The 71,316-nt window shown below is 38.0% G+C and overlaps 5 protein-coding genes across 8 annotated transcripts in view; all 5 read left to right on the forward strand.

The window, feature by feature from the left end:
• Positions 1-3,762: 3,762 nt before the first annotated feature.
• Positions 3,763-13,220, forward strand: nptxra (neuronal pentraxin receptor a). The gene is made up of 5 exons (XM_084409116.1): positions 3,763-4,669; positions 6,362-6,617; positions 7,231-7,472; positions 9,339-9,518; positions 10,711-13,220. Exons 1-5 carry the CDS (start codon positions 3,992-3,994, stop codon positions 10,942-10,944), a joined length of 1,590 nt encoding a protein of 529 aa, XP_084265242.1. The 5' UTR covers positions 3,763-3,991; the 3' UTR covers positions 10,945-13,220.
• A 3,332-nt stretch (positions 13,221-16,552) lies between these two features.
• On the forward strand, positions 16,553-22,529 carry dnal4a (dynein, axonemal, light chain 4a). The gene is made up of 4 exons (XM_084430061.1): positions 16,553-16,631; positions 19,709-19,791; positions 20,528-20,611; positions 20,812-22,529. Exons 2-4 carry the CDS (start codon positions 19,720-19,722, stop codon positions 20,974-20,976), a joined length of 321 nt encoding a protein of 106 aa, XP_084286187.1. The 5' UTR covers positions 16,553-16,631; positions 19,709-19,719; the 3' UTR covers positions 20,977-22,529.
• Positions 22,530-33,978: 11,449 nt separating this feature from the next.
• Positions 33,979-44,672, forward strand: LOC311300606 (uncharacterized protein). Of its 2 annotated transcripts, XM_084424970.1 has the most exons (16): positions 35,551-35,692; positions 35,909-36,066; positions 37,071-37,251; positions 37,434-37,643; positions 37,732-37,851; positions 37,949-38,082; positions 40,737-40,793; positions 40,881-40,929; positions 41,008-41,223; positions 41,334-41,473; positions 41,566-41,634; positions 42,226-42,353; positions 42,449-42,557; positions 42,702-42,776; positions 42,950-43,093; positions 43,318-44,672. In XM_084424970.1, the coding sequence occupies exons 2-16, from the start codon at positions 35,923-35,925 to the stop codon at positions 43,396-43,398; spliced, it is 1,857 nt and encodes a 618-aa protein (XP_084281096.1). In that variant the 5' UTR covers positions 35,551-35,692; positions 35,909-35,922; the 3' UTR covers positions 43,399-44,672. The 2 variants fall into 2 exon arrangements, with proteins under 2 accessions (XP_084281097.1, XP_084281096.1); XM_084424971.1 differs by lacking the exons at positions 35,551-35,692; positions 35,909-36,066 and adding an exon at positions 33,979-34,006.
• A 2,924-nt stretch (positions 44,673-47,596) lies between these two features.
• On the forward strand, positions 47,597-58,055 carry LOC311283061 (uncharacterized protein). Its single transcript, XM_084397229.1, has 8 exons — positions 47,597-47,739; positions 48,942-49,178; positions 49,464-49,615; positions 50,431-50,478; positions 50,665-50,842; positions 56,118-56,164; positions 56,696-56,777; positions 57,299-58,055. The coding sequence occupies exons 2-8, from the start codon at positions 48,953-48,955 to the stop codon at positions 57,643-57,645; spliced, it is 1,080 nt and encodes a 359-aa protein (XP_084253355.1). The 5' UTR covers positions 47,597-47,739; positions 48,942-48,952; the 3' UTR covers positions 57,646-58,055.
• Positions 58,056-58,340: 285 nt separating this feature from the next.
• Positions 58,341-71,316, forward strand: part of LOC311303178 (nuclear body protein SP140-like protein) — a 14,808-nt gene continuing 1,832 nt past the window's right edge. The window contains exons 1-13 of one of the 3 annotated variants that reach the window (XM_084429489.1): positions 58,341-58,433; positions 59,075-59,212; positions 59,425-59,526; positions 59,653-59,786; positions 60,015-60,062; positions 63,041-63,091; positions 65,137-65,181; positions 65,283-65,313; positions 68,289-68,465; positions 69,016-69,149; positions 69,224-69,292; positions 69,398-69,516; positions 69,604-69,703. In XM_084429489.1, coding sequence (XP_084285615.1) covers positions 59,083-59,212; positions 59,425-59,526; positions 59,653-59,786; positions 60,015-60,062; positions 63,041-63,091; positions 65,137-65,181; positions 65,283-65,313; positions 68,289-68,465; positions 69,016-69,149; positions 69,224-69,292; positions 69,398-69,516; positions 69,604-69,703 — 1,140 coding nt within the window. In that variant the 5' untranslated portion in view covers positions 58,341-58,433; positions 59,075-59,082. Of the gene's footprint in view, positions 58,434-58,895; positions 59,213-59,424; positions 59,527-59,652; positions 59,787-60,014; positions 60,063-63,040; positions 63,092-65,136; positions 65,182-65,282; positions 65,314-68,288; positions 68,466-69,015; positions 69,150-69,223; positions 69,293-69,397; positions 69,517-69,603; positions 69,704-71,316 lie in introns of those variants that run through there. The other 2 variants (XM_084429487.1, XM_084429488.1) reach the window with 2 other exon arrangements.

A 71,316-nucleotide genomic window follows, 5' to 3' on the forward strand; every position in this document is an offset into this window, starting at 1 on the left:
TGTGACATTAGGCTCGTTTGAGATGAGCAAACAGCCACAGGTGATCACCGCGAGATGCACGCCGGTTAGAAATTTGTCCGAGTGTGGTCCATCTGCCGGAAGCTAGTTATTTTAGTCGATAAAGTTTTAAATATGGATATTTTTCTTACACGAACACATCGCTTCACTTCAAAAGTCCTTTATTAACCCCCGCAGAACCGTGTGGATTACTTCTATCATGGATGGATGCTTTTTTATGGACTTCAAAACATAAACGCCCATTCACTGCCATTATAAAGCTTGGAAGAGCCGCGACATATTTTAATATAGCCTAACTCCGATTGTGTTCGTCTGAAAGAAGAATGTCATATACACCTAGGATGACTTGAGGGGTGAGTAAATCATGGGCTAAATTTCATCTTTGGGTGAACTATCCCTTTAAGTGTGTTAACTACTGTGATTTCCAGAGGGCACTAATGTTAACTACCCACTAGAGGGCAGCAGTAAAACACTTCAAAAAGGAACAAGAATGATCTGCTTCCTGAAGAGGAAAAGGTCTCCTGACATTTTAATTGGTGGAGCAGAAACTTATGTGCATTGTGAATTAAGAAACATGAGCATAGCAAAGACATACTTGTTTGATATGTTTTTGCCATCTTTCAAGGCTGTATCGCATATCCTGCTATGCTACGGCTATGCTATGTTGTTATAATTGTGTGAAATCCAGTTGTCCTTTCAGGTAGTTTTGTTTGGTTCCCAACCATTTTTGATTAAAAATGGTTTGGATTAAGTGACTGGAGACAGACTGTTAGATTTAAGGATTCTTTTATCCATCTGAGATGAGTAGCTTGCTCTTTTCTTTTTTTTTTTTTGGTATGCTTTTAACAGTGACCTTCTTTAATTTTTCATAGCACAGTCAGTCTTTCTGTTTTAGAGTGACACATTCTATTCTTAGACTGTTGTCCCACTTAATGAAATCAGGAATAGTATTCCCTCTCCTCCCTTTCTCTTACCTGGGTGTTGCACGCTTGTTAAAGTCACCATGAAATCAAAATACACAATTCTTATTTTTTTTTAATGGAATTTTGCAGTATTTATTGTAAATTATTTATCTATCTATCTATCTGTCTATCATTATTTGTTTAAAATTCACGTGTCCTTATAATCTTTCAACAAAATAACTTGCTCTCCCCTCTTGCAGCTCATCTCTTCTCTTCTCTGATGATGTGTTTGCAGGCACGAGGGCGGGACAACCTGTCACTCACATGACATCACAGCAACAGCAAATTTATCATCTCAGATGGATAAAAGAATCCTTAAATCTGACAGTCTGTCTTCAGTCACTGAATCCAAATCCAAACTGGTTGTGAACTAAGCAAAAAACAGCTAAATTGAAGTCACCATCCACCATTTCTTACTTAAAGTTTGAAATAACCTAAAGCCTCCAGAAATACAAAAATCCTCACATAAAACATGATCGTTAGGGATTATTTGATATAAATCTGTGTTAATCTTCTGGCTTTGGCCTGGGTTCTTTTAGGCACGATTTTCTCATCCTCCTCACCGCGTGGTGTATGTGTGTAAGCATGTGTGGAGGTGGATTACACATAAAAGGGCGACTCTATAGACTTGCTGAGTTGCTGTGAAATGATAAGGTCATGCTTATCCAGTACACTAATCTCCCCCTGTGCTCGGTGATTTCATACTTCACTGGGGCCAGTATGGGATCAGAGGGATTCCAAGGTTTCGACACACCTATCCGGGATGCTCATAAACGAGGACAGGAAGAGGCGTGTTTTTATTAACTTGTTTTTATTATAAAAGATTTACTATCCCATTGATGTTAGAAAGTCAATATCAAAACTTTTATACACTTTAATTTAAAATTTAAAGTTGACATACAAGCAAATTCTTCTTTTTATTCTTTTTCTCTTCAGTTCAAACCACTTAAAGACCCCTTTCAAACTTTGTTTTGTTGGTAACTAAAGTCTTAAGTGTGCCATCTATTTTTTGGTTTTTATAAACTTTTAAGAAATGATATACAATAAAGTTTGAAAATCTGATTTTGACGTGCATTGCAAGAGTGTTTGCTATGGGAGTTGTGCGCAACGAACTTTGGTATAGAGCCTGACATCACTTTGTAGGCCAAAACGCGGAAACTAATTCGCATTATAGCACTTCCGGTTCCACGTCCATCGTGGGTTTTTTGAATGGGGTTTTTGGTTAAATGGTTGAAATAAGGTCTGTGGTGAACACAAGCTCAAGACACTTTCACGTTTTATTCTACGACATGAAAAACATCTGTATTACCACACTCAAGATTTTTTAAGCTGATAAGTGTCTTGAAAAAGGCGGTTGCTATCAAGTAGCTAAATGGGACTACAGAGGCTGTCGATTAAACGTCATCACGCCGAACAGGTAAACTCATTTAACTTTTACGGCATCGTTATGCTCATAATTGTGCTCTTACAAACTATTCTAACTCAAACTTTCAGGTAAAATGTTTTTAGATAAAAACTGAAAGAGTTGTGGGAAGCTTTGTGATGGTGACGTTGAAAGTGGTGTAGTTTGTTTATAGCCTACCTTTAGCTTTTTACTTAGGCTTCAAAATTCATAAAAGTTGTGTTCATCTGTGATAATTATCTTGATGAACAAAACGTGTAAATATCATAAACTTTTGTTGATCATAGATCTTGTTTTATTTGCAATAATCCTTATGGGAAAATCCTATTGGGTTTTTGTAGGAACCAGTGTGATGCTAACTGCCAATTGGCCTACAAAGTGACATCATACCTGCACCTCTCTGTAAAACAGGTTGCATCTTTCAGGTGTTTTGAATGTGCTTCATTAGATAAAGAGCCGTTTTACTAAAGATACTTGAAAGGAGCGAGCAAAGATTAGCATAACCAATGACGCATATGCAGATTGATCTAGATGTGTTTTTCTTCTTCTTCTTCTTCTTGCTAACATTTAGATATTTAAATAGAATAAAACACCAACAATACAAAGAACTAGCTGCCGTTAACACTTTGGCTGAATCTAATATTGTATAGCCTATACACTTAACTTCCCTTAGCCTAGTAGGTCAAAAACAATAGGTTATATAAAAAAAGAAGTATGTCCGAATTCACTTTACTCAGAAAAGAGTAAGCAAAAAGTACCCAATGGCCTAACTTCCGCCGAGATTCTGAAGGGCGCATACGATGGCCACTTTACTATCCCATGAGGCCACGGGAGAGGATTTGTATATACCTGCTCAAGAGAGTATGCGATTTCGGACGCAGCTTTTCTTTGACAAGCAGATGCAATGAGACCTGATTTCCTGTTTGTTAATGTGACGTTCGGGATAAAGTAAACTAAGGTAAACATTAAAAAAAACCTAGCTACATAGATGGCATCACTGTATTTTTTGCATGCTGAAATGATAGGCCTTATTTCTTGCATTTATTGAATTCTTAATAATAATAAAAAAGATTTTACAATAGATATAGGCTACTAGGCTATTTTATGATAGATCGATTTTTATATCATTAATAAATATACTTATACATTGTGAGTGTATTAAAATATGATATAGCCTATCCCTGATAAGGATAAGACATGGTTAGACGCAGCCCCTAAGTATGCTATATTGCATCCTGCTACTTGCTTTCCTAAGCACTACTACAGGTATTTTTCAGACGATATGAAATCTAGCTCACATTGGTCGAACATGAGGTTGTTGTCTCCACCTCCCTCGCATGTGCAGCCCACCCCTGATGATGTGTAAGCTAAACCCCCACCTCTTGTTGTCCCCACGGTAAGACTGAGATGGAGATATAGAGAGACGCGTCCTGCGGGTGGACACATTACAGAAGAAAAACTGTTGACACTGAGTCGTGGGTTGAAGTATTTATTGATGAAATTAATTCATTCTTAAGGTCTAAATATCCCCGTTATCTTTTGTTTCTTTTCATTACTGATTTTTTTAACCGCCACCCTGAAGTTCATCGTTGTCATTTTGGCCGCCGGGATGGTGGCGTTTATCGGAGCGGTCATCTGCATCATCTTCGCGGTGCACAGCGGATCTCCACCGGCATCCGCGGCCGCAGCGCAGCCCCTGGCCGACAACCAGTCGCTGTCACCGGGCGCAAACGGGAAGGCTTTTTCCTCCGGGTCCGTCGCTCGATCAGGACCGCTGGACGCTCTCCACGGTACTGATGCGACAAGCAGAGAACGAGGAGGACCGGAGGCGCCAACATTCTACGGTTTAACGGGACTAGGGACCGGTGGAAGCGAACAGCAGGTCACCTACAGCAGACTCATCTGCACCCCTGTCCCCGCCGGTGAGTGCAACCCGAAAAAGTTTCAGCAACAAGCGGACGACCAGTCGTTATATGCGGGAGAGGACTGGGGGTACCTCCGCACCACCGCCGAGGAGCTCAGACAGACCGTCCTACAGCAGAAAGATGAGATCCTCACCGATCAGAGAACCATACAGGAGCTAACGGGAAAGCTTTCGGAATGCGAGAGTGGCTTGAATGGACGGAAGGTCCCGGAACGGAGCGCAGGACTTGGGGATGCGCGAAAAGACAAAAAGGAGCAACTCATGATGCGGGACGATGCGGGATCCTCAGTGCGGACGGCTCATGCGGTGGAGGAACTGGGGCATGCCATAACTCAAATGAAAGACCGCATTGAGAAACTGGAGGTAAGAAAACCGCAAGACCTTGTAAGATATTTATTTATGTGGCTGAGAATCAAGGTTTTTATAGATCGACAATAAATGTCTGAGATGATAATAATGGGAAATGAAATTTAAGGAACGTGCCGAGAAATGTTTTAGAAATGTATGCAATCATGTTGATTCCACGTAGCCTATTTGTAAAAAAAAAAAAAAAAAAAAAGGCCTATATATGTATGTATATATACATATGTGTGTGTGTGTGCATATATTTTATTATTTTATTTTATTATTATTATTATTTTAAGTAGGCTAGCCTACTAGAGAAAAAGAAAAGCGTAAAATTAGGCCTAAATACTATTATTTTCCTAAAATAAATTTTACTGTTTAAAATAATAAATAGAAAATCGACTATTTAAGGTAAAATATCTGTGAAATGACATTTTCAGGCATGAATATGCTGTCAGTGGCTTCTTGCATGTTTGTTACGTCACACTGTCTTTGATATGGCTAGGGGGAAAAGTTTTTTCGAATATAAATATAGACTTTTAAACAAAACATCTACTTTTTAAATTTTTTGTTAAAAACACAAAAAACAATAACCTACATTTCAGTCATTTAATTAGATACTCCCCCCACCACCACACACACACACACAAAAATATATAAAATTGAATTTTAATTCATAAATGAAAACAATGGTCATTCAAAATTATTTTGTATAAATGAGCGTAGCCTCAGATAAGGCTGGTGCTAGATGGCTGTACTCTCTGACCTGTTGATAAACGCGATTAGTATTAGCAGCCTGTTTTGAATATGTAAGAATAGGTGCTGCAGTGTGCTTGTAAAGTTCGTCCCTCCGCGAGTCCTGGATTGCGTTTCAGCTCACGTACGATCGCGCGCCTGTGCCGTGATTTATCGCTGTGCGCCAAGATGCGCGTCCCTGATTGGGTTTCGATGGAAATATGGGCTAAGTGAGCCGATTTCATGGTTTACGAGCCGATGGGAACAACAAATTACATCCTCATCAGGACCACATTTAGCGCATCTGATTAACCTCGATCTAACCCAAATCTATCAGTCTGAAAATCTAGACATAGCCTGCTAGAAGGAGCAGTTAAACAGCCCATATTTTACATACCAAAGAAAAATAAATGGTAAACAGCAGTTATACTCAACAAAAGAGAGGAGCCTGAGCCTATCAGTGACTCCAGCATGTGTGACAGCAGGGGAGAGATGAGAAACATGACACACACCACTGAAAGCATATTATGGACTCCTGCAGCTGCGAATGGGAGCTCTGCAGGCTAGTGCAGATGCCTTTGTAATGATCCCATCATAATAGAATAGAAATGAACTTGTTATTTCCACGCAAGTAGGGAAATTGAAATTGGTCTCATTACACATCTAACCTCTCTCATTCTTGCAAGAAGCCCCATCAAGGGGTGCAATGTTTGCTCTGAAATATTATTCTGTTTCATTAATCACTTAAATGACATGATGCATTATTAAATCTTAAATTTAGGCAGGGTTTGATTTGATCGGAATATAAGATGCATAGCCGTTTACACTTGAAAAGAGATTAATAATTGCATTTTGAGTAATAAGAATGAGTAGTTTGTTAAATGCAATCACTTTTCATTGTTAGATTGGTTGCATTCATGTAATGTTGATAAATGAGGAAAACACCCAGGAAAAAAATGACTGTCTTTTTTACAGTCTGAAATGGCACCGCCAGCGTTCAATCATACAGACTCAAGCTCACAGAAAGCAGCAGGTGCTGCCTCTAGCACTGCCCGCACACCAGTGGCAGCTGCACACAGACGAGTGGAGGATCTGGAAGGAGAACTGAAGAGAAAGATAAAACTGCTGGAGGAAGAGAGGAAAGCTCTGCGCAAAGAGACACAGAAACATCAGGAGAATATTGATTATGGACTGGACACTGTACAACAGCGGATAAGCACTCTGGAGAAAGGTGAGGCAGAGGTTGGATTTACTGCTGGAAGAAATATTGATTTTAAAAGACTGATTTGACCAAAATCTTCTTACAGAGATAGTTCAATCAAAAAAATAAACTTTTGTCATCGTTCACTCGCCCACAGGTTTTGTTCCATGGCTTTCTTTCTCCTGTGGAACCTAAAAAGATATTTCAAGAATCAAAAAGAAATGTATAAAAAATATATATATTTTGTTTATGCAATACAATGGAAGTCATTGGGGTCTAATGTTGTTTGGCTCCCAGCGTTCTCCAAAGTACCTTCTTAATGTTTCGGAACAACATGAGATTGAGTAGATGACGAGAGAATTGTCTTTTAAAAACGAGCATGCAAATTGATAGTGATAGTGAAATTTACAGAAATTGTGTATATATATATATATGTATATGTGAATAAGTGTATTACAATGGAAATCATTTTTCAATGAGTCAAAACTAATGTTCTGATAATTGAACATGGAACCGGCCTTTAAACTCTTATCCAGTGTTGTCTTCTCTGTGCTTAGGTTTAATTAAATTCACTCTTTGTCATTCATTCTTTCTTTCTCTCTCTGTTTCTCTTTCATTTGATTTCTCAAATTCTTTTTCACAGGTGTCTCTGAGAACAAGTTTCCGGAGGGTTACAGGCTCTCCTTCCCTGTACGGAGCACTTCCATGTATGCTATCATAAAGCAGGAAATCCCTGTCCTCCACGCTTTGACTGTCTGCATGTGGCTCAAACCTGGAAAGAGCATCTTGGGAACAACAGTTTCTTATGCTGTTTCTGACCAGAGCCATGAGTTTGTGCTTCAGCAGTTGGTTCATGGGCCCATTGAGCTCATCATTAATAATGAGGTAGCGCATCACAGCACGATATTTGACAGAAGTTTGTAACGATTCTGATGTTGGTTCCTTAAACAACTTGTTGTTCAACGCTGTTGAATCGGTAGTGCTGGGAACTCTGTATTTTAAATATGGTGAACATCTGCCTTAGCAAAAGAATTCACTTGTGTGAACCATTGACAGAGCCGACTGTCATTTGCCGAAACGACTCTGATTTTCCAACCATATGAATGTACCTGACTGGGTATATCTGTGCTTTTAAAGGGATACTCCACTTTTTTTTGGAAATAGGCTCATTTTACAACTCCCCCAGAGTTAAACAGTTGAGTTTTACCGTTTTCGAATCCATTCAGCCGATCTCCGGGTCTGGCGGTACCACTTTTAGCATAGCTTAGCATAGATCATTGAATCGGACAAGACCATTAGCATCTCTCTCAAAAAAATGATCAAAGAGTTTCGATATTTTTCCTATTTAAAACTTGACTCTTCTGTAGTTACATCGTGTACTAAGACCGACGGAAAATGAAAAGTTGCGATTTTCTAGGCTGATATGGCCAGGAACTATACTATCATTCCTGCGTAATAATCAAGAAATTATTTTTTGTCTTTGCTACCGTACCATGAGTGCAGCAGGCGTAATGATATGACACAGCGCCTGAAAATAGTCGACCCTATAGTCTACCGAGCTGGGGACTATTATCAGGCGCTGCATCATATCATTACGCCTGCTGGACTCATGGTACGGCAGCAAAGTTTCTTGATTATTACGCAGGAGTGAGAGTATAGTTCCTGGCCATATCAGCCTAGAAAATCGCAACTTTTCATTTTCCGTCGGTCTTAGTACACGATGTAACTACAGAAGAGTCAAGCTTTAAATAAGAAAAATATCGAAACTCTTTGGTCATTTTTTTGAGAGAGATGCTAATGGTCTTGTCCGATTCAATGATCTATGCTAAGCTATGCTAAAAGTGGGACCCCCAGACCCGGAGATCGGCTGAATGGATTCGAAAACGGTAAATCTCAACTGTTTAACTCTGGGGGAGTTGTAAAATGAGCCTATTTCCAAAAAAAGTGGAGTATCCCTTTAAAGTGTGACCATCTAGTGCATGTTTACATTTTAAAAAATAATAAAAAAGCAGTGTAGTTGAATAAAAAAAGGTTCTGTGTAAACAGCCACTTAGTCAGCAGATTTAACCATAATATATTTGGTTATCATTACCAGAAGTGCCGCGTACGCCACTGATACCTGATCACTGACTCAAATCCATACTGGAATCTAAAACGTAATGACTTGAATCATCAATGGAACGTAACATGACTGGGACTGATCAGACCCATATTATTTAGTTTAGAGCCATTCTCACCAAGAACTATTACTATGAATATAACAATAACGATAACTGTATCAGCCCAAACCTGCCGCTTTAAATGCTCAAGCTGCAGTGGGGTTCTGATTGGTTGTCTATGTTTTTATCCATCATCAACTGAAAAAAAAAAAAACATTCTGAAAGTGATTCTAACAATATTTTCTCTGTGCTATTATTGTTATAGCTGTGATATATATATATATATATATATATATCTTCCCTATTCTAAGGGAATTCGTCCTCATAGTCAATAGGCCTTAAAAGGCAGAGTGAAGTTTTAGGATGTTTTTGGTAAAAGATGAACAGATGCTTAGATTGACCTCTGACAGCTGTTACGGAATGTTAAAGCAATTGAATTATTTTGCCTGCGTGTTTTTCAGAGCTGTAATAGTGGACCGTAAGATAATCTCTCAGGCTTTCAGGCTGGTCTCAATTATCTAAGCACATGGACCACAGGATCAGTCTTTGGATTGTAATTTGGATTTTCTTTTTTGTGTCCTCCATCCTTTAGGTGGCGCTGGTACCTCTCAACTTAACAGTGGGCAGATGGCAGCATATGTGTGTGAGCTGGAACCGGAGAGCTGGAGCGTGGCATGCCTACCTAGGGGGCAAGCTAAAGAGTGAAGGAAGTGGCCTGGCAACCCGTCACAGCATCCGACGGGGAGGAACCCTCATGCTTGGCCAAGAACAGGTACGTCAGACTTTGGCACTTGTAACTGGTTGCCAGACGGTGGTCAAGAGTAGCAGCATTTGGGATTCACACTGCACATACTGTAAAACTCACGATGTTCATTTATCCGTTCCTTTACCTTTTCCTGCCCTCTTCTTCCCTTACATTAGAACAAGTAGGGCTTAAAATCATTTTCTGGTCCATGTTGTAGTCTGAGGTTATGCTTTAAGCTGTGGACTGACTGTGATAAAAAAAATTATAAAGGAAACCATGTTTCCTAAAAACATGTTTCCATGTTTTCATTTAGCATGGGATTTTTCTGAGATGATACAAACGGGGCAGTTCCAGTATCATTGGCTATGCAGAGTTTATATAATACATTTGTGGATGTGTCTGGGACCATTTCTTTATTTTGGAATATAAGACACCTTAAAAGACACACTGTGGTATAAATGGTATTATCACATTTTTATGAGTCAACTTTTTGATTAACACTGGAGATAAAACTAAAAAGGTACTACTAGCAGTTGTCTCAGTGTCAGAAAGGGCCAAATGTCAAATGTTCTTTTGCTGTTTTTAGGGCCGTATGAAGTTTAAATGCAATTTTGGACAACTACAACAACAAAATTGGGGTTTGGGTTCTTACACCATCAAATTTTACACTGATAACACTACTGTTTTTGTCATCGTCTCACTGGGTGTTGCTTAGAAGTTAACTCTTGCAATGAGTGCTTCTGAGGAATAAATAAATAATTTAATAAAAATAATTAAATCAAATAAAAAAAGTTTGACAAAAACCACACAAAAAGCCCTAAATGTATATATATATATATATGGATCTGGTTGGAACAAAATTCCAACAACAAAGTCATCAGTTTTCTCTTATGTCTTTAAAATAGTATCTTTTGTATTTTATTCTATTGTCTTTTGTCTTTAAAATAGTATTTTAAAAAGCTGTAAAAAAAAAGCTACAATATTTTCCAGACATTTATGAATTTTATCTGAAGTAATACCACTCAAAAATATTATAATTGGGACATAAAGTACCAGGCATGATAATTTAGTGGCAAAGGCAGGTAATAAAAAAAAACATTGTCACTAAGTCACTCATTCAATTTCAATGAATATTTAGCATTTTTAATATGATTTTTTTAAACAAAAATTTTATTATATTTTGCTGCAGAGTCTGAATATGATTTCCTGTCTCCTGCAGAGCTCAATGGGCGGTCTTCGTTTCGAGGTGTCGCGGGCTATGGTGGGAGAGCTGTCTCAGTTTAATGTGTGGGACCGGCCGCTTTCACACATAGAGCTCTCTGCTCTTGCCCACTGCAGCACAGGGATGCTGGGTAATGTAGTCCCGTGGACCAGCCGTGAGGTAGAGGTTTTCGGAGGAGTCACCAAGCAACCGGCCGACCATTGCCAGCATCGCACCAGCGCCATTCAGTGATGGGCTTCTGAGGGGTTGTTTAAAGGGTCAGAGATGGTTTCAGAAATGGAAAAGATTCATCAGAAAACCACGCCACCATCAGATATGTATGTTGACTTCAAGGCAAAGTTTTTTATTAGTGGTGTTTGCTGAAACAAGCATCACTATCATTACAGCTCAGGGTTAGTGTTTTGAACAAACCCCTAACCCTTAGTGTTAAATTTCAGCGCATATAGCTCGCCCCACACCATCTGTGCTACAAACAAGAATGATACCTCAAATTGTGTGACTTGTTGAGGAAGAGTGTGCTCTTATTTTTGTAAGCAAGCCAACAAATTTTCACTTGGTGGATGAGAAAATGGGTGCAAATATCCTATAGATTTACTGAGTCACATTTACTGTTGTTTGGTGAATTTTCGCAAATGAAATACAGTCTTTTCAATAGGAATCCAGGTGAGGGCGAACGATTTACCTGTGCAGATTTTGCAACGAGTTCAAATTGGTCATGTGGATTCGCCTTGTTGACCAAAAGAAAGCTTCTTGGTTTGAAAGTGACTTGTGAGCTATACTTTACATATTGTCAGCGAATTTTGGATTCCAGGGAAATTTCGGCTAGATTTTGCTAATGTGACCATATCTAGGGACCAGATTATCATATCCAATATCATTGTCCTAGAAACCACCTTAGCAATATACTAAAGACCATTATGGACACCTTAGGAAACGCATAGCAATGCCCTGGCAACACATTAGCATCACGGGGTGGTTTTGCATGAGAAAGTTTTAAATTATTGACATTTTTTGTACTAGTGGCAAACATCATTTGATGTGTGATCTTCAGTCTCAGTGCTTGATAAAAGGATTTATTTTTTACCACAGTTCAAAGTTTTCAGATTTGTTGTTATTTATACAATGTAGCCTATTTGATTGAAATTAGTTTTGAAAAAAACACACACGAACAGCTGGGAATGTGTTTGCTTGTAGTCTGGCATTTTTTATACTAGGTTTTTTTGTATGTTTGATCTATTCAAGGTTTTTTTTTTTTAGATATTTTTGAATCACACTGTTTCTATGGTGATCACTCTAACAGACTGAATCCTATTGGTCAGTCCTGAATTCTCCTCCATTAAAAACCCTTTAACATCATCAGAATCACATCGAATTAGAACGAACAACAGAAAAAGGAGCAGTTGAAGAAGGCATTTAGCCAGATGAATACTTCAGCAATATTTCAACAAATAGCTATTAATTAACTTTTAAAGCCATGGTTTTGAAACCCTTTATAATGTGGCATCTGCAATGACATGCTATCTGAGAACTGTTTTCAGTGTTCCTGTTCAATGTAATCTGCAAATATCTACAGACAAACAAATATCTTCTCATGCTGAGAAATTAGCAAATATAGCCTATATAGATTTATAAAAAAATCTACTCAAGAAAATTATTTGTAAAATAAGCAACAAACATTCCGTATGATGAATGTATATTATTTACACAATTATATATGTATATACCACCATCTATCTATCTATCTATCTCTCTCTCTCTCTCTCTCTCTCTCTCTCTTCATAACTGTAACTGAATAGACATCTCTTGATAAAGAGCTTATGTAAATTACATCGCACATATGATATGCTTTATGTGGATTATACTCAATGTATTTCTGTGTAAAATGCAGCAGGCTGAAAAATGCCTATTTTGTGGCCTTGTCAAACACAAGAATGCTGTCCCAAATGTGCAATCAGAAGACATATAAATATACGGACACACAAAACTGAGATTATGGATGTCATTTTGTGTATATGGCAAACAGTTGTTTTAATGGCATGTGTTTTGAGATTCCGTGGCCATACAGTTGAACTGCACAAGATCATCATAATGTTTTCAGCACTAAATATATTTTCTTTCTGATGTATAGTTGCTATTGTTAGTGTAATGCCTGTTTGTTTGCATTTCAGTGGTCATTTTGTGATGTTCAATTTGTATATGAACAAGCTTTGAATTGTATTCAGAAAGAGTGGTTTACAAATGATTGTTTAATACTGTTACCTTTTCTGGAATATATTTGCTTTTGAATGAAGAAATGTCTTGGAAGTTGGATATAAAGTTCTCTTTTTGCTTGAAAATTTTTCTACACTGAGAATTTACTCATTTACATTTTTCTAAGCTTTCTTCTATCATAATGTTGATTTCTTGAATTCTGTCTGTGTCTTTGTGTTGAAATTGAGATCAAATGTGTTAAGATGGCAATGAGAATAAAATATATATAGCACAACAAACACTAGTGTTCTTTCATCTCTCTCTCTCTCTCTCTATGTGTTGTTTTTGTTCAGTGTTTTTTTTTATTTATTTTTTTATACAGAAGCAGGGGATGTGCAAATATCCATGATGTGAGAGAATGTAAATTGCTTTCGCGAGGCTGTGCACTATTTCTGTTTATTAGTCCCATTCATCCTTGTGCATATTGACTGAACGTAATTGTACACACAAAATGCATATTTGTATAGGTGATCACCATATTGCATGTCTTTGCGTGTACGGTCTAGTTTTGTCATCTCCATCTAAATCCAATCTTCATTGGGACAGCTAGATCTTTCAACTAAAAAGAGCATGTCAATGTCCCATTGCTGTAAACATGATTGCTCTTGGAGAAAAAAAATGATTGTCATTTATGAGCATGTACTACTTTTGTGTTACCCACTTGTGTTTTTGATATTTAATAATTTCCGGTATGTTATAGTCCTCTACTGTATTCATTGTATGAGTGGATTAGACAACACATCCTCCATCATCTGTGCACCAGCCAACAAACTGAGCCAGCCATGTGCATCTGTCTCCTTTTTATTTTCTCTGTCTATGAATATAAAAGAATCCCAGCATGCTTTAACTACATTCACCTTTGTACCTGAGAAGCACATACCAATAAGCATAATCTGGATGTGTTTTTAAAAGGTGGCCTAGAGGTTCTCCAAAAGTTCTGCCAACATGCAACCTCAAATAAGCATCTTTTCATTTTGATCTTTCTTGTCATCATTTGTCATTGTTCTTCAATTTGTCCTCGAATGAAGGATAAATGAAGATTGACGTGATTTTTTTGTTAAATCCTTGTGAATCCTCATCACATTTGGAAATTAGCTGGGGATAGTTAATCTTCGGAACACAAATGAAGATATTTTTTAATGAAATCTGAGAGATTTCTGTCCCTCCATTGACAGCTATCCAACTGACACTTTGATGATTCAATAAAGTTCATAAAGAGATTATAAAACTAATCCATATGAATTGACCGGTTTAATAAAAACAAATGTAAGTGACCCGATCGCTTTATGAAAAAATTTCATTTAGGTTTTTATTCACATTTAAACATTGATCAGTGAACATAAACAGAACTCAATTGAACTTGCTTGACACGCAAGAACAAACCTCTAGTGGAAGCTCAAACGTGCTGCGTAACACAAGAATGAACCTTATTGGTTCTTGCTGATGCTCAAACGTGCTGCGTAACTCGAGAATGAACCTCATTAGAAGCTCAAACGTGCTGCATAACTTGAGACTTAACCTTATTGGTTCTTGCTGATGCTCAAACGTGCTGCGTAACTCGAGAATGAACCTCATTGGTTCTTGCAGAAGCTCAAACGTGCTGCGTAACTTGAGACTGAACCTCATTGGTTCTTGCTGACGCTCAAACGTGCTGCGTAACTCGAGAATGAACCTCATTGGTTCTTGCTGAAGCTCAAACGTGCTGCATAACTCGAGAATGAACCTCATTGGTTCTTGCTGACGCTCAAACGTGCTGCGTAACTCGAGAATGAACCTCATTGGTTCTTGCAGAAGCTCAAACGTGCTGCTTAAAGGGATAGTTCACTTTGAAATAAAATGTTGGTATGTTTTAGCTTACCTCAAGGGCATCCAAGATGTAGGTGTCTTTTTTTCCGCAGTAGTTTCAATTTTTATATTTTTAGGTCAAACCGTTCTTGTCTGTCAGTCATATAATGCAGGTCGATGGTCACTGTCTCAAAACACAAGCACAGAGTCCAAATTAAAACAATTCCCCATCGTCCAAATTAAATAATTCCCCATCGTAAGTACACATTGATGGCCTAAGACACGAAACGAGCGGTTTGTGTGAGAAACGAACAGTATTTATATCGTTGTTATCTCTTGAAAACAGCACACGTCCAAATGATCTGACGGCGCGGGCGGGTATAGATATATAAATAGATGTCGCCTTGGCTACTGCAGTTCATTGGAACGAAACCGTAGCCAAGGCGACATCTATGTATATATCTATACCCGCCCGCGCCGTCAGATCATTTGGACGTGTGCTGTGTTCAAGAGATAACAACGATATAAATACTGTTCGTTTTCTCACACAAACCGCTCGTTTCGTGTCTTAGGCCATCAATGTGTACTTACGATGGGGAATTATTTAATTTGGACGATGGGGAATTGTTTTAATTTGGACTCTGTGCTTGTGTTTTGAGACAATGACCATCGACCTGCATTATATGACTGACAGACAAGAACGGTTTGACCTAAAAATATCAAAATTGAAACTACTGCGGAAACAAAGACACCTACATCTTGGATGCCCTTGAGGTAAGCTAAAACATATCAAAAATTAATTTCAAAGTGAACTATCCCTTTAACTCGAGAATGAACCTCATTGGTTCTTGCTGACGCGCAAACGTGCTGCAAAAAGGTTCTAAAATCTTCTTCACAAGAAGAAAATGCTTTGTTTAAGAACCATATTCATGTGATTGACCTTAAATCAAGTATTATCCTACGGTGTTTAGCTGGGTATCTCCAACTCTGTTTGCTACTTTGAGGTTTTTACAACTCTAAAATGCCAATAAAGTATAAGGTGCAGAAAAGTAATGCAGTAAAAAAACAACAGAGTACCCTGTGGAGATGTGAATAGTGCTTGGTAAGGATGTGTAGGAGGTCTTTTAACCTCTAGTCTCTGTTATGAAATACTGTTATCTGTGTTGGCGGTGTGGGCGCTGATTGCAGCCAGGCTCAATAACATCTCCACGTGGACCAAAAAATAATCAAAGACGTGTGAGCCATTTTCAACAATCCTGATCAGAACTTTGGTTGGATTAATGCAGAACACTAATGTGGATGGCCCACATTGCCTAGTAGTTTCCTTAATCTCCAAAATGTCATAATTCCCGCTGGGATTACCTCTCTGCCCTCTCTTTCGCAGACGATTCACGAGTGAATGGCTTTAATGCCATTATAAGTGAAAAAACAAAAGGTTTACTGACATGTGTGGCACACCAACCGGCTGACCCAGTTTTAACCAGGTTTTAACACACAAAAAACAAACATTTTTGTGTGTGTAACTGTCACTGAGCCATCACTTGCAAAAAAAGTACTGTGGTATTCTTAGATATGCCTTGGAGTACAGGAAATACACACAAAAAAGTTAATGGTAGCCTACTGTCCAAAAATCATATGGCAGAAAGAAAGAAAGAAAGAAAGAAAGAAAGAAAGAAAGAAAGAAAGAAAGAAAGAAAGAAAGAAAGAAAGAAAGAAAGAAAGAAAGAAAGAAAGAAAAAGAAAGAAAGAAAGAAAGAAAGAAAGATTCAGTGGACGGAGGCGGAAATAAACAGGTCACGTGGGTCGGAGGTTGCCAAGGCCGGTGTGTATCCATGACAACACCAGTGGAGGAAACTAGTGTCTGTATACAGCGCGACAGAACGGTACGTTATTGAACTGTGGTGATATAAATGACCTATTTCAGAGCTTTAAATGATTTACATGCTTATATTTCTTAATTGTTTTCAATCATTTATCAGTCGTAGCTTTTTAAGTGATGGTGTCGAGCTAGCAAGCTAAAATTAGCTCAGAGATGCTAAAAACAAACGCTTAACGTTAAGTTACTCGACACGTGTTTGTTTATATAATTTTCTTTTACTTTTACATTATAATGCATTAAAGACTGTACATATGTAATTTTGCACTGGCTATTTTTATTTTATTTTACTTGAACTGGTACGACAACTTGGTGTTAATTTAGTAAGACACTGGTTCAGTTTGTAAGTTCAGTTTGCAAGCTGTCTTGGCACTGTCACCGTTCTCTCTAATAATTCGTTTTAAACAACAGATTGTTTATCTGTCAAAATCTTTAACTGAATTATAATTGTCTGTTGACTGTTTTGTAGTGTGAAGGTATTTGTGCAATGCATGCAAAATGCCTTTACAGTAATTTATGTTCACGTTACATAAAAACACGTGATAATGACAGTTTACGCGTTATTCATTTTTTTTTATTAAATATTGCAGTATTATTTATAATAAATCTGACGACATGTTTACTGGCGCGAGGGCGAGACAACCTGTCACTCACATGACACCACAGCAATAGCAAACTACAACCATTCAGTTAATTTCCCATGGACAAAATAGCTATAACCCTAATAGAATAGAGAATAGGTCTACTTTAAATTTGCCTTAATATTGTGTTTTAAATGATTTGTGGTTTGACAAATGAAGCTATAAATGTACAAATATTCCATGTCATGAGGTCATGGAAACTATGCACATGCACAATAATAGTTATCTGTTATACAGTTAGAAAAAAAGTTGTTTTAAAATTGTTTTATATTTTTAAGTTTTAGATGAAGTTAATCATGTCACACTACTTTCAGGATAATAGTTTTTAAGATATTTTGACACATTGTTTCAGTGAAACTGCAATGGGGTCATTCCATGTCAAATCAACCAAATTTCAGAAACTTTCCATGTTCAAATGTTCAAAACCGTAAATAAATAAATAAAAAAAATTCTGAAGAAAGACCAACATAAATGGTGATGGAAGCAAATATTTTGTCATGGATGTATATTTACAGAGTAATCCACTATTTTGTTGATTTGGAGCCAGATTACAAGGGGTTAAAATGACTTTAGAAAGATGGCAGTATCATTATTTTGTTTTTACTAGAGATTGGTAGGTCTGTTAGTAAAATCTATTGACTTTAGCTATCTTTGTTGCATTATAGGCCAACGGTGAAAGTTCAAAAATGAGAAAAAGCACTTCTTGTGTTTTTTGCCTCAAGTTTTTTGCCTCTAACTCCAGAATTATTAAAGATATCTTAATATCCTTTTGGATTTTGTTTTTTAAAAAACATTTCATTTGGTATCTTCATTTTAAAGGCCCTATACAGTTCAGTCCCAGAGATATGGAGGTCTTCTTAATGCAGTTCCATGAGTAAATGAGTAAAAACTTCCCCGTTTTTAGTGATCAAAAACCAAATGTGGGTCACTTTGCATACAGCTGATACTTTTTGTCTTTTAAAGAGGAATATCTGAACAACAAATAATGTTGAAACTAGAAATGTATCTCGCTTTTTCTACCAACACAATTGCATAGAATACATATGTGTATAATATGTGTGCCATAAATAATATTTTTTCAAAGTTTGCGTGCCTGTCACTCAAAAAGTTAATTACTCCGTAAATATACATTCATGACATTTGATATTTTGGCTTTCTTCTTCATTTATGTATTTCTTTCACCAGAAATAAAGTGATCAAAATCAACATTTTTAGCCGGGGACCTCTGGTTAAAGGTATAGGATAGTTCACCCAAAAATGAAAATTAGCCCATGATTTTTACTCAACCTCAAGTCATCCCAGGTGTGTATGACATTCTTCTTTCAGACGAATACAATTGGAGTTATACATATTAAAAAACGTCCTGGCTCTTCCAAGCTTTATAATGGCAGTGAATTGCTGTTTCTGTTTTGAAATCCATAAAAGTGCATCTATCCATGATAAAAGTGCTCTGGGGGTATTTAAAACTTTATAAAGTAAAATAACTAGCTTCCGGCCAAACAAACATACGAATTCCACTTAAAGGGATACTCTACTTTTTTTGGAAATAGGCTCATTTTACAACTCCCCCAGAGTTAAACAGTTGAGTTTTACCGTTTTCGAATCCATTCAGCCGATCTCCGGGTCTGGCGGTACCACTTTTAGCATAGCTTAGCATAATGAATTGAACCGGACAAGACCATTAGCATCTCTCTCAAAAAAATGAACAAAGAGTTTCGATTTAAAACTTGACTCTTCTGTAGTTACATCGTGTACTAAGACCGACGGAAAATGAAAAGTTGCGATTTTCTAGGCTGATATGGCTAGGAACTATACTCTCATTCCTGCGTAATAATCAAGAAACTTTGCTGCCGTACCATGGGTGAAGCAGGCGTAATGATATGACGCAGCACCTGATAATAGTCCCCAGCTCAGTAGCCTATTATCAGGCGGCATGCGCTGCGTCATATCATTACGCCTGCTTCACCCATTCACCCTGTTTAACTCTGGGGGAGTTGTAAAATGAGCCTATTTCCAAAAAAAGTGGAGTATCCCTTTAAGTGTAAAGCACAACTTATGCGAGTAATGCGACATAGTGCTGATTTTTACACTACGCCATGACGCATTATGCTACTTCCGACGTCACAAGTTGCGTAAGTTTAACTTTAGACGCAAGTAGACTGCGTATGGCCGTTTGGCCGGAAGCTAGATTTTTACTTTGTAGCGTGTTAAATATGAATATCTTTCTTACACAAACTCATCGCTTCGCTTTAGAAGGCCTTTATTACACACACACACACACACACACACACACACACACACACACACACACACACACACACACACACACACACCCCCACACACACACTTTTTTGTTACTTAATGGGTGAGAAATTTGACCTAATGTTCTGTGTCTTTTCATCAGACAGGACTAATCCCTCTGTCTCTCTTTCTCTCTTTTTAGTAAAGAAAAGGATGGCAGAAACCAGAGATGGTAAAAAAGAGGATGCCGACTACAAAAGACTGCATAGCTTTCCGCTCATCAGGGTGGGTGCAGCTCGACTGATGCTGTGACCTAGATAGAAAGAACCAGTTATGAATGCGTCTGTCTGTGTTTGTCTGTATTAGGGTTATCATTCAAACTGCTCCCTTTTTCGTCCTTAAAAAAAAAGTTAAACCTCTTTATCCATCATGCATTTTCTCGCAGGTAATATTTGCACTGCTTCTTTATTTGACTTGGTTTGCTATCTTTTTACAATCTTAATATTTTGCACTGCCTTGGTCAACTCAACATACTGCACCTCATTTCTGTTTGACCAAATTTTCAAATCTAATTTATTCCTGTGATCAAAGCTGAATTTTCGCCATCATTACTCCAGTCTTCAGTGTCACGTGATCCTTCAGAAATCATACTAGTATGATAATTTGATGCTCAAGAAACATTTCTGATTATTATCAAGGTTGAAAACAAGTGAGCTCCTTAATATTTTTGTGGAAACTGGAAAGTTGAAAAAAACAGCACTTATTTGAAATAGAATGTTGACATTTTTGACATTTAATGTGTCCTCGATGAATAAAATAAAATAAACCGTACTGACCCAAAACTTTTGAACAGCAATGCATACTTCATATTACTTATATGTATATATATATATATATGTATATATATATAAATGTAAGTGTACTTACGTATATATATAAATATAATGTAGTGACCTGGAAATTAATCTCGTTGCACCTGTAAGAGCTTGACCCGAATATGTTCTTTTGGTTTTGTCTACAGCACACGGATATGGCAGAGGAGATGCGCGTGGAGACCATGGAGCTCTGCGTCACAGCCTGCGAGAAATTTGCCTCTAACAATGAGGTCAGTCGGGTTTGTGTGTGTTAGTGTTATTAAGCACAGGCTTTCAGATAAATGTGCTCCCCAGGTCACACAGGTAGGGTTGGGCTCTGTGTTTCCGTCTAGTACTGAGTCAGGACGTTTCACACACTCGTAGTCGGGCCATCTGGACTGCTCTACTAGCCTACATGCTTTCATCTCACTCTCTTTCGCTCTATTTTCAGAATGCTGCCAAAATGATCAAGGAGTCCATGGATAAGAAGTTTGGCAGTTCGTGGCACGTGGTGATCGGTGAGGGGTTTGGGTTCGAGGTGACCCATGAAGTCAAGAACCTGCTCTACATGTTCTTCGGGGGAAGTCTGGCCGTGTGCGTTTGGAAATGCTCCTGATGTCACTTCCTGCCCACACAATCGCCTATATGAGATATTTATACTCACGGACCCGTCTTAACTATGCAGCCCTATTTGTATGAGGGGACAAAAAGATACAGATTCCTATGCACTTCTCCAGATGACTCCTTTTCTGTCTTGATTTTTAATGTATAGGCTACAGTTTTGAGTTTAACACACAGATTGTAAGGGGTTTAATTAACTTTTTTTATAGCATTTATAATAAACTTAAAGGTGCATTGCGCAAGTCTCTGAGTTTTTGCAGAACTATGCCCCCTTCTGGCGACACGCGAAACTGCAACCAGAGTTGTGCACGCGGTTACGTTGGGGTTTGGGATGAACTAGAAGCCGGTCTCTTTGAATCCATCTTCTACTTTTGCAAAAGTCGCTTGAGTTGTCTGCGCTGATGCGGATAATGGCGGCGAATACACAAACCTGCCAGACATAGCCAGGTGAGCGTGAACGCGCATGACGTCACACCCAGTCGATTCCGACCCGAATCCCTCTTATTTATTTTACTGTACAGGATTATAGAGGCAATCGCAGTGATCATAGAAGGGCTCATTCAGCCCATCAGGCAATTGTTTAAGCATGTATGGGTTAGAAAAACGGGTATTTTTAACATGAAATGTTGCGCAATGCACCTTTAAGAAGTTTATTGCAACTGACTGCAGGACCTAGTCAAGAAATAGTTTTCGTTTTGTCCTCTTCCTGTGCCGTTTACTTTCTCAAATCATGTTCCTGGTCTTATCATGGTCAATTCATCATAGCACATTATTCCACAAAAGACTTTCCTTTTCAGCTGATGTCACCAATCCATCATATTTCATAATCTCTCAACCGCCTGTCAACATCCTGGTATGAAACAGCTACTTTTCATGGGACATTCAGTTCCCAGTGGATAAAATGAAGTGCAGCCTTATGCTTTTTTTCTTATTGAATGTCATTTTTCATTCAGAAATGCATTGTATTACAGAAGTAATTGGGTTGCGAACTCATTTTCCATGTTGAACTCTTTAAGTGGTGCGTGTTATTCCAAACAGAATCTGCCTTTTATATCCATCATCAACTTTCCTTTTCTGTTGACAACACGTAGGTTGTGTGTGCTGTTGAACAATGTTTACCAAGAGCCAAATAGCTATTTGTCAGTCTATTTTGTCTGGCTGATTAACTGGTATGTAACACTCACCCGCCAATCAAGTCCTGCTCTTGATGATGAATATCCTATTTCACTCGGGAATACATTACCCTTCAAATGTTTGGGGTTCACTAAGGTTGCATTTATTACATAAAACACTAATATTGTGTAAAATAACCGTTTTCTATTTGAATATATTTTAAAATGTAATTTATTCCGGTGATGGCAAAGCTGAATTTTCAGTATCCCTCCTTCATTCTTCAGTGTCCTTCATAAATAATTCTAATATGCTGATTTTGATGCTCAAGAAACATTTTTTTTATTATTGTCAATGTTGAAAACAGTTTTGCTGCTTAATATTTTTTATGGAAACCGTGATGCATTTTTCTTCAGGGTTATTTGATAATTAGAAAGTAAAAAAAAAAATTTTTATTTGAAATTGAAATCTTTGTAACATTATACCTTTCTTTACTCTCACTTTAGATAAATGTTATGCCTCTGATTAATAAAAGTATTAATTAAAAAAAATTAGTGTGTGTAACATTAAAGAGGTAAAAATGTATTGTGAGCAGCAATACTGTTTAATGTAGTTCCATCCCAATATCTGTTTCAGTGGATTTGTGACTGAACATTGATGTCCTTTGTAACAAATGAGGTGTCAGTCTGCGTTTCTGTCTCTCAGAATACTCAGTTGTATTTGTCTGGCAGGTTGTCGTAGGAGTGTGTGTTTGCTGTGTGAGGCTGTTCAGAACAGAATGTGTGTCGTTGCACTCCATTTCATGTGTCATTTTAAAAATGCATTCTCTCTCTCTCTCTCTCTCTCTCTCTCTCTCTCTCTCTCTCTCTCTCTCTCTCTCTCTCTCTCTCTCTCTCTCTCTCGCTCTCTCTCTCTCTCTCTCAGCGGGCTGCACGGCCACCTGTTTCAGACTCCCCTTTCTTTTTCACTGTTGTTTGTTTTTTTTTTGTTTTTTTCATCCTTTCATTCTCACCCCAGGAATCTTGTGCCCTGTCCTTTCCCCCTCTTTATGCAACCAGCATTTGTAGAGCATGAATACTTGAATGTGAATCAGATTTTTTTTTTTTTAACTTGACTTCTGCAGGTTTCTGTAGTCGTGCAATAATACAATTAATACTCTTTTGTACTACTTTACAGCCCGTAATTTCACAAATGTCAAAAGTTGTTATTACAACAAAATTTCATTTGAATATTTTTTGACCGTTTCTAAGTTGATTGTTTGCTGTTTCACACTTTTGATACATAAAACGAACTTGCTGCCAAAGTTTTCTCACAGAGGAGGCATGCGATTATGTTACAGACATCATCCTGAGAAACTATTATAATGCAAGTAATGGTGCTTTTGATTTCAGCTTTGGTAAAATGCTGCAAGATTTGATCAGAATGTTCCATCCTAAAGTTCCTGCAGTGTTTAAATGCAGTAGTCACCCCTAAAAACCTATAATGACTTTATTCTGATCTTTTATCCAATGTTTCAATATTTTTGTCAACACTGTGCAATAATTGCTGTTTAGATAAATAAACATTTAAAAAAACATGCGAGTTGTGGGTTTCTCCTACACACCTGACTTAAGTTAAACCAGGTGTCCCCCTTCACCTCCACCCTGACTATGTTGGTAACCCCTGATGCCTAAGAAGAGCTACTCTGACCACATTGGAAAACCAGATGCCTAATATTAATATTCTGACTGCATAAGACACCTATAGCTATACTGACCGCATCAAATGCTTAAGAACTATAGCTACTGAACGCATCGGTAACCCTGGACACCTAAGAGTCTTTCTCTGAGTCAGATTACTTTTCCCCCCGTATGAACGCCATCACTTGGGAATAAGGTATCTAGTGTCCCACTGACATGCTGTATAGCAGCAACCAGACAGACTCCAGACAAGGCCTTTGAATATGCTTTAATCATGGCTTGGAGATAAAGTTGAGGTTAATTATCCATTAACTGATTCTTGAGTACTGGGACAAAAATGAAAACTGAAGAATTTTAAGGTAATCAGAAAGGAATTGTTTTGGATTAATAAGAGGTTCAGAGGTATTCTCCTATTTTTGGGTGTGTCTTCTGCTTAATTTGTCCCACAAAATGTCTTTTCCTGTGTGATCTTCTGGATGAAGACTGACTCATGATCATGATTTTAGATGTTTTCATAAATATTGTCTGTTAAAGTCACCATGAAATCAAAATCGACCATTTTTAAAAATCAGAATATTGCAGTATTTATAAATGACTTATCTATGCAATATATCATTATTTTATTACATTTATGTGCCCTCGTAATCTTTAATCAAAGTAACTTCCCTCTTGCAGTGACATCTCTTCTCTCTGATGACGAATTTACTGGCGGGTTTCTTGTCAACTTTAAAAACAAAATTGAAATAGTTGTAAACCTATCATTACATTGCAGTAATGTTTCTGTAAGAGATACATATTTAATATACATTTTAATCACTATGAAGTATTGTTATGGCACATATTTTGCCTCATGTCTGAAGAATTACTGCTCTGAGGGGCCGTCTTTACTGTTCACACAGAATGCGTTTTTCCATTCCACTGTGCTACTTTTCCATTGTTTTTCTAAACGCGCTAGATGGATGTGTTTGACCGTTCCACTCGCGTCTTCCATCTTTTGCAGCGTCTCGCGCATGACACAGAGCTCAAGTTAAAATAAGTGTAAACAAATGTGTCTCGAGACCTTGTATCCCCCCATTCCACTGCCCGCATCTCTCGTTTTTCAAAGCAAAAGCGCGTTCTGTGTGAACCAGCTAATACTTCACAACTGTGCATTATGTGAAGTCAGACACTTGCAGTTTTACGGGATTTCCAATGTGTTTAAATGTTTTAAATCCAGCATCCTCTACTTGTTTCATGTTTAAAGGCTACAAGCTCCTCCTAAAGTCCATGTCCTCTTCTGTCCACCTCATCAAGCTCCTTCTATCTGTTGCTCGATGAGTTCTAGTCCAGACATCATCCTCTCTTAACACAGCATCTCCCAGTCTCTTCTCTTTCTGTTTTCTTCCCCTCCTCCTCCTCCTCTGTATTTCAGAAAAACTGAGCTCAGATCAGTTGGCGGGGTGTTGCTGTGTGCCTGTGGCTCGCACTCCTCATTAACAGCTTGGCTCTCTCTGGGGGACTGCAGGATCTGCCTGACATTTTGCTGACCAGGAACATACCGCAGAGAGACTCGACGGGAAGAGGAATGCGAGCCAAAGATCAGATTGAAACGAGATCATTAGATAGAAGGAATGCATCACGCCTGAGATTACATATACGATATATTCTCTAAAACCCAAGAGGGTGAAGATGAAAGAGAAAAGAGTTGAAATGAATTTGTCATTTTCTGCAGAACCTTCCTGCAAAAGAAGAGAGAGAGAGAGTAGATTGAACAGAGACATGAGTGATTGATGAAAGACAGAGCAGCAGTTGAGGAAGATCATCACAGTGATTTGTAGATCATGAATGTTCAGATGAAGCAGAAGAGGGATTACACTGATTGCATAACTGTGTGTGTGTGTGTGTGTGTGTGTGTGTTTGTGCTGAAAGAGGAATGAAGAAGGGAACGGGATGTGAGGACAGCATCAGCGAGGGGATGAGAGTGGGTTTGAGGGATGAATACAAATTACTTTTTTTCCCCTTTGATTTTTTTCTTTTCTTTTCTTTTTTTTCAGCATTCTGTATACTTCTTTTTACAATACACATTTCCAGTTCTAGGTGCTGATTGGTCAATGCCCTGTATGTTTACATGCACAGTTATGATCAAGCTACAGCAGGTTTTTGTTTTTAGTTGAATTATTGTTTTTGTCAGTAACGGCTGAAGTGTGTTATTCCTAACAATGGCCTTTATAGCTGTGATTTTATTCGCAGTATAACACGGCTTCACAGATATTATAGAGTGCAGTCGTATGTCCACATTTTTAACAGAATGGGTTCATATTCCTTTTCTTCATAGTGATTTAAACACTTTAATTAACACATTATGCATAATGGTGTCCATAATGTATGCTATAATGCATTATATCAGGGGTGTTCAAACTTGGAGTTTAGCTCTAACTTGCCTCAACATATCTGTCTGGATACTGGACACCCCTGTATTATATATTTTCATAAACAATTGTAGATAAAGCTAAAATGCAGACGCAATTCATTGCATCATTAATTCAGACTTTCACAGTGCCGGAATTTGGCTATTAAATATGAAGTTGAAATTATGATTAATAACCTCAGATGTCTTGAAAGGTTTAAATAGAATGATTAAAAAATGTATTTCTCTATGGAGAAAATGAATGTGATTTTTACCACAGCACACAAATCTATGGCTTGAGTGTGTAATTTCTGCTCCATTATAGTGGCACCAAATTAAATAGCAAAAATGACTGTACTTTAACAGGTTTCCCATACTCCCCGTCTGCCACTGCTTAATTATATAACCGTTGACGATAGTTATGACTCCTCTTATAATCCCTCATCTTTTTTTTTTCTCACTCACAATGAAATATTCATTGCTTGGCAGTGTGAATGAGTTCACCAGCAGAGTGTCTCAAACATGTTCCCTCCTTCACGTGTGGGAATATGTCACTCACACTGTTTTATTTGTGTGCATGCGTTGAGCATTCATCCATAAATTGCTTATTCAGACAGGGATTAGACTGCTATAATAGTGCATCACTCCAAGCTTCCTCACCCTCCATCCTACAGACTCCAGCAGTTCCCTCTGATTTCCAAATAACAGACCAGCAGTGGAAGTTGAAAAGGTGGAGTAAGTGTATTGACAGATGAGAAGAATTAAGAGTTAAAAAAAAAGAAGAAAAGGGAATGAATATTTAATAATCCTTCCCTGAGTTTGACATCTTGCCTCTTGACACATACAGTATTAATAAACATGGCAGGATGCTCTTGTGTATTTATGAGTGAAACAGCAGGCTGTTGTCTTGAAGATGCTGCAAAGGATTGTAAAGTATGATGCTTTGTGAATTGAGGTAAATAATATGCAAAAAAAAAAAAAGAAAAAAAAAGTGTTTACAGAACAGGTAAATCTGGAAATGCATCATATTTTCTTATTTATTTGCATACATTCACAATCAACATTGCCAATGTTTGCAATGGATTGACATACTGAAGCCGGCATATGGCACAATATGAACATCTGCTATTTAAAAAAAGAAAATGTAACAAGTAGGCATCATTGTGATTATATTATGTCATGCTGCATTATATTGCATTTATTATATCATCTCAGAAATGTGGAAATTCTTTTAACCAGACTTTTAATATGTGGCCTTGTTAAGAGATGATCAATGATATTTGCTTCACCTGTGACTGGTCATAATGTTTTGGCTCATCAGTGTATATTATAACATGTGAAACAGTAGTATACTACAGTGTTGTCATGTTGCATGCACTGTGTAAAATAATTTTGTGCAAATATATCTTAACATTTGGCAGTCAGATTCAGGAAAGAGATGTTTAAAATAATATTGTTTCCAGCTTATCACACTGGAAACCAAAGGTCACATCTAGTGCATTGCATTGTGGTATATAGTATTTAATGCAGTGTTATTTTAGTAATATATATTACTATTTTCTAAATATTTTTAATACGTTTTTAAGTTTGTATTTTCCTGTTTTTGTTTTAAATTTAGTTAAAATTTTAGTTTTTTTTTTTTTGTTATTTTTATTAGTTATTGTTATTTTATTTTTTGTTATTGTCTATATAGGTTTTATCCATTTTTATTTACATTTTAATTAGTTATTTTATCTTAGTACAATTTTTATATATTTTTTTAAATGGGCCAAGACAAAAATGGTCAAATATTTTGTGGTCTTTTAATGGTCTTATCCATTTTAATCACAAATCACTGGTCAGGAAATAATACTGCAAATACTGTAGATAAAGTAAGCACGGGATGGCTTTTACATGAAGAAAAGTCATTGCTGTTCCACTCAGTGTTAATGGCTCCAAACAGTTCATGAGTAGCTGAAAAATGTCCCAGTTCGTTTGAGTTTGTGAGACCCAATATTCACTAAAGGACTCTGAACAGGCCGAAACCTGAGCCTGATGGACACTTCTTGGTTGTCTTTGCAATTTGGGCAAGAGCATTGTCTTGTTGAAACATATCATGTGATATATAACAACTTTTCAATTGTGGGAAGCAAGCATTCTGCAATATTCTCCTGCACTCCAAAGCATCAAATGACTTTTCACAGTGCAAGTAGCTCACACTAACAGCAGCTAAAAAGACTCCCCACACAATGACACAGTCTCTTCATCCATACTTCACTGGAAGAGATGCATTTATTATTATATTTCTCAGCAGATTTGCGAAGACATTGCTGTGGAGCATCAACATTCAACTCGTGTTTCATTCATCACTCCACACACAACTTCCCATATTCTGCCAAAAACTTCATTCTGTTTCTGATGTTTTTCTGAGCAATGGACTTTTAAGTGCATTTGCTTACATTTTGCTAATTTCCTGACCAATGATTTATGACAGTTAAAAGCTTAGTGTTTCAGCTTTTTGGGCTGGGCTGTTTTTTCTCTTTTTTGCCCAGGAACATCTACATCTATTTTTTTATATATATATTTGATCTTATTTCAGTTAACTTTTATTTTATTTTATTACCATGTAGTTGTATGCCTATTTTGGCAAATATAGTAGGTCGTTCAGGTATTCTTCATATAATGTGCACACTGAACATACAATATACTCTAGAAATAGTATGTAATAATATTAGTATGCTATGCTGAACATTAAAGGTAAAGCGGAGGATTTTCCCGAATTTTAGAAAAGAACCGCCCTCTCCACTTTTTGAAAAAATGCACATGCGCAACACTCTACCTGCTCCCGAGAGGGAACGCCTATTAAACGTGTGCACGAGAGAGCATGCACGAGCCTAGTTCTCCTCGTGCACGCTCTGTTTACAAGTTGCTGTTGGCATGGCTACTTTCCTTTACCTGTCGAGTAGAAACTTCGCAACTGAGGCATCAGTGGGAAGCCCAACCTGTGCTTTTAGCGCACGCCAGCGTGTGAAATATTCTCCCAAAAACACTGTAACTCAAAAACATTCATGCAAGACAAAATGTCAAATGCCCTTCCGTGTTTTATTTACTTATTATACTGATCGATTGAGTGAGGACTCGAGACATGATCTGCAATGGAGAAGTAGCTTGTTGCATTTGTGTAATAAATACTATGTGAACACATTGGAATTATCAAAAATGAACACACAAGGTTTTAGAACATTTCAGCGTGATACCTTTTACCATTTGGTCATAAGGCTACTTTAGACAAATTGAGATGTTTACCGTGTCTGCGCGGTGCGTGACTTGTGCCAGGGCTAGCATCGCTAATCATAGCTTACATTAACTTTTACTAGCAGTGATTTTAAATGGATTTCTCCAAATAGCATGCCAAACTTTACCTGTCGAGTGGAAACTTCACGACTGAGGCATCAGTGGGAAGCCCAGCCTGTGCTTTTAGCGCACGCCAGCGTGTGAAATATTCTCCAAAAAACACTCTGGTCTTGTTTCTTACTTCAGAGGCCTTTCTCTTCTTGTCATACAATTCGTAGACACTTTTTCTCTTGCGACCCTCAGACATTTTGAAAAAACCCGGTGAGAACGGGCGAGCTTCAATGAATGGCTGAAACCGTAGCTCACCACACACATACACCCGAAAGTGCGCATGCGCAGAAAGCGAAAACTACCTAGGGACGAGCACGTACGACGGCCTTACGTAAACATATCACCAGAATGATTGACAACTAGGAGGACCAATAGTCTTGATGATCCACCCGGAAAAAGAAAGTCCCCCGCAATAACTTTAATTAGTTTTTTTTATTTTATTTTTTAAATAGTGGGCAGTAAGTAAGCTACTTCATTCTAAACATATAGGCCTAACAGCCATACTGTCCATTTTGATCAATGTAGTAGGTTATTCAGCTATTTCATGCTTACAGAAAATTTGCATAGGTAATAATAGTCTATTTCAAATAGAGCCTCACTTTCCCTTTTCATATTTTTAGAGTGCACTAGATTAATTAGTAACATCTTGGTAATTTGTTTGCGCTTTAGGGTAGATGTGCATCTGTTGTGCAAGTGGAGTTGAGTTGTGTGTGTGGAGACGCAAAAGCCACACGTAAATGATTTTCAACTGGGGATCAGCCTCTTCTTTGCCTCTGAATTAATGATGTGGTGGATTGTGTCTACGCTCCACACTAAAGGCATGAAGGCATAAAGGCATGTCAAATCCGCTCCTGCCAGTTGGCCGGTGCTTTAAAGGCTGATTTCCCAGGCCTCTTCTTTTACAACTGCTGCATGTTATGTAAAGGATCTTTAGAGATAAGCTGAGGTCTGTCTTTAGGCTGGTGCCGGTCTGCATGTGGCTATCTGATCATTTGCGTATGTTTTCTTAATTCCAGGATTTCTGACGTCAAGTGCCGTTTGATGCGGTCATGTTGAGAGGGTGCCTGATGTCTCCGGTTTGGTTCTTATGTGTTTTAATTCCTCTCTGAGAAGAAATGTGTATTTGCACTTTAAAGGGATAGCTCACCCAATTTGAAAATTTTGTTCCAGATACATATGTCTTTCTTGTATGAGTTATGCACTGTAGCCTATTTCACATCCTCTAAAGTCATTTGAAAGCTTTGTGTGAAGAACAGACTAAAATTATGCCTATGCCAAAGAACTTTATATCATAATATTTGCTCGCTTGGCTATTAATAAATGCATACTTGTTATGTTATTTCGCCTCCCGGGTCTTTCTGGTAGAACTGTGACTTCTTGTTGCATCGCTGCATCAGTTGGAAGGGATAGTGATACAAATTAAGTTCCAAGTGCCAAACTAAAGGGAACACTATTCAACATATGGTGACTTCAAACTGAAATCAACATGAATTTATGACGCAATTTATGTGATGTTCTCTCACAGTTTTCAGTTGTAGTGATTATTCAACATTCAGGATGAGTTTATAAAATGAGTGAATGCAACTAAGGAGAACGATAACTGCAGAAATGGGGGACATTAGTAGAAATCTATGAAGAATTGCCCTGCCGTAAAAAATAAATTGCTTTTGCTTGACAAAAGGGTACTCAAACCAATCAATTAATCTTAACTTGGGCTTTGACGACTGTACACTCGCACACAGGACTGCAATGCAAATTTTCATAAAGGTAATAACTTGCCATTTTGGTCTGTTTCTCACCAAACCCTACCTTCAGAACGCTTGGAATATACTGCACGAGTTGCATAGGGTTATTTTACAGCAGATTTAAAGCATTGGCTTAAAAAAAAAAATCCACCATTCTCTGACATTAAATGTGGCAAATGCGAGCAGGGCTTTTTTTTCTGTGTGTGAAAAAATAATAAATTATATTTTTTTATATTTTTTGAAAATGTAAAAAAATGCAGAAAGTTTTCTGTGAGGGTTGTATTTAGGTGTACATGGTAGAATATACAGTTATTGTAAAAAAAATCATTATGTCAATGTAACCCCATAAACATGCTGGTCTCTACCCCCACTGCTGGACTGTCACACTATTTTGTCAAAAACACACTCCTCTGTCTCTCTAAGAAACATTCAAGAGAATTTATATTTCTACTTATTGTACTTTTGTAAATCATTTCATACATGGTTTGATCATTTCTGTGTAAGGAGATCTTTTCCGGCTCTCTGAAAAATGTAAGGTGCTTTTTATATATTAATTTAGCTAAAACTATAATAATTGGTTCAGAAATTTTAGTAAGATGTTTATTTTTATATTATATATTTTATTTATAATCATTTCATTTGAAATATATCTTATATTATATTTTACTCAACTGTTTGAAATATTGTTTCATATATCACCTTATGTCCCTTGATAGGACCATGGAGGCCGCGCCGCCCTGGCCACCCGAACTGTCTGGTCCACTCTGGCAACCTGAACTGTCTGGTCCGCCCAGGCCGCCTGCTCCGCCCTGCCGCCTGCACTGCCTGCTCCGCCCTGGCCTCCCGTCCTACCGCAGTCTCCAGGCCCTCTTCCGTTCCACGGGCCTGGCCCTCCATCCCACCCCCCGGGTCCGCCTCCGCTCCACCACCCTCCTGGACTGTTTTCCTGAGGAGCGTCTGGAATCCGCTCCTTAAGTGGGGGGCTATGTCATGATTCCTGTCTTGTGTTCTCCTTGTCTTGTGTGGACTTTTGTTATTTCCTGTTCTGTGCCATGTTTTGTAGTCCTTTGTAGTTTTTCTTGTTTATTAGTCTCCCCAGGTGTTTCTGATTAACCACGCCCCCTTGTTATCTTGTTTAGCTTGTTTGCCTGTGTATTTAAACCTCTGTGCTTCAGTTGTTGTTTGTCGGTCGATGTGGCTGTTCCATGTGGCTGTTCCATGTGGCTGTTCCATGTGGCTGTTCCATGTGGCTGTTCCATGTGGCTGTTCCATGTGGCTGTTCCATGTGGCTGTTCCATGTGGCTGTTCCATGTGGCTGTTCCATGTGGCTGTTCCATGTGGCTGTTCCATGTGGCTGTTCCATGTGGCTGTTCAATGTGGCTGTTCAATGTGGCTGTTCCATGTGGCTGTTCCATGTGGCTGTTCCATGTGGCTGTTCCATGTGGCTGTTCCCCTGTTCGTTTTATTAAAGTCGTGCTTGCATGTGGATTTTCTCTCCGCCTCGTCCGTGCCTACCTCATTGTTACAAATTTAGTTAGAATAGGTAGAATGTATATTCGCATTGCTTTTCATGCATAACACCCTGATCGTTTTTCTAACTTATGGAGAAAAACAAAACTTAACTTTGACTCGCTAGTAAATAGCAAAAAAATGTAAACCATCAAAAATATAAAGATTTAATGTTTTATCTCTGTTTGTTGATCAATTTATTGCTTATTTTAAGTTAATTTAATCCAATAGAGGAAAGTATACAGCTTTACTATATATTTCAGTGTAGACCATCTGAAAAACAAATAAAACAGCACTGAGCCATTTACTCATAAATATTAACAAATTAAAAAATAAACTATTAAATAATAGAATAAGATCAAATAGGTTATTTAAAATATTGTTAAAAAAAAATTTTAAAAGAAGAAAAAAGACAGCCTCATTTCATCTCAGGTAAGTTCACTTCAGCTCATGTTTAAAAGATTAAAACTAACTTTAAAATACTTATGCTTAATCAAATTAATATTATTTCATATATCTATTATTTTATGTTTTATTTATCAGCAATGCATTTTATTTCTTTAAACTCATTTGTGCCGTTTCATTTTCACACAGACATTATGGACGTTGCTGTACAATCTGAAAACCAAGCCTCCGACCCTTTGCCAGGTCTCTTCTGATCATAAATTCAATGACCTGGGGTCGTTAACCTGCAATAATAAAAAAGACATCCTGAAAAAAACATTCACTTCCTTATCACACTACAGACGGGGGCCATAAACACACAAACACAAACACTCTGGAAACGGATGGTCAAACGAACACCTGCTGGCCATAAATGGCCATATAAGGTCATAAATCATAAGTGACACAATGTCCCCTATATAAACTACTGACAAAATATCCATTTTAACTCCTTTATTATAATTTAGTCTATTTATGGGGATTTGGCCATCCCGTCTTTCTGAGACTTTTCAAATGACCAAACAAATGTTTTCATGTTGACGATAATCAATGATAACCTGAGAACAGGTGTATATGTGCTTATGTGGGCAGGGAAAGAGGAAATAAACGTGAAACTGCGTTTCTGCGTATCTCTCTCTCTCTCTCTCTCTCTCTCTCTCTCTCTCTCTGTGTGTGTGTGTGTTCTTTATAACTGCACATTTGCATAGAATTCTTCTTTTGAGTTGTGAGGTGAAGAAAGAACGTGTGCAGGTTTGGAACGACATGAGGGTGAGTAACTATCCCTTCACCACTTATACAGTAACAACTTAGTGTTCCAGCGGGACTGACAGTGACTCATAAAATGTGTTATTGTAAAATGTACTATTAATAACACACGTGGTAGGGGAAGTACACATGATGACTTAAGTTTGCCAAAAGTAACTTCTCCAGGCTCCAGCAACATTGCAGTGTTCAACACCATCGAGGTAATAAACATGACAAAATAATGCAGTAAACATTAACTAAATAACATAATGTGCAACATAAACACTTCAACGTACATAACTGATAACAATAATAAGAGAAACTAACTAGGAATAGGCCTATATTATATATTTTATTTTACTTGGAAACCTGCACTCTGTATTTCGCAAGATTTTTTATTCTGGGTTATTGCGCCCTCTAGTGGACAAAGCCCAAACAACTATCAACACAGACGCCTCAAAATCTACATGCGATGGTCACTTCAACGAAGTACTTTTATCATTTATGGTCATATGACCCAGTAAATAGCTACTCGTGGTTCAGTTTAAAGCTAGATTGCAGGAGAGTTCGAGTTAATTTACAAACAGAGCAATTCAAGTTGTTTTGTTTTGTTTGTGATATATTTGACACATTTTTATCATATTGTTATACATAAGTTTCAGGTAAGAAATGTGTCAGGTAGGCAGCCAAATTTAGGGTCCAATGATGAGACGGCAAGTTTAAGTTGAGAGCAGAGAAATACACAGATATAGCCTATAGGCTATAACTTTTTATGTATAAAATGTATTTATTTTGCAACAGTTGTTAACAGCAATAAGACATTTCTGTCGAAAGCTATTAACAGCTATCCTATTCACCGTGCTGCGTTGTCATGAGAATATCCCAGGTGCTCCCTTCGCCAAGTGCGTTCCAAACGGCTACATAGTGGCACACAAGTGCCCTGCTCACTTCAAAGGGAGTAGGGCGAGGAATGCTCACTTCCGTTTGGAATTTGCTGTGACTGACACTATTTTAATCACGCTACCCAGTTCAATCTCTCTTAGCCTATATTCTTTAGGATGCAGCCTTATTCCCGAACAGTTGAGCCGGTTCGCCTACAGTGATGCCGGATGCGTGAACGAATCGTTCTTTTGAATCGCATCTTTATAATGAACGGGGTTAGAAAGGATTTGGAGGATTTGACTGACGGGTAAAAAAAGTTTAATGAACTTACTTAAAAGTTACTTAACCTATGGAAGAAATGGTATAATAAAATGTAGCCTACTGGAAATGTGTATGACTGCTTAGGATTTTCTTAAAACGTGCAACTTTTTAATCCAAGAAGTGAACCTTTATTTTAGCACTCGCATATGTAGGCTATAGCCTACTTAACAGAACTGTCACGCGTACATTTATGAAGACCCTTATCAAAAAGAAGGAGGAAAAACCTGTAGAAACCTAATACACACGCGTGATGCTGTTTCTAAACCGGGTTTTGTTTAACTGAGTTGGACATCATTACGTAGGCTAATACGTATTGCACTTTGAACGGGTTAACATTCGCTTTCCCTACATCACTTCCGCAAACTTTACGGTTTATGAGTCAGTTTTATTTAGTCCCATTCAGGCGGGAGATTTGGAAACAACTATTTCTGTTTCTGACCTGCTCGTATCAAGCAGCCTACAGTGTATAATCAATACAAATCCTTCCAGACAGCTCGCCATCGACAGGTAGGCTACGTCAAATATGCAAATGTTGCGTTTAAGCAAAAATATGTAGGCTACAAAACATGTCCAGCTTATTCAGTTGGAGGAGTGTGAGACATTGCTTCGTAATTATGTATTTGACACAGAACTGTATCTGTTGTGTTGTATTATTCTGCGTGATATTACCAAGTTGCTAAACGTCGCTACTTTATGTCGCCCTGTAAATCTGTGAATTAACAGGAGACCGCGGCCAAATGGACCCGTTAGACTTTATAACGAATCAAGAGTTGCTGCTTTTTCTCCACCGCAAGAAGACGGAGATTTCGTGCATAGAACAACCGCACGCATTATTCACTCAGCTGCGTGACCACGACCTGATGACAGAGGAACTGTTTCAGGCAGGAACACGCCCACCCCCTACATACCCTCTTTCTCTAACTCTCTAACGGGTCTAGTAGTATCTCTTTTATAGTCATTCATGTTATTATGTATGTCATGGTTTGATGTACATACTTTTTGGTTATGTACCATGGCAATACCATGCTTTTTTGATATGGTACAATAATAGTTCTGTTTCAAGACATTCAGCCATAGTAACACTATGTTTTAAAGGCATATGTAATACGGCAAAACCATGTTTTTGTCATTATACCATAATACTATGTTTTTGGACATGTACAATAGCAGTAGCCTACCATGTTTTTGACCACTACCATAAAATACCCTTGCAAAAAATATATTCATACTATAATAAATACATGTCAAAAATAGTATGGTAGCATACTGTGTCCAAAACAACAACAACAAACATGTTATTACCATGGCACTCTTTTTTAAGAAATTGATACATTCATTCAGGAAAGAGGCTTGATCAAATGATCAAAAGTGACAGTAAAGACATTTATAATGTTGCAAAAAATGTATCATGGATTCCGCAAATATAGTTATCTTCAACATTGATAATAATAATTATAAAATGTGTCTTGAGCATCACATCACATTCAGCTTTGATCACAGGAATACATTACATTTGAAAATATAGTCAAATAGAAAACAGTCATTTTAAATTGAAATTACTGTTTTTATTGTATTCTTGTTCAAATAAATGCAGCCTAAGAGACTGCATTTAAATGAGCAGATAAATGAGCATAATAGACTTATTTAAAAATCTTACTGACCCCAAACTCTTGAACTGTAATGTACTGTATATCAAAGTATCATGGTATTATCATCTGTTACCATCACTTTACAATAGTACATCCACTTTTAAAAGCTGGTGTTTAAAAGCACACTGCAGATTTACCTAATTCATTTCATTATTGTGCAGATATGTTATTGTAAGCACTGTGACGCCTGACCATACTTCTGTTTTCTTTAATGTCTTTCTCTGTTTTGTCTGTAGAAGGTGAAAGGGATGCGCTCTCGTGAGCAGAAGCAGACGCAGAAGCGCATCTATGATGTTCTGGACCGGCTGGAGAAAGAGCAATCTCAGTGCATGCATCAGTTCTGGCGCTGTGTGTTTAAAGATCATATCCTGCAGCTGTACCCGACGCTACGCCTGCTCAGAAACAGCCTGCTGGACGGTCAGTGCTTTTTACTATTATCAGCTCAAGAGCTTAGACCTATACTAGGCCCATGCTGCATTATTACACTATTACAGATCAAGAACGTGTTCATATTTACAGCGGTGTCATTTTAGTATCATCAAGATTTAAGAATCTTAAGAAGATCAAGACTTTCAGTTTTAGTATCTTTTTATTCTCAGGCAGCTTCAAATTCTATGAGAATTCTACGGATGTTGAGACACAGGCGGAGGAGAGTGAAGGAAAGGGGGAGAAAGGAAAGGAGGAGAAAGGAAAGGAGAAGAAACGCACGCGAAAGAGAAATAAAGATGATAGAAATAGCGAGGATAGTGATGGTCCGGGTCCTTCCTCTGCTTCCACACCCGCTAAGAAGAACAAGAAACCCTCGTTCTGTGAGTCCCTGAACTACAGCAGGTCTAAGTTCGCTGGTGTCTTATGCCTGTATGATATGTGTCTCCTTCCGTTCTCTCCCTTTCTCAGCAACTCCTGTGAAGAAAGGAGAAAAAATGGAGATTTGGACATTTCCTTTATATAAAACTCAGCTGCCTGTAAACTGTGGGGATAAAGAGGGCACTCTTTATCGGGACAAACTGCCTAAAGGTTCACCATCTTTAAATTTTTGCTATAATTCATAACAGTATGTATTTAGCATATACTGTGTATGGGTCTGAATGCATGCAATCTTTCTCTCCTGTAGGTGAGAAGTGCATTTTTTCCAATAAACGCTGGTTCACCCCGTCTGATTTTGAGAAGTTTGCGGGGAAGGAAAGGTGCAAGAACTGGAAATTCAGCATCCGCTGCAGAAACACTCCACTTAAGAAACTCATAGAGGTAAATAATGCAGGCACTTGCAGATAGTAAAATAGTTACAGATAGGGATCTTTATATTTGCTGGAAACACATTGTCCGCTGCAGAAGTACTTTTTCAGTTATATATTTTTTACTTAACCTTTATTATTTCGATAAATAGTCTGTATATAATAGTCTCAATATTATAAATATGTAATATTGAGCTATAGATTGGGCCTGTAGTAAAATATTGGCTCATTTTTAGTCAACTGCAATTGTAATTTAAAATTAAATTACAGGTAGCTAGAAATAAAAAAATATTTTATTGTCTAAACCAGGGGTGTCCAATCCTATTCCTGGAGGGCCATTGTCCTGCAAAGTTTAACTCCAACCTCAATTAAACACACCTGAACCAGCTAATCCTTCGGATGAGACGTTAAACCGAGGTCCTGACTCTCTGTGGTCATTAAAAATCCCAGGATGTCCTTCGAAAAAGAGTAGGGGTGTAACCCCGGCATCCTGGCCAAATTTGCCCCTTGGCCTCTGTCCATCATGGCCTCCTAATCATCCACTTATACTGATTGGCTTCATCACTGTCTCCTCTCCACCAATAAGCTGGTGTGTGGTGGGCGTTCTGGCGCAATATGGCTGCCGTCGCATCATCCAAGTGGATGCTGCACATTGGTGGTGGTTGAGGAGATTCCCTCATCTATGTAAAGCGCTTTGAGGTCTCAGAAAAAGCACTATATAAATGTAAAGAATTATTATTATTATTATTATTATTATTATTATCAATGTCTCACTAGGCATACTAGAAACTTCCAGGCATGTATGTTTAGGCAAGTTGGAGCTAAACTTTGCAGGACAGTGGTCCTTCAGGACCGACTTTGGACATCCCTGGTCTAAACCATTAACATTGTCAATAGTGCATTTGTTTACATTTATTAATTTATCACACGCTTCTTCATAAGAAAAGTTGTTGTATGGGAAACACACCCCAGGTAATTTAAAAAGGCTGATTTAAGCCAATAAATAATAGCAAAATGATCATGGGACCCCACAATATTTCTAGTTTGTCTACCTGTTGTTACAAACGAATACATTTTTATTAGCGTTTCTTTATTCTTTTATTTAACATTATATTCAATTTATATATAATGCATTATCAGTTGTTATATTAATAATATTAAGTTATATTATTAAGTTATTAGCCAAAATTTCCATGTTTATGCATCCCACAATATATGAACATAAATATAACATTTGTAACAAATGTACATTTTTTGTTACTTCACTCATGAACAAATCGCCTGATGAAGGAGAATCCAAATAAACACTTTAATATAAAGGAAAATAAACATGTAGGAGATCACGGAGGAACACAACCACTTTCCTATAAACGTAAACAATACAGGATGAAGGAGAACTCAGGGCTTATATACAAAGGGCAAACAAAGGAGCTAATGAGTTAATTAATAGGGCACAGGTGAATGTGATGAAACAATGAGTCACACAGGAAAACTGGGTCAAAGGAAAACAGGCAAACAGAAACTGAACACAATGAAAACTAAGACGAAACAGAACATAACCCTGACAGCAGTCACAAATTATCATTGTTCAGTGAATTTTTGCAGGCAAATATCCAGCCATTTCAATGGAAATTCACGCAATCGGGAATGTCACATGAGGGTGAAAGATTTGCCCACATAGAATTCACTGCGTCGACATCGCTACACTAGTAATGGATGATAAACCTTTTTTGCTCTGCAAAACTTTGCTACTGTGACTGCACTTTTTGGCCACATCCACACGAAGCCAGAGCTTTCCTTATCCGATCTTTTTTTCCCCTCGTTCTCAAAAAGTGACAAGAAATATCTGCGTACACACTAAACCACTGAAACCGATTCAATACGATGTAGTACATGCCAGACCAGTATGTGGCGCTGTAATTCTGCCACAGAGATACACTAAAAACGGAGAAGAAGACTTGGAGCATGCGCATGCTATGTGCGCATGACCTTGTGCGCTGTATACAATAATATTAGGCTCAATAGCTTCTTCTTTTTATTATTTTTTTTTCACCAAGAACTTTATTGAACAATATAAAAAAAAAAACATAAATGGCCTGGTACAAAATATGAAGTGTCTTAATCAGACAACAGACAAGCATCATAGCATAAGAAAGAAAATATAAATAAATAAAGAAGTAAAAGAGGCTCAGTAGCTTCTGCAGCACAAACACATGCATGTAGTCTGCAGTTGTTGCTGCTACGTGACGTAGCGGTGTCTGACTAGGGTCGACACGTGGGGTGATGACATCATCGTTTCACAAAATATACAAATTGGCTGTACACACGAAAAACGCAAGGGTGTTGCTTCAGATTTATCCACTCTGGGTAGGGGTTTCAAAATAGCGGTTTCAGGCTCACAAAACGCCGGATCCGTCTGGCCGAAACGCAGATACAATACAATTTTTTTATGTATAAAGCTAAATGCGTCTCTGTGTGGACAAGGCCTTAGTATGAGGGAAAATGCACATTTTGCTTCTAAAAGAAAGCAACAGGAGTACAGCACATATTTTAGTATCGACCATGTAAGATTAAAACATATGAGGTAAATAAGTAGCTACATAAAATACAGCAGACCCTTCAGATACATGTGTGATCTGACAAACACTTCCCTTCTCATTCTTTCAGGAGAACCATCTTCAGCTTCCACCGATGGAGAGAAGAAAGAGGAAATGTGCCCCAGAAGTACTTTGTCTATCCGTACAACGTCAGGTTCTGTTTTTCCTGTTTTTCCTTTGAAATTCATTAAGTCGACTATGTTCCTTCCTGCAGAGCATGAAAGAGCTGTTTCCTGTCATCTTAACCGAGAGCTCCAGCACAGGTGAGCACCGCTCATTCACACTCATTCACACGCTCTCTGCTGTCTGTCTGAATGCAGCCGTGTGTTTTATTCCTCAAGACACAGAAACCAGCGCCGCTTCGGATGAGGAAAGTGATGATGAAGATTTCCAGGAACAGAGAGAGAGAGAAGGAGCAGAGTTTAGAAGGAGGGTTGAGGAGGAGGAGGAGGAGGAGGAGGAAGAGATGACAGATCTGTCTGATTTCCAAGCTCCCTGTTTACCAGTCACCCGCGGTTCACTTCCTGGGACTCTATACAAAGTCCGGTTTGCATCAGGTACGTTACTACACTGAAGTGTGTACGGCTGCAGTCTGTGCAGAACTCAGCATGCAGTTGGTTTTGTCTGTATCGAAGGTTTGAGTGTTTATGAGTACTTTATGTTGCAGGGAGTCGTGGGAAGTGTATACGGACTGAGGAAAGCTGGTTCACTCCGGAGGAATTTGTAAAGGAGGAACCAACTATCACTGATGGACACTGGAAAAAAGATATACTGTGCCATGGAAAAACTCTCAACTTTTTACTCAAGGTATCAAACTGGATAGAACATAGAATGATACAAAAGAGAAAAAACATGATTATTTTTTAATGTATTTGTTTATTTCTTTCTGTCATTTTTAGAAAGAGATCCTGCGCATCCATTCTCTTCTGTGCGAATGTGTGCAATGCAGTGATGAAGCAGAAGACCTAGTAAGAAACATCTCCAGCTGACATGTCTGTCATTCATAATCAGTCATGATAAAAAATAATGAATGACATTCACTTGAATTCTTAATAGCATGTTGAATGTGTGTGTTAATCACACAAGGCATTACTGAGGAAGGATGAATGAATTTCCTGCTTAAAGAAAATGACACTTATTTTTAGTACCCTTACTTACACTTGTTTGCACTGTGATGTTAGTTTCATGACAATTAAGCAAATTCCCCCATTCCCTTGACAAGCCCTTCTTGTTACTGTAAAACTGAAGAAACCCCTATTATTGCTATTGTAATCTGTTGGTATTCATGTAAGTATTCATGGATTATGAATGCAGTAGAAAAAACACTGTATTACAGTATGAGAATCTAAAACCTAATGAGAATTACAGAACCACCCCACCCCACCCCACCCCCAAACAAACAAACAAACAAACAAATAAGCTAACATTAGCTTAGTTTTCTTTATCCAAAATGAAATTTCTTTTTTCCTAAAAACATTAGCGAATGAGAAAAATGCCTTTGAGATTATTTCTGTGATAATGATAACATGTTGTATCATGTTGTGTTGTCCTGTGACTAGATGGCACAGAAAAATGATGATGAGTGTTACACATGTCACTCTGGAGGAGATCTCGTGTGTTGTGACGAATGTCCACGAGCTTTTCATCCACACTGTCACCTACCAGCTGTAGATGGAGACTCACCTGGGTGAGAGACAGAAAAACAACAAACAAAATCATTAAATCAGCAATGTGTTGTACATTCATCCTTCTGTATATGTGTGTGTGTGTGTTTGCTTGTAGGGAATGGATTTGTACCTTTTGCGTGTTTAGAACCAGTCAGCAATGGCGTGACTCCAGTAGAATGACTGAACAAAAAGCTTTAAACGCCCCTGTGTCGCAATACAGATTGGTAAACACACACACAAACTTGGTACCTTAATATAAAGGATAACCACAAACATTTAAACTGTCTACATATGCTGCTCACTAGGTTTAGAAACAGAACAATCATTTATGGACCTAATTGTGTGCGTGTGTTGTTTGTCTTCTTTAGCACTGCCACTATCTCCTGTTACATATGTACAAGGAGGACACCCAGAAGGTGTTTGTAAAAAATCCATGCCAAACAGTAAGATGTCTCCTTATTTCAACTTGCGTTCTTTTACAACCACTTAACAAAATTAACATGCCTTAAATTAATTTAATGTATTTAGAATTTGATTTTAAATAGAATAGGGAAGTCATGTTGGTGAACTTAAATAAAAAATAAAAAATATTAACCAGAATTTGTTTAACTTCCAGGTGTCCAGATACTCTCAGTTCATATCTCAGCCAATGTGGCTAGACAGAATAAAGCTAAATATGGAAAGTGACAACTATCAGACGGTTGGAGCGTTCATCTCGGACTTTCAGCTCATTTTCAGCAATTGCAGGACATTTAATAGGGTAAGATTCACTGAAACACACAGGACATAATTAATAAAGCACCAACAAAAAAACAACAACAGATCAAACCCTCATTAAAATGTATATATGGACGTATATCTTGGACATTATTGATGATTTTTGTGATTAACATTATATTTAATCAAAAAAGAGAGGACACTTGTTTTTTTGTGTGTGTGTGTTTTTACTGTGTTTTGACATTTGTTCTCTTTTGCTCTCTAAAGGACAATGAGTTTGGGCAAATGGGTGCCAGGCTGAAGGAAATGTTTGAGGAGGAGTTTCAGAAAATCTTCAATATCCAATAACAGCTCAAGCCCACCCTTGCATTAATGCAATATGCATTAGATTTCATTATAATGTATGTAAGATGGATACTATTTCTTATTCTGCAGCTGGACAACTGGCTTGGAGAATGCATGGATGTAATATTTCATATATGGCATGGTTGCTGTGCAATTACCGCACATCTTTTTTTTTCTGTAATGCCATCGTTCCATTGCAGATATCATGTCGTTCTCAGCATGGGTTATAAATGGCAATTTGACAGTCTGTACAGAAGATCTGTCACTATCCGCTTTTTCTCTTCCTCCTTATACAGACCTTATTCACAGTCAGTGTCCATTTATCTGAGGCGAAGTGTGCCAATACTGTAATTGCAAAAAACTGATCAGCAGGTTTACAATTTTATATACAGTACTGTGCAAAAGTCTTTGGCATGTTAGTATTTTCACTCCCCAAAAAATGGTTTTAATCCAGTTATTTATATATTTTGCTGTAGTGTGTCAGTAGGAAATATCAGTTTACATTTCAAAACATTTGCAATTAATTGTAATAATCCAGTGAGATTTTTCTATGCTCAAGGAGTCTGACAACAGCCGATATAATCTGATCTCACCGTCATCGAGTTTGTCTGTGAGGATTACATGAAGAAACAGAAAAATCTGACTAAATCCAGAAGTGCAGCAACGTCTCCAAGACGCTTGAAGAAACCTTCCTGCAGAGATAAAGTACTGTGAGAAGTTTTAGACACTTGTGTAAAGATGTTGTAGAGTGAGGATGCTTTCCAAAATAATGTCATAAATAGATTTTATTTATCAATTAACTTCTATTAACTAAATCAAATCAATATTTGGTGAGACCACTCTGTGCGTTTAAAACAGCTTTTGTCCAGGTACACTTGCTCATAGTTTTTCAGGGAGCTTTGCAGAAAGGTTTCTTCAAGCGTCTTGGAGACGTTGCCACACTTCTTCTGGATTTATTCTGTAAGGTTTTTTTCGGTTTCTTCATGAAATCCCAGATGGACTTGATGATGGTGAAATCAGATCTATGTGTGGATACTGGCTGTTGTCAGACAAAAATCTCACTGGATTATTAGAATTAATGGCAAAATGTAAATGTAAACTGATATTTCCTACTGACACACTAAAGCACAAGATATTTAACTGCCTTAAAACCATTTTTTGGTGAAAAAACGAAAGTGCCTAACGTGCCTTTTGCACAGTACCTTATATTTGATATTTGTGATTGTGATTTTATAATTTTACCATTTGTTTTTATAAATAAACTATAATCTTTGTTTAAAAAGTTGGAGAGTATTTTTTTTTTTGTTTAGAAAGTCTTCGATTCTTACTTTAATTGAGTTAATGTAAAAATGTTGTCATGACTTATTTTTTACAGTGTTAGGGTAAGATTCACTAAAACACAGAACATACAGTAATTTATAAAGCACCACTTAAATGTTTTTTTTTGTTTTTTTATAAAAAAAAAAAAAAACGCTGTCCACAGATTTACTGATGACACTGATTTAGGCTACTCATCATGACTGGCCTGGTCTGGTAAGTAAACTCATCAAAATGTTATTAATAGGTTTCGCTATAGACCCTTTGTCACGGTTTATATATTCACTGTCTCCTCTCTCGTTGTCTTGTTGAGTGTGTGTGTGTGTGTGTGTGTGTGTGTATGGGCGGAGCCCTATTTAGGCACCCTCCCTATTTAGTCTCTCTGTTGTCACCTTGTCTTTGTCAGAGCGTTGTTGAATGTTCCGTGTGTTCCTGCCTGTCGTCAGAGCCTGTGTGTTCGTCATCGTCCTGCACTTCTGTCACCCGCGCTACATACCTCCATGGTTTCCGGATTGAGTTCATCACTATCATCACCGTCATTCTCCATCGGAAATCCGGGCTGTCCTCAGCATCCTTGTGCTGCCAAGTGCTATTCATCCCTGGACATTATCTTTCACCACTCTCACCGTCTCTGACCTGCTCACCTTAATAAAGATATCTTTGAACTTGCGATTGAATCATCTTCGTCATTTCATTACACCCTTTTACTGGGTCTGATACCTAAAAAATTATTGTCTGGTGAAATAGAAAGAAGGCTTTCATTAAATATTACATTTACATTATATAAATTCAGTGCAGGGTAGTAACTGATTACATGATCTGGATTACGTAATCAGATTACAAAACTAGTACTTCTAATTAGATTATATTACTTTTTAAAATGCTCATAATCAGATTACAGTTACTTTTTATGGATTACATTATTACATATTATTCACATAATGGCGGTAAATTATTTTGATGTATGCGGTAGCTGTGTACAATGCGACCGAGCTCGAGTCCCAGCTTCACAAGCCAACATCCAAAAAACAAAAAAAAGGTTTAATTTTTCCTTTCTAAGAGATCCTTTTGGGTGTCATACCATTTGACTACATTCAAAGAATATAGAATGCCCATGTAAATGTCATGTAAACACATTTGTGATGCTTCTAAACAAGGGGACAAAAGCACCTCTCATTACACAGGGATTCCTCAGGGTTCAGTTCTTGGACCCTTGCTCTTCTCCATTTACACCACGTCACTGGGACACATCATACAGGCACATGGTTTCTCCTACCACTGCTATGCTGATGACACACAGCTCTCCCTCTCATTTCAACTAGATGATCCCACAGTAGCTGCACGGATCTCAAGCTGTCTGGCGGACATCTCGACATGGATGAAGGAACATCACCTGCAGCTCAACCTGGCAAAGACTGAGATTCTCATCCTCCCTGCCAATCCGTCTCTACAACACGACTTCACTATCCAGCTAGATTCATCATCAATCACCCCATCAAGGTCGGTCAGAAATCTTGGAGTAATATTTGATGACCAGCTGACCTTCACAGATCACATTTCACAGACAGCCTGATCATGCAGGTTTGCATTGCACAACATCAGGAAGATCAGGCCTTTCCTAACTGAGCATGCAACACAACTTCTCGTCCAGGCCCTGGTCATCTCTAGGCTTGACTACTGCAATGCTCTTCTGTCTGGACTTCCATCATGTGCAACTAAACCTCTACAAATGATTCAGAATGCTGCAGCTCGTCTTGTCTTCAACGAGCCCAAAAGAGCCCACGTCACTCCTCTGTTCATCTCTCTGCACTGGCTACCACTCGCTGCTTCAAGTTCAAGGCACTGACGCTTGCTTACAGATCTATCACAGGCTCAGCTCCCTCCTACTTTCACTCACTCCTACGAGTCTACATCCCTACCTGAAGCCTACGATCGGTCAACGAGCGACGTCTCGTGGTTCCATCACAGAGAGCCACAAAATCACTTTCCAGAACATTCTCATTCACAGTTCCATGCTGGTGGAATGCTCTCCCCACCCTCATCCGGAAAGCAGAATCCCTGACAACATTCAAAAGACAGCTGAAAACCCATCTCTTCCGTGAGCACTTAACCTCATAAAAAAATATAAATAAAACCTTTCCTTTTTCTTTAAATCCTCGCTTGTCGCGCTTATGCTACTCTGAGCAATGCCTGAACTTCGTATTTTGAGCACTTCCTGCGTTGTTTTTGTCTCTTCACGATGACTCGCTTAATTTAGTCCTAATTTGTAAGTCGCTTTGGACAAAAGCGTCTGCTAATGACTAAATGTAAATGTACACCATGAATGAGATGAATAATTATGCAAGTTACTAAACACTGCTGATATATAGTTAGTTGTGAAACACAATATCTTCATATTCAGTGACCTTCACTAATTATGGATCTAAACAAAAGTCTGGACAAAAAATTTTCAAACCTGGAAAACTTTGTGTAATGCATTGCTGTTTTCATGTCTACTGTTGTTTGTTCATGTAATAGAGGAATTCCCAAACTTTTTTTTTTTTTTTTTTGTCAGACAAATTTAGCCCAAAATATTTACTTGGAGACCCCTGCGATTTTAAGTACATTTTTCGATAATTTAACAACACATTTGCATGTTCAGTTCTCTGGTTCCGGATTATGGCCACAATGACATGCAACAAATGAAATATTAATATTTTTAGTGTTCAATCTTCAATGTTACATTTTTATTTTGATTGTTTTCATTTTCAAATACTTGACTCATTTTAATTTTATTAACTCCAGTTTGGGAAACCCTGGCACAATGTAATACTTGCAATGCATTTCATGTTGTTGTTGATAAGAAAGAATGGAAAATAAAAAAGAGACTGACCGCCCATCCTCTTCAGTCATACACGCCCCCTTCCCCGACCCTTACGTGCTTCTCCTCCACTTCCAGAATCCCAGCCTGGAATCATCTCGTCCCGTGCAGCAGTCAGAGTGGAGTAACGCTACCCCGCAGCTGAGGAGTTTGAGCTAAATATCAAGGTAATGCTAGCAGCTAGTTGCTGTTAATGATGAGTAGTATTTGAATTTGTGTTTTGTTGAAAAGGGTAGACCGTTTTGTTTTGTATTGTATTGTATATATAAGTATTGTATATTTTCCTAAAACAAACAGTTTAATGTGCAAGTTTCTGTTCTGTTTGTTAGTGGTCGTTCACACAGAACTTATTTTGTCATTCCTCAGCGCTGCCGTCGTTCTTCCATGTGCACGTGCATGAGCTAGACGTCGTCTCGCGTATTTTGCAGCGTCTCGCTCATGTGTTGTGAAATCGCGTTGCTCAAGTTAAAGTAGTTGTTCTACTTTCAAAAATAACGCGCGAGAGAACTTCCAAGTTAGTGTGACCGCACATTTCACTGCCCTGTTTCCGACTTTAAATGTACCTGCAAAAAGCCAGATCAGAGGCTTTGGTTACCACCAGAGGAATCGTCTAGTAATTATTTTACCCAACAGAGGAGGCAAGCAGTCCAAACTAATTACCTGGTTCGTCATCAACAAATAATTTAAAGGGATAGTTAACCAAAAAATTAGTATTACTGTTGTTATCTGTTATTAATTGTGTATTGTTTTAAGCATTAATAAATAAATAAAAGTTCACCCAAAAATGAAAATCATAATTCACTCATAATTTAACTAATTACATAACTGTCATAATTTACTTAATTTACTATTTTTTTATAATGAATATACTTTTTTTTTCGTCTTCTTTTTACGGCAACCTCTGGCGTTTTTTCCGCATTTAATCCTTAAGTACTTATTTCCTATTCAGTAAATCTCAAACTACTGGAAAAGTCATGTAAATGTCTTGATTATAAAGAGTGGGATCCCTGAAGAATATTCAGCTTTTAAAACTTCTGCAGTCCTGTGATTTATTTTATTTTATTTGTAATTATAATTATTTTAGGTTGCCTACTTATATTACTCTGTGAAAACCTTTTAGGCCAGGTCAATGTATTTTCTATGTTTTACTGGTAAATTTGGCTTTTCCTTTAATTATGCCCAAAGATAAATATTTATGACTGAATGTTTTTGATGAAAGACATCTGTACATATCTCTCATAAAACATTAAATGTGCCTGTGTTTGCCTAAACTGTATAAAGGCATCCAAATTATTGTATTTAGATATTATCAAAGTTGCATTTTGATGACACAAAGAGCTAAATATGACATAACATTTGCCTCCCTTAGACCTGAAGAAGATGAATGTTGGATCAGTTACGATGCAGACTAAGCCAGAATGTGAAGTGAAGGAAAACTGCTCGGAAACAGGTGTTAGTAAATACGAGAGAAGAAAGAGAATGAAAAGATGCTCAAACATCTTTGCTCAAAACACAGATGTTTTTCAAGAGGTCAGAGATAAGAAACAGCTGGTTGTTCGTTGTGGACGTATGGCAGGTTCTCTTCACAGAATAAAGTATGACACTGGTAAGTTTTGGGGAGATTTATTTTTTACATTGTGTGATAAAATTAAATTGCATGTTTAGTTTTTAAAGTCAAATTGATGTTTAAACAAACTTTTATCTGTTAAAAGTGAGTAATACACAATATTTTTTACATATGTACCTGAATGCTAGTCTACTGTGATTCAAATGTTTTAACAAACCTACATGTATTATTTCGGTAGCACTTTATTTTACAGTCCTGTTCCACATGTACGTTCCATGTGCACCCATTCATATGTTCTGTATCATGTTTCTCTGTCTTATTAAGGAGAGAAGTGTATTTCATGTAAAGGGAAGTGGTATAGTCCCAGTCAGTTTGAGGCGATTGGAGGGAAGGGGAGTCACAAGAAGTGGAAGTTTAGCATCTATTACAGGCCATCAAAAGGCTTCCAACAAGTGCAACTACTGAAACTCATAAAGGTATGTATGGAAGTATGCAGTCTGGATGTTTGGCTGGCATAGGCGTAATTTACGGGTGGGACATGTCCCCACCACTTTATGCCAGGGTCAGTATTGTCCCCGCCACTTTTTTGAATCATCTCACTACATGGATATACCTAATGCAAAGGAAACATATCCAGTTGACGTTCATATGTGTTAAATAAGAGGCCGTCTGGCGCTGGAATGTGTTTGTTTTTGAAATCATGCTGAGTGTTCGTTGGCAGTAGGCTTGTTCGACTTGAACCAGCGCTGCACAGACCGATCGGTGAATGACATCAAAGTACCGCGAGAGCGAATAGAAAGTAGACGGCTCCTATATGCTTTTGAATTGCTCTCGCGGTACTTTGATGTCATAAACCGATCGGTCTGTGCAGCGCCGGTTCAAGTCGAACAAGCCTAGTGTTATCATGCAGTCAGTGAAGAGGCGGTCCGATATGCTAATTGCTATGCTAATGCTAATGCTAATTGTAGATCTATGTATTTATTCACTAACGTGAAGAATCCCGGGACTAACAGTATATTGCATTATACGTAGTAGATGTAAAAATGAAACTATCACATTAAACATGAGTTCTCAATGTACTATTGAAATTGATTTCTGGACATTTATAATGTTTTTTTTTTCTTACAATTGTTATTGTACATGTCTGAAATAGCATCCCCTGTCCCACCTACTTTTAAAACAAAGTTACGCCACTGATGGATTTTATGAATTTGTTAAATTTTATGAACAAATTTGAACCTCATTTTACTGGTCGTCATCTGCTTTAAATGAACTCTTCTGTTTTTCTTAGAGCGGGGTTCTTCCAGAGTTCGGACACCTGAGGCAGTCCTTTAGACAGGTATAATATATATTATATACTGTAACAAAACAAAAGTCTATTGGCCATTAAACAAACCATATTCATATTATTTTTGTAGTTCAAACTGACAACATTACAGATTTGCCTTATAGATTTCATCACAAAAATGATGACCCATTGAGGTATTGCATGCTTTATTATCACTACCATTTAATTTGACCATAGGGGACGCAGAAAGACAAAAGGCGTGCAAACTCTGTGCAAAATTTGACGAGGAGAAATGAATTGATAAACGCCTTAAAAGGTTTTCCAGAGTCCTGGAAAAGATTGTTTACCAAGACTGTTTCAATACCTGTGTGTGGAATTGAAAAGAACACACTGCAGAGGGAAACAATCCAGCCGGGTGAGTTTGAATAAGTATCTGTACATTTCTTGTCTTTTTACCACCCACTGCTATTTATAGTAGCAAAATATATGGGAGAGCATTGCTATAATGTGTGACTATATCAGTCAAGTCAAGTCAAGTCATTTACATTTATATAGCGCTTTTAACAATGTAGATTGTCTCAAAGCAGCTTTACAGAGATAAATGTATAATTTAACGTAAGATTGTTTTGGCTTTATAGCGGTTCTTTAATAAAGTTATTTTCCAGCTAAAGTTAGTTTTGATTGATTCACTTCCGTCGCAACGATCATTTGTTTTTAAATTAGGGCCGCCAAGACGACACCATTCTCTCTACACAGACTTTAAACGCGAACCTGTGAGAAACGCTGATGGCGTTCAGATGCGCATTAAGAACGGGTTCTATAGTTATGTGCGTTTGAATATATGTGTGCAGGTTTGGAATTCCCTGCAAACCAAGCCTAAACAAATTACTGGTGTTTCCTTATAGTTTTGATTCAGAATTTTATTTTATCAATTCGGGGTAGATACGCAAATTGAGTTTTCCCGACGACGCGTTATCTGTAGAGTGGGAAAGGGATCCTCCATATGGAGAGACTAGTTGGCACTTCAGCACTGCGTTGACATCGGGTCCAGGCGAAGGTCCTTCATCAGATCTGGAAACGGCCTGGATCCGGCAGGCTGCGGGAAAACCTTGGGATAAACAAAGACACTAAAATTAGCGTAGATGCCATTCTTCTCATGATGTAACAAGTACATCAGGATTTATGGGAAGTGTTCCCGGTTCCAGCTGACCTAATCTATGCAGCCTAATATTGAATTATAGAAGTCTATAATGTATTATGTGAACGCTATGTCAAAGAGATGTGTCTTTAATCTAGATTTGAACTGACAGAGTGTGTCTGCTTCCCGGACAATGGTAGGAAGGCTGTTCCAAAGTTTTGGTGCTAAATAGGAAAAGGATCTACCGCCAGCAGTCGATTTAGATATTCTAGGTATTATCAACTGGCCGGAATTTTGAGATCGCAATAGACGTGAAGGAGTATAATGCGTTAAGAGCTCGCTCAAGTACTGCGGAGCTAAACCATTTAGTGCTTTGTAAGTAATCAGCAATATTTTAAAATTGATGCGATGTTTAATAGGGAGCCAATGCAGTTTTGACAGAACCGGGCTAATATGGTCATACTTCCTGGTTCTGGTAAGAACTCGAGCTGCTGCGTTTTGAACTAGCTGTAGTTTGTTTATTAAGCGTGCAGGGCAACCACCCAGTAGAGCATTACAATAATCTAGCCTTGAAGTCATGAACGCATGGACTAATTGTTCCGCATTTGTCAATGAGAGCATATGGCGTAATTTAGATATATTTTTAAGATGGAAAAATGCGGTTTTACAGATACTAGACACGTGACTTTCAAATGAAAGATTGGTATCAAAGAGCACACCCAGGTTCCTAACCGACGACGAAGACTTAACAGAGCAGCCATCAAGTGTTAGACAGTATTCTAGGTTATTACGTGAGGAAGTTTTTTGTCCAATAATTAGAAACTCTGTTTTTTCAGAATTTAGAAGTAGGAAATTACGAGTCATCCAATTTTTTATATCAGCTATGCATTCTGTTAATTTAGTGAATTGGTAAGTTTCGTTAGGTTTTGAAGAAATATAGAGCTGAGTATCGTCGGCATAACAGTGGAAGCTAATTCCATGTTTCCTAATGATATCTCCTAATGGTAGCATGTACAGAGTGAACAGCAGCGGTCCTAGTACTGAGCCCTGTGGTACGCCATACTGAACTTGTGATTGATAAGACATCTCTTCATTTACTGCTACAAACTGATAACGGTCAGATAAGTATGATTTAAACCATGCTAGTGCAATTCCACTAATGCCAACATAGTTTTCTAGTCTATTTAAAAGAATGTTGTGGTCAATGGTGTCAAACGCAGCACTAAGATCGAGTAACACTAATAGAGAGACACAACCACGATCGGATGATAAGAGCAAATCATTTGTTACTCTAACGAGAGCAGTCTCAGTACTATGGTATGGTCTAAATCCGGACTGAAAATCCTCGCAGATATCATTTCTTTCTAGAAAGGAACATAGTTGTGAAGATACTGCCTTTTCTAATATCTTTGACAGAAAAGGTAGATTCGAGATCGGCCTGTAATTGACTAATTCTGAAGGATCAAGTTGCATTTTTTTAACAAGCGGTTTAATCATAGCCAGCTTAAAGTTTTTTGGTACGTATCCTAGAGACAAAGATGAATTAATGATATTAAGAAGAGGATCTATGACCTCTGGAAGCATCTCTTTCATTAGCTTAGTCGGTATAGGGTCTAGCATACATGTTGTAGATTTAGATGATTTAACGAGTTTAGTAAATTCTTCCTCTCCTATAGCAATGAATGAATCAAATTTTTCCTCAGGGAGACTACAATGCACTGCCTGATGCGATACTGTAGTAGACGGTTGCATAGTTATAATTTTATCCCTGATATTATCAGTCTTATAAGTGAAGAAGTTCATAAAGTCATTACTGCTGTGCTGCTTGGAAACTTCTGGGCTTGAAGCTTTCTTTTTCGTTAGTTTAGCCACTGTTTCAAATAAATACCTAGGATTATGTTTATTTTCTTCTAATAGGTTTGAAAAATAAGCAGATCTAGCAGCTTTTAAAGCCTCTCTGTAAGCAACCGAGCTCTCTTTCCATGAAATGCGAAATACCTCTAATTTTGTTTTCTTCCAGTTGCGCTCCATTTTTCTGGCTGCTCTCTTAAGGGCCCGAGTGTGCTCGTTGTACCACGGCGTTGGACTATTTTCTTTAATCTTCTTTAAGCGCAAAGGAGCAACTGTGTCTAAAGTGCTGGAAAAGAGAGAGTTAAAAGTTTCTGTTGCAATATCAAGTTTTTCTAAGCTATCCGGGATGCTAAAATGATGAAACTGATCAGGAAGATTATTAATAAAGCAATCTTTAGTAGCAGAAGTGATAGGTCTAACATATTTGTAACACGGAGTCGGCTTTGCAGCCTTGGCTAAATGTAATTTACACGAGACTAGATAATGATCTGAGATGTCATCGCTCTGCTGCAGAATTTCAACAGCATCAACATCTATTCCATGTGATAATATTAGATCTAGAGTATGATTGTATATATATATATATATATATATATATATATCAGATTAGGTGTCGGGTCAGAATTCATTTTTTAGGTGGAACCAGACTTGTGTGCGGCCGTTACCGGAAGCCATTGATTCTAGTGTATAAAGTTATATGGATATTTTTCTTAGAAAAACGCATCGCTTCACTTCAGAAAGCCTTTATTAACCCCCTGGAGCCGAATGGATTACTAAAAAAAAAAAAAAAAAAAACTCAGACATATATATATATACACTCACCTAAAGGATTATTAGGAACACCATACTAATACTGTGTTTGACCCCCTTTCGCCTTCAGAACTGCCTTAATTCTACGTGGCATTGATTCAACAAGGTGCTGAAAGCATTCTTTAGAAATGTTGGCCCATATTGATAGGATAGCATCTTGCAGTTGATGGAGATTTGTGGGATGCACATCCAGGGCACGAAGCTCCCGTTCCACCACATCCCAAAGATGCTCTATTAGGTTGAGATCTGGTGACTGTGGGGGCCATTTTAGTACAGTGAACTCATTGTCATGTTCAAGAAACCAATTTGAAATGATTCGAGCTTTGTGACATGGTGCATTATCCTGCTGGAAGTAGCCATCAGAGGATGGGTACATGGTGGTCATAAAGGGATGGACATGGTCAGAAACAATGCTCAGGTAGGCCGTGGCATTTAAACGATGCCCAATTGGCACTAAGGGGCCTAAAGTGTGCCAAGAAAACATCCCCCACAACATTACACCACCACCACCAGCCTGCACAGTGGTAACAAGGCATGATGGATCAATGTTCTCATTTTGTTTACGCCAAATTCTGACTCTACCATCTGAATGTCTCACAGAAATCGAGACTCATCAGACCAGGCAACATTTTTCCAGTCTTCAACTGTCCAATTTTGGTGAGCTCGTGCAAATTGTAGCCTCTTTTTCCTATTTGTAGTGGAGATGAGTGGTACCCGGTGGGGTCTTCTGCTGTTGTAGCCCATCCGCCTCAAGGTTGTGCGTGTTGTGGCTTCACAAATGCTTTGCTGCATACCTCGGTTGTAACGAGTGGTTATTTCAGTCAAAGTTGCTCTTCTATCAGCTTGAATCAGTCGGCCCATTCTCCTCTGACCTCTAGCATCAACAAGGCATTTTCGCCCACAGGACTGCCGCATACTGGATGTTTTTCCCTTTTCAGACCATTCTTCTTAAACCCTAGAAATGGTTGTGCGTGAAAATCCCAGTAACTGAGCAGATTGTGAAATACTCAGACCGGCCCGTCTGGCACCAACAACCATGCCACGCTCAAAATTGCTTAAACCACCTTTCTTTCCCATTCTGACATTCAGTTTGGAGTTCAGGAGATTGTCTTGACCAGGACCACACCCCTAAATGCATTGAAGCAACTGCCATGCGATTGGTTGATTAGATAATTGCATTAATGAGAAATTGAACAGGTGTTCCTAATAATCCTTTAGGTGAGTGTATACACACACACACACACACACACACACATATATATATACTTAACTATTTTTAATGTTTTTGAAAGAAATTTCTTCTGCTCATCAAGCCTGCAAATTTTTTTTTATATTGTGATAAATTACAATTTTAAATAATTGTTTTTCAATTTATTATACTTATATAAATTATCATTTATTTCTGTGATGCAAAGCTGAATTTTCAGGATCATTACTCCAGTCTATCACATGATCCTTTAGAAATCATTCTAATAAAATGATTCATTTTCCAGCAGGATTTGCACCTGCCCACACTGCCAAAAGAACCAAAACCTGGTTCAATGACCATGGTATTACTGTGTAATTACTGTGTGATTTCATGTAATATTCTAATTTTCTGGGATTTTGATTTTGTGGGTTTCATAAGCTGTAAGCCATAATCATCAAAATGATAACAAATAAAGGCTTGAAATATCTTACTTTGCATGTAATGAGTCTATATAATATATTAGTTTCACCTGTTAAGTTGAATTCTTGAAATAAATCAACTTTTTGATGATATTCTAATTTTATGACCAGCACCTGTATATAGTGTATAGGGTTTTTTGGGTTTTTTTTTTTTTTACGTGATCATCTGCATTAACTGACCCTAAAATAATTATGGCTTTTGCTTGTTTTCTACCACAAACAGAAAATCCTTCAGATGAATCCAAATCTGTTGCTGAAAGAGTCAAAATGGTGAGGTGTGCATTTACTGATAAATTGAAAAACAACATTATTGTATTATTGTATAGGAATTATATATTATATTATATTATATTATATTATATTATATTATATTATATTATATTATATTATATTATATTATATTATATTATAATAAATGAGTTTAGCATATACATGATGATGATGATGATGATGTGTCATCTAAAATATTATTAGGAGATATTTATTAATAATGTTGTTGAAGGGAAATCATAAAAGCTGAAAACTCTGCTTTAAAGCCTATAGTTGAATCAATAACTATAATAAATATTTTAATTATTCTGCAAAATAACAATAAAAGAAGCAACAATATGGCACTGGGGGAAATCAGCTCAAATTCTGTGGTAGTCATTTATATCCCAAATAACTAACTTTAACTTTATCCTTCACCTTCACCTTCTCCCTCAGTTACTGAAATGCACCCAGCTATTGTGCCCACATATCCTCTATTAACAAACAGACATAAAGCATTAATTAAATCTTATTCTTTCTTTTTCATAACAGAACAGGAGAGAATCTGTGATGTCAGCTGAAACCGTCTGTAAAAAGACCACAGAACCAGTCGGATCTACTGCCAGTGATAAGGGTTAGTGAGCTCTGCAAATTTCCTTCTATATATTTCTCTCATTATGAACTTTCTGATTTTTAAAAATTCCCAATTGTTCTTAGACTATGAAGGTCTGAGACTTTGGTTACTTTCACATCTCTTGCTTCTGCTTCTCATTAGAGTAAGCATATTTAAATATTGCCAGTGTCTATTACTGCATTTTAGAGTACTACAATTGCAGTTTTTTTTTTTTTCGTTTGATGTATATTCAAATTTCAGACTTTGTTTAACCTATTTGTGTGTGCTTTAAACTCATCCTCATGATTTATCTCAATCAGATCCTTTAAGTCATATCTGTTGAATGATATAAGAACTATTGATGAATATATTTTTTGCCAGTTTGTTAAGCTTTTAAAATTTGATCAAATGTAGCGCAGTGTTGACTTCTGCTGGTATTAAAGAGCAGGGTCACTGATAATTAATTGTGTTTGTATTGTTACATGAATCATACTACATTGAAATGTTTTTAATGCACACTCTTTGTCCTTCCCCAAACCAAGATTCACCTGATTCACATCCTGTTGATGCTTCAGAACCGGGAGTCTCTCCTGTCGTAGAGGAGGCCGTCCAGACCACAGATGACCCAGGACAGCTCAGCGCCAGCGCTTCCCCTGTTGAATGGCAGAACCCTGTTGCTTCTGAAGAGACTCAGCAAACAAGGCAGCTGCAATTATATGAACTTCTGGAAAAACAGTTTAACACCATCAACAACACCTTGCAATCAATTGATTTGTCTTTAAAGAAGCTGGTGGAAAAGCAGTCACATGACACACTGCCACAATACATCAGTATAACACCTGCTGTTATAGAAGATCCTCAGATTCACTCCTTAGTCAAGCAGGAGTAAGTCACCGATGTTGTAAGGACTTGATTGGGATCGGGATGGAAATGATGGGCTAAGGTTTGAGATTAAACAAAAGCAGGCCAGTACTGATGATGTAGAACTGTGGTCTGAGAGGCTGTGATTAGATATGTATACATCTTCCCTAGGTAACTAATACACCCATTTCTTTTTAATGCGCAAGGGCCAAGAAAATAAACATCTCTTTTGATAATCATTTACTGTTTTTGTCACATTACAACACGAAAACGAAAACATCATAGTTTCTTTTCTGCCAATGCTTGAGGCAAATACAGTCATAGTCTCTGAATGTTTATCTACTATTCTGTCTATTCTTCTCTCTGTTTCTGGCCTGTAAACCTTCAGACTTTTTCAAAGCTTTTCTAAGCCAACTTTAAAATTTTGTCTTGACAACCATTGCTTTTCTAGTTAATATTTATTTATTTTTCATTTCATTTTTAATTCTACTAAAATTTGAATGAATTCATTCTGCATGCTAACTCAATTCAAATTCAGGAATTGACTGAAAAAAATTCAATTCAGTTCTGAACGATGCACAAGTCTTTTTCCCCTTAAGTTTGTTTTATTTTTATTGTTAGTAATCAGGTGGAATAGTCTCTCAGTGACGTCAGAGCAAAGTCAGAGCTGCTGGAAGGTGTGGTTAGGTATAGAGCATGTTAAAAGAAAAGCAATTTGATAGTGTGTACGTCATTATCTGTGTGTGTGTGTGAGAGAGAGAGAGAGGGAGAGCGAGCGTTAAAAAAAAAAACAGACAAAGTCGTGGACACAGCAAGGTGAGTACATTAATGTTACTGGTGGTAATTCCAGTTTTAATGTTGTGAGTATTTTCTGGTCTGATGTTTTCTCTTTTTTGTCTTAACTCTGTCACTCAAATTGCAAAACAGGAATGAGTCCAGGAAGTAACTTTCAGTTTTGTTTCATTGTCAATACTCGCTTTGAACATTCATTAGATCTCAGTCTCATTATAATCTGTAACTTCTTAATTATTTCTTATGACTTGGGTGACTTCTGTAAACAAAACAGCATAGAGAATTCAGTCATTCATTAAAATAATGTAAACAATATGATGGTGTCCATCAGATATGTCTAGATTAAAAACTGAATTGGTTAACTAATTTACCATACATAGTGATTTCAATATTTACTATTAAAATAGTGTAACAATTTTTAAAGTCATTTTAAAAGCAATTTATTCTGAAAATGTATATTTTGCATATAAGACAATATTACAGGTACATTTGTTGTATTGAAAAAGTTTATGTTCAAATAAGTACATTTTCCATTGAAATTACTCATAATTACACATTTAGGCAGCAAGTCCTATTTAAAAGTGCAAAATGCATTTAATAAACAAAAATGACGATTTCCATGTAAAACATGTATAATCAATGTTTAGTGTGTTTGAGAACCACAGGTCAGGACATGGAGTCTGAGTCTGAATCAGAATCTAAATGGGATCCGGAAAGCAGCACAGACTCTCACAGTCTGAGTGAGAACGAGAGAGAAAAGAAAGGAAAAGGAAGGGGGGAAAGAAAGATGAGGAAACACACTTGTAAGCAAACAGGACCATCCTCCTTATGTACACCCAACAAGAGCCAAGCCAAAGACCCAATTGAGCTTTCCAAAATACATAACAATACAAAAAATTTGATGAACTGAGGAGCGATTCATTAAAAAGATTTGAGGCATACAATTAACACGGTTTTGTCTCTAATATGGGCAGTCCGAAGCTCATTCATGCCACACATTTGTCCTTTATTTCAGACTCCAGACAGAAATTGAGACAAATAATTGAAAATAAACCTGAACTCCGTGTCACATGTGGAGATAAAGATGGCATCCTTAATGTGGAGAAATATAATAACAGTAAGTACAGAGTCTCTTTGTATAAGACAAACATTATTCTGAAAGTCCAGAACGCACTCAGATGCTCTAACACAAGGCATTCCAGTATATTGGTTGCATAAACTGTACATAAACTTCTGTTTTCAGTGCAGATGTGCATCTTCAGTGAAGGCAAGTGGTTCATGCCCAATGAGTTTGAGATACATGGAGGTAAAGAAAGGAGCAAAAAGTGGAGGAACAGCATCTTTTACAATGGCACTCCACTCCAGGAACTCATTAAGGTGCATAAGAACAGCTTCATTACTAACAGTTTCAACCAATGCACACTTAAGTTCAGTTATAATTAGCATTCAGTAATTGTTAATATGCCCATGGGGGTTTATTTTATTAGTGAATTATTAGTAAATCCAAATGTAAGAGTGTCAGTTCAACTGAAACATTAATAACGTATCTGTGTTGATTATTAGCTGAGCACATCTTCTAGCTTTGTATTTTCTTTCTGTTAATAGGATGGTCTTCTTTTGCCCTTTAAGAAAATTCCGGTTCAGAATGAACAGGTTTGGCTGTTTTTGTACCTAAATAGTATAGAATATTTTTATTAGACATGTAAGATATGTTTGTAGAATAACCTGCACAATGATATGAATGAACCCATGATTTCAGGCCTCTGTGATTTGCACGGTCTATGTCTCACTTTAGCTGAACTTGCACCTACACAGTGATATTAAAGGGGACCCATTGTGCCCCTTTTTACAAGATGTAATATAAGTCTCAGCTGTCCCCAGAATGTGTCTGTGAAGTTTCAGCTCAAAATACCCCACAGTCAATTTATTATACCATGTTGTAAATTTTGAGTGGAAGGAAATGTTTTTGTGCATGTATCTTTAAATGAAAATGAGCTGCTGCTCCTCACTCCGCTTTCCAGACGAGGGTGGAGCCTACATCTTGTGCCTCGGATACTCTGCCAAAAACTAACGTTTTATTTATTAGTATCCAAGGCACGAGCTGTAGTGAGAATATCAAAGACTTTATATTGGTTGTGTACTGTACCTACTGCTATATATGCTGTTAATATGAACCAAACAACAATAGAAAAACAGAAAATCACTCACTGCTCTTGATTGAATAACTTAGTAGCTTTAACAACGCAAGGCATGGTCCAGTCAGAAATCTGAGCTCAAGAGGAACAGAGGTATTTGTCCAGAGCAGTGGAACAAGTATTTCAGGGAGCGTGGACAAAATGGGATCAACAGCATTTCTTTCCTGCTGCGCTCCGTGTACGACACCCTTCCTTCACCGTCTCACTTGCACACATGGGGCTTGAGGGACAACCCGTACTGCAAGCTGTGTTGTCAAAAGGGAACACTAGCACACATATTGTCAGGGTGCAGAACGTCTTTAACCCAAGGTTGATATAGGTGGCGCCACGACAAGGTGCTCCTGTCCCTCACCAACACACTTGAGCAAGAGAGGTGCAAGAAGAGGCTAGGTCGCACAGACGAGAGGAAAAGTATCACCTTCATCAAGGAGGGAGCCAGACCCTTTGCAGCCAGGGCATCAGCAAAATCCAATCAGCTGCAAGCCACGAGCTCTTGGGAAATGAGAGTCGACGTCAGAAAGATGCTGCAGTTTCCGGAAGTGGTCCACACAGCTCTTCGCCCAGACATCGTCCTGTGGTCAGCCAAAGACCGTAAAATCATCCTAATCGAGCTGACCGTGCCATGGTAGGAGGCTCATGAGAGGAAGGCCTTGAAATATCAGGCCTTAATCCAGGACTGCAAAGACAAGGGATGGCAGGCATGGCTGTTCCCTGTGGAAGTAGGGTGCTGAGGCTTTCCTGCCAAATCAGCATGGTTGGCAGCTGTCAGCTTTAGGCTGAACGAGCTTCATGCTGAATATGGAGTAAGAGAGCTGGACAGCTGGAAGCCAGGAGCAGATGGGCAGTGATTTGGCCACCACTGCCGACCCACCAACTGGATAGTGTTGTGGTTAAGGGCTGAAACACTCAAGGAAGGTTGGGTACCACCTGATGATAGCTGCTTCTGGCTGAAAGCTACGGTTACCTTAAGGGGTAATCGATGAAAGCACCTAACAGGTGTATTCCACAATGTAAAAAAAGAAAAACACTTTCATACTTTATTTGAACCTATTATTATTGCTTATTATATATTTGTATGTTAAGTCATTTTAAAGGCTTTTGTTCACTTATATCTATTTTTATTACCGAAATATTTTGTATCCGATTACTCGATTAACCGATGGAATAATCGGTAGAATACTCGATTGCTAAAATAATCGATAGCTGCAGCCCTAGTTGGAATCATAGTTTGCAAGTTCAAAGTTAAATGAGCAGTGGTTACATTACCTGGATGGGGCAGAAAAAGGAAGCCATCAACGGCTACAACCAAATTTCTGAGAAGGCAGGTTCAGAAAAACCATTGAGTGACTTTTTGGCCCTATGAATCAGCGGTATGTCTGGAGGAAGAAGAATGAAGCACATGCTAGAAAAGAACACTCTGCCTACTGTAGTTCAGCATGTTGGGGGCTCAGTGATGCTCTGGGGCTGCTTTGCATCCTCTGGCACTGGAAACCTGCAGTGTGTGGAAGGCAAGATGGATTCATTGAAGTATCACGAAATCCTAAGAGAAAATGTCATGCTGTCAGTGAGGAAGCTGAAGCATGGGCTTCATTGGACCTTCCAGCAGGACAAGGATCCCAAGCATACCTCCAATTCCACCAAGGCTTGGTTGCAGAAGAAGTCCTGGAAGATACTACAGCGGCCATCACAGTCACCTGACTTGAAATCCATAGAAAATCTCAGGTGGGATTTGAAGAAGGCGGTTGAAGCACGCAAACCCAATAATATTACTGAACAGGAGGCCATTGCTCATGAGGAATAGGCTAAGATTCCTCAGGAACGCTGTCAGAAGCTGGTGTCTGGTTATACATCTCATTTGCAGCAGGTCATAACAGCAAAAGGGTGTTTTACTAAGTACTAAAGATGCTTGCCATGAAGGGGTTAAATAATTTTGAGACTGCAGAAGTCATTTAAAGTTGCATTTTCAGTTAAATTTGGGGAAACCACTTGAAACACTTGTTGTGTTTCCAATTACTTTTGTTTGATTTGTTCATTGCAAACAGCTGCAAGTCTGTTCATTTTGCCAATAAACCTGATTTGCAATTGGGGTTAAATAATTTTGATTACAACTGTATATTATGTTTTAACACGTTACCAAAAAAATAGACCAGTTGTCAGTCCGCCACCCTTACAAAGAAAACAAGAAGATAGTGAAATAATTGTAGCAAGAGTTTGAAGATGAGCCAAAAACAACACCCGTGACTGAGATTATTGGTTATGAACTGTGCAACTAGGATTGTCTTTGTTTTGGCATCTGGAACTTGATGCAAAGAGGAGAAGACTTTTTCCACAATACCAGCACAAATATAACCCCAAAACATGATTTTTATATAAATATATATGTTGTGAAATATCTTGTATATATTTTCACACTATATTTTCATGACTGTCGCACAGAATAACTCTCCTGGATCCTCTCCAGTTACTTACAGGCTCAGAAAAAGGAAGGTTAGATCCTGATTATAATGATTAATTATAAATAATCATGTGAAAAAGAAAGTACACCCTCTTAGAAATCTATGGTTTATGTATAAAGACATAATAAAAAAAATTATCTGGTTCTTAGCAGTCCATTCTTCGTGCTTGGATATCTCAATTAGCTGGAATTCAGTGTTGACGATTTAACATGATCTAGGATTGTTAGGTTCTTCGAAGCTCATTCCAGAGATGCTGTCATATCAATGGTCTGTAAGCTCAAACATGCTCTGGAGCAGGCTTATTTCATGTAAACAGGATTAGATTGAGGTGATACTTAAAGTTTGTCCTAGTCACTGATACTTTCTTACAAGAGTACCTTAATGAACCAGGGACAATAATAGGCTAGAAATTATTTAAAAATAAAAAAAGGGCTGTCTCAATCGCAAAATCTTTACAGTTCACTGAAACGTTCACTCCCTAAAAAGTCCCACACTGCACCATGAAAACCAGGGAGCATTGATACTCACTATAGTGGCGTTTCCACCTAAATTACCCGAAACTATTTGTCCCAGGAACTTTTATCCCCCCAGACCTGTTGCTGTCTGCGTTTCCATCGCGGTCTAAAGTACCGTGTAGATTAAGCAAATTAGTCCGATTAGGACTGCATGTGACTTTTCAGTTCCCGCTGGGTTTTGTCCTCCGCTTACAATCTTAACAAAGTCTGAACCTCATCATTGGTCCATCAGTCGTGTTTTTTAAACTCCATTGTTGATTTGAATAGCAAACAACTCTTACTGCACTCACCGCAACAGACTTTGAAAAATGGTGGTTGAATTAACATGCTGCATGGAGTCAACCAATCAAAATGCTGCATAAACTCAACCAATCAGCATGTTCAGTGCCCAAGTCCCACCCCCGAAAGCTCCTAAACTTTGAAAAAGTATTACCCAAGCGGCAACCTTCCAGTCTCTCTCTTGAAACCAACACGGAAGTGACTTGCAATTCATCAACTGGCCGCTAGAGACAGCGAAAAAGAGTCAATCCCATATTCCCCACATGTTAAAATGCCCAACTTTACAGCAGAAAAAAATGTGTTTACAGCCTGGTGCAAAAAGTGGTTTTGGTCTATAATATAGTTACATTTTGCCCTTCATGACATCTGTGAGGGGGGTGACATTTTTTTATAACTCATCCATTTAAATTATATTAAGCCTTTATTTCTGCATAATTAAGGGCGTGGCCACTTGAGTGACAGGTGGATTGCCGCTGCTGTCCCTACTAGCCGTTTTCTGCTGTCTGTTAGCCGTCACGTCACCTCAGCTAATCCCGCCTTTTTGCCCATTTTCGGTTATCTGAGAGTGAAGCGCGGTGACACCCTACCAAGATGGCGTCGGCCGGCTTCGCCCACTTTGGGCTTCAAAAATGCTCTTCAGAAACCTACGGGTGACGTCACGGACACTACGTCCATATTTTTTTACAGCCTATGGTACTACCCCACGAGCAGGGACTTTCTGAGGAAGATTTTTATTTTATTTTTACCGGGAACCACATAAATTGCGCGAGCCAACTCACTACACATAATGACATGCAGTAGATGTTTTGGAAAAAAACATAATTTATTATTTAATAATTGAAGCATAAACATACACTGTAAAAAATTTCTAACCCTCCCAAATCAAAAATTTCAAGTGACCGATAACATCTAAATTTTTCAATTGGCCCAAGTGAAAATCTGTAAATTTAATTTGATAATTTACAGAATTTCACTTGGGCCAATTGAAAAATTTAGATGTTATCGGTCACTTGAAATTTTTGATTTGGGAGGGTTAGAAATTTTTTACAGTGTACATCACAAGACACGGGTAGTGAACATAATCTAGCTAATGTTTATAATTAATTTACGGCTAAAATGTTGCAGGTATATATAACAAAGAATTTAACCATAGAAAAACCATAGAGTTGTATAATAGGTTGTACTTTCTTTTTCGTGTGTGTGTATATATAGATACTGTATATAAAAGGTCACAACATATGTTGTAAAATATGTTTTCACTTAATGTCTGTCTGTTGCACAGAATGACTCTCCTGAATCCTCACCTGACAGGTTCAGAAAAAGAAAGGTTAGATGTGATTTTATGTACTGTATATGTACTTTTGAGGGAATTGTACAGCTGTCCTCATGTTCCACATCTCTGACACGCATCTTTTCTGTTTTTCACAGGGCAGGAGACAGCTTCTCTACTCCAGCTCTGGTCCGTATAATAATTATACAAAATCATATATAGTGTGTGTGTGTGTGTATATATATATATACAGTGAGGAAAATAAGTATTTGAACACCCTGCTATTTTGCAAGTTCTCCCACTTAGAAATCATGGAGGGGTCTGAAATTGTCATCGTAGGTGCATGTCCACTGTGAGAGACATAATCTAAAAAAAAAATCCAGAAATCACAATGTATGATTTTTTAACTATTTATTTGTATGATACAGCTGCAAATAAGTATTTGAACACCTGAGAAAATCAATGTTAATATTTGGTACAGTAGACTTTGTTTGCAATTACAGAGGTCAAACGTTTCCTGTAGTTTTTCACCAGGTTTGCACACACTGCAGGCGGGATTTTGGCCCACTCCTCCACACAGATCTTCTCTAGATCAGTCAGGTTTCTGGGCTGTCGCTGAGAAACACGGAGTTTAAGCTCCCTCCAAAGATTCTCTATTGGGTTTAGGTCTGGAGACTGGCTAGGCCACGCCAGAACCTTGATATGCTTCTTACAGAGCCACTCCTTGGTTATCCTGGCTGTGTGCTTCGGGTCATTGTCATGTTGGAAGACCCAGCCTCGACCCATCTTCAATGCTCTAACTGAGGGAAGGAGGTTGTTCCCCAAAATCTCGCAATACATGGCCCCGGTCATCCTCTCCTTAATACAGTGCAGTCGCCCTGTCCCATGTGCAGAAAAACACCCCCAAAGCATGATGCTACCACCTCCGTGCTTCACAGTAGGGATGGTGTTCTTGGGATGGTACTCATCATTCTTCTTCCTCCAAACACGTTTAGTGGAATTATGACCAAAAAGTTCTATTTTGGTCTCATCTGACCACATGACTTTCTCCCATGACTCCTCTGGATCATCCAAATGGTCATTGGCAAACTTAAGACGGGCCTTGACATGTGCTGGTTTAAGCAGGGGAACCTTCCGTGCCATGCATGATTTCAAACCATGACGTCTTAGTGTATTACCAACAGTAACCTTGGAAATGGTGGTCCCAGCTCTTTTCAGGTCATTGACCAGCTCCTCCCGTGTAGTTCTGGGCTGATTTCTCACCTTTCTTAGGATCATTGAGACCCCACGAGGTGAGATCTTGCATGGAGCCCCAGTCCGAGGGAGATTGACAGTCATGTTTAGCTTCTTCCATTTTCTAATGATTGCTCCAACAGTGGACCTTTTTTCACCAAGCTGCTTGGCAATTTCCCCGTAGCCCTTTCCAGCCTTGTGGAGGTGTACAATTTTGTCTCTAGTGTCTTTGGACAGCTCTTTGGTCTTGGCCATGTTAGTAGTTGGATTCTTACTGATTGTATGGGGTGGACAGGTGTCTTTATGCAGCTAACGACCTCAAACAGGTGCATCTAATTTAGGATAATAAATGGAGTGGAGGTGGACATTTTAAAGGCAGACTAACAGGTCTTTGAGGGTCAGAATTCTAGCTGATAGACAGGTGTTCAAATACTTATTTGCAGATGTATCATACAAATAAATAGTTAAAAAATCATGTATTGTGATTTCTGGATTTTTTTGGGGGGATTATGTCTCTCACAGTGGACATGCACCTACGATGACAATTTCAGACCCCTCCATGATTTCTAAGTGGGAGAACTTGCAAAATAGCAGGGTGTTCAAATACTTATTTTCCTCACTGTATATATATATATATATATATACACTCACCTAAAGGATTATTAGGAACACCTGTTCAATTTCTCATTAATGCAATTATCTAATCAACCAATCACATGGCAGTTGCTTCAATGCATTTAGGGGTGTGGTCCTGGTCAAGACAATCTCCTGAACTCCAAACTAAATGTCAGAATGGGAAAGAAAGGTGATTTAAGCAATTTTGAGCGTGGCATGGTTGTTGGTGTATTATATTAATATTGTAGTATTTCACAATCTGCTCAGTTACTGGGATTTTCACGCACAACCATTTCTAGGGTTTACAAAGAATGGTGTGAAAAGGGAAAAACATCCAGTATGCGGCAGTCCTGTTGGCGAAAATGCCTTGTTGATGCTAGAGGTCAGAGGAGAATGGGCCGACTGATTCAAGCTGATAGAAGAGCAACTTTGACTGAAATAACCACTCGTTACAACCGAGGTATGCAGCAAAGCATTTGTGAAGCCACAACACGCACAACCTTGAGGCGGATGGGCTACAACAGCAGAAGACCCCACCGGGTACCACTCATCTCCACTACAAATACGAAAAAGAGGCTACAATTTGCACGAGCTCACCAAAATTGGACAGTTGAAGACTGGAAAAATGTTGCCTGGTCTGATGAGTCTCGATTTCTGTTGAGACATTCAGATGGTAGAGTCAGAATGAGAACATGGATCCATCATGCCTTGTTACCACTGTGCAGGCTGGTGGTGGTGGTGTAATGGTGTGGGGGATGTTTTCTTGGTACACTTTAGGCCCCTTAGTGCCAATTGGGCATCGTTTAAATGCCACGGCCTACCTGAGCATTGTTTCTAACCATGTCCATCCCTTTATGACCACCATGTACCCATCCTCTGATGGCTACTTCCAGCAGGATAATGCACCATGTCACAAAGCTCGAATCATTTCAGATTGGTTTCTTGAACATGACAATGAGTTCACTGTACTAAAATGGCCCCCACAGTCACCAGATCTCAACCCAATAGAGCATCTTTGGGATGTGGTGGAACGGGAGCTTCGTGCCCTGGATGTGCATCCCACAAATCTCCATCAACTGCAAGATGCTATCCTATCAATATGGGCCAACATTTCTAAAGAATGCTTTCAGCACCTTGTTGAATCAATGCCATGTAGAATTAAGGCAGTTCTGAAGGCGAAAGGGGGTCAAACACAGTATTAGTATGGTGTTCCTAATAATCCTTTAGGTGAGTGTATATATATATATATAGTGTGTGTGTATATATATATATATATATATATATATATATATAGTGTGTGTGTGCATTTGTTGTAGAATCAGAGGGGAGTATCAATGGCAATGAAGATGGTGATGCTGACAGCGATGATGTCAGTGACATTTTTGATCTTGATGATGATGATGGTATTGACCTGAGCGTATTTGAAGGTCCAACCCTACCTGTTACCTGTGGTTCTGGCTCTGGCATCCTGCACAAATCTCGCTTTGCCAAAGGTGTGTGAGTGGGCACATTTCTTAAATGAATTACTATAAATGTTAATATATTGTGTGTTGGTCAAATATGTTTTACATTTATAACTACAGTGGCTCCAAAAAGTATCTGGACACTTTACGCACACCTAAAAATGTCTGATTGTCATTGTATTGGATACAATTATCAAACCAAGTGTCATTTATTCAAAAGAAATCTAGCACAAACATACTTTAAGAAAAATATGCTACAGAAATGGCTTGTTTATAGTTAAGTGAAAAGCAATCGATATATTCTTCAGACAAAAACACGCTTAGTCAAACATGTCCATAGTTAATCTGATTAACTACTCCTATAGTAGAGTACATGTACACTACAAATCACCAAAATGCCAGCTGATTAAAAGTCACTGAGCCAAGGTAGTCTCTGTCACAATTGCAGGTGCCACTTAATTTTATTTTTTGTGTCTATTGCAATGATATTCAGACATTTTAAATACTTTTTGTGATGATGCATAGCTATAAGAAATTCTTAAACTATGGTACAGAGTATGGTTCAATGTTGTCATCCCAGAGTATTGTGGGAGATGTATAAGGACAGAAGACTTCTGGCTGAGCCCAGGGGATTTCACTATATTGAACAAACCAGATGGAACATGGAGGAAAGACATTGTGACCAATGGGATTCCTCTAGGAAAGCTTATAATGGTAAAAATGTCAGAAAATTCACATTTAAAACTAAAATTTAAAAATTTGACTCACCGTTCTCACATTCTTTCCAGAAAAGAGTTTTGGAACTGCATATGATAACCTGTGATTGTGAGATTTGTGAAGAACCAGATCAATACCTAGTAAGACATCATCATCTCACAATTACCATGTCAGAATATCAGCATGTCCACCAAACTTTTCAGAATTCATTAAATGTTTTATTTCTTTATGAACTCTTGTCCCAGCAGAATGATGACGTGTGCTTTGTGTGTGACTCTGAGGGAGATCTCGTGTGTTGTGACAAATGTCCACGAGCTTTTCATTCACACTGTCACCTACCAGCTGTAGATGGAGACTCACCTGGGTGAGAGAGAGAGAGAACACCTTTACCTGGTTTAGTCAAACTAAACAGTTGACGTGTGTAATATTGTGTGTTTTGTCTGTACTGAAGCCAGTGGAGCTGCACATTCTGTGTGATAAAGAATATGGAGGATTCCAGTCGAAAGACCCAACAGGACGTTTTGAGCAGTCCAGTCTCTCAGTACACACTGGTAAAAAAGATGTCCTTCCTGTCTCCCTGTAGCACTGTCTTAGGCATCTTACATTACAGACATTGCAGTTTATTGCTCTGTTCACGTCTGCAGTCCTCATGCCTCCTGCAGCAGGAATATGGCATGTTCACACAGGTGATCAGGGAGCCTCCAGAATCTTTCTCCTGGTGATTTTCAGAGTTCGTAGAAAGGTCTCTTTAGTGTCCCTAAAGGTACACTATATAACTTTTGGCCTCTATAGCAGTTAAAAAACAAAACTGCATGCATTTTGTGGAAGAACATGGTTTTGGTTTTACTTCGGCTCTCCGTGAGTGTGCAGATGAATATGGTTCTTTCTCATATATATAAAAAGAGAGAGAGAGATTATCCTAGTGCTCATAATATAGTCACTACTAATGAGAGATATAACCAGTTTATATGGCAAGGATCTCAAGCTATTAGCTGAAGACGTTACTGTAGCTTTACCCATTAATAGACACGGTACTTCCTTAAAAATAAATTCCAGCACAGCGCTACAACAACCATAATGAAATGACCCTTCACAATAGATAATACTTTACAATGAACTCTGTTAAAGAGCTACATATGGGAGTTTATCTGTTCAATAAAATACCTTACTCACCTGTTGAGTGATAAAAACACCATCTCCGCGTCACTTTTACAACATTTCCAATCCCTCAGTTCTTGCCATCTCCAAAAAGCCAAGCCAATGTCACATTCTCTATTTACGGATATGAAGAAAACTATTCTGACAGGTCTACATTGCTTTTGTCTTAACCAGATTTACTGTTATTATGTATTGACTCATTGTTTACATTTTGTTAATTTTGAACAAAAAAAGTTACATAGTGTAGAGTACCTTTAAGTTATTAACTGTGACCTAAATTGTCTACCTCCTGTAGGCCTAGTTTTACAGACAGGGCTTAGATTAATCCAGGATTAGGCCTTAGTTCAATTGGGGTATTCAAGTAGCTTTTATAAACGTGCCTATAAAAACATTACTGGTGTGAATCTCGAGATAAAAAAATGGCATTGATATATTTTAAGATATGTCAGTGGAAGTTGCTTTCAGTTAAAACAGCTCAACATGCATTTTAGTCTGGGACTAGACTTAAGTCTTGTCTGTAAAACCAGGCATTAGTGTATTAAGGACTGTTCCACAGGTGCAATAACTGCTTATGGTTCATCGAACAAGCTTGAAAAACATTGTTTAAAACCTTTCCAGGAAAGATCTGTAAAGCTTATTTGGATTTTACAAAATTATCTTTACATAATACAGCATCCTGAAAAAGGGACATTTATCTTTTTTTTGGGGTGAGTAGGATATTTTTAGCCAGATGGCATTTACACCCTCATCCAGTTTGACTCCTGTGTGATCGTTTAGAGATCCGATTACGCATATCCAGGCAAAATGCAAATTCCCATTTACATATTACATAAGGTTGAGAGAAATGAGAAAAAACAAGATTCCAAATGTAATCCAGTGAAATAATTAATAATATGTTTGATCAGGTGAGTAAACCATCATAGTGCAGTTTTGGAGGCAGAGAAGGTAAAGCATAACCTTATTACATATTACTTGCGTAGCTGAATGGAGATTATAAAAGCTCATT

The sequence above is a fragment of the Rutilus rutilus genome (assembly GCF_951802725.1).
Source record: "Rutilus rutilus genome assembly, chromosome: 1".
In the NCBI taxonomy this organism is placed as follows: Eukaryota; Metazoa; Chordata; class Actinopteri; order Cypriniformes; family Leuciscidae; genus Rutilus; species Rutilus rutilus.

Excerpts from the sequence above, each read along its gene's own strand:
- dnal4a (XM_084430061.1), top strand. The coding sequence starts at position 19,720 with ATGGCAGAAACCAGAGATGGTAAAAAAGAGGATGCCGACTACAAAAGA. Across the intron at positions 19,792-20,527 it reads ATAGCTTTCCGCTCATCAGG|CACACGGATATGGCAGAGGA; the intron begins GTGGGTGCAGCT and ends TTTTGTCTACAG. Across the intron at positions 20,612-20,811 it reads AATTTGCCTCTAACAATGAG|AATGCTGCCAAAATGATCAA; the intron begins GTCAGTCGGGTT and ends CTCTATTTTCAG.
- LOC311283061 (XM_084397229.1), top strand. The coding sequence starts at position 48,953 with ATGAATGTTGGATCAGTTACGATGCAGACTAAGCCAGAATGTGAAGTG. Across the intron at positions 50,843-56,117 it reads GAGGGAAACAATCCAGCCGG|AAAATCCTTCAGATGAATCC; the intron begins GTGAGTTTGAAT and ends TACCACAAACAG. Across the intron at positions 56,778-57,298 it reads ATCTACTGCCAGTGATAAGG|ATTCACCTGATTCACATCCT; the intron begins GTTAGTGAGCTC and ends CCCCAAACCAAG.
- nptxra (XM_084409116.1), top strand. The coding sequence starts at position 3,992 with ATGGTGGCGTTTATCGGAGCGGTCATCTGCATCATCTTCGCGGTGCAC. Across the intron at positions 4,670-6,361 it reads ACCGCATTGAGAAACTGGAG|TCTGAAATGGCACCGCCAGC; the intron begins GTAAGAAAACCG and ends TCTTTTTTACAG. Across the intron at positions 9,519-10,710 it reads TCATGCTTGGCCAAGAACAG|AGCTCAATGGGCGGTCTTCG; the intron begins GTACGTCAGACT and ends TGTCTCCTGCAG.
- LOC311300606 (XM_084424970.1), top strand. The coding sequence starts at position 35,923 with ATGGACCCGTTAGACTTTATAACGAATCAAGAGTTGCTGCTTTTTCTC. Across the intron at positions 37,852-37,948 it reads TCGGGACAAACTGCCTAAAG|GTGAGAAGTGCATTTTTTCC; the intron begins GTTCACCATCTT and ends TCTCTCCTGTAG. Across the intron at positions 41,635-42,225 it reads GTGATGAAGCAGAAGACCTA|ATGGCACAGAAAAATGATGA; the intron begins GTAAGAAACATC and ends TCCTGTGACTAG.